General features: G+C 33.9%; 5 protein-coding genes and 1 pseudogene across 9 annotated transcripts; 4 read left to right on the top strand and 2 right to left on the bottom strand.

The window, feature by feature from the left end:
* Positions 1 to 3,380: 3,380 nt before the first annotated feature.
* On the top strand, positions 3,381 to 8,246 carry LOC115968696 (squalene monooxygenase SE1-like). Its single transcript, XM_031088170.1, has 8 exons — positions 3,381 to 3,774; positions 5,145 to 5,256; positions 5,409 to 5,583; positions 5,984 to 6,152; positions 6,369 to 6,587; positions 6,992 to 7,267; positions 7,446 to 7,724; positions 7,878 to 8,246. Exons 1-8 carry the CDS (start codon positions 3,541 to 3,543, stop codon positions 7,980 to 7,982), a joined length of 1,569 nt encoding a protein of 522 aa, XP_030944030.1. The 5' UTR covers positions 3,381 to 3,540; the 3' UTR covers positions 7,983 to 8,246.
* A 4,810-nt stretch (positions 8,247 to 13,056) lies between these two features.
* LOC115966652 lies at positions 13,057 to 25,358 on the top strand (annotated as a pseudogene).
* Positions 25,359 to 27,135: 1,777 nt separating this feature from the next.
* Positions 27,136 to 27,938, bottom strand: LOC115968732 (protein pxr1). Its single transcript, XM_031088222.1, has one exon. The coding sequence runs from the start codon at positions 27,876 to 27,878 to the stop codon at positions 27,300 to 27,302; it is 579 nt and encodes a 192-aa protein (XP_030944082.1). The 5' UTR covers positions 27,879 to 27,938; the 3' UTR covers positions 27,136 to 27,299.
* A 2,262-nt stretch (positions 27,939 to 30,200) lies between these two features.
* Positions 30,201 to 34,412, top strand: LOC115968636. Its single transcript, XM_031088077.1, has 2 exons — positions 30,201 to 30,361; positions 32,292 to 34,412. The coding sequence occupies exon 2, from the start codon at positions 32,462 to 32,464 to the stop codon at positions 34,211 to 34,213; it is 1,752 nt and encodes a 583-aa protein (XP_030943937.1). The 5' UTR covers positions 30,201 to 30,361; positions 32,292 to 32,461; the 3' UTR covers positions 34,214 to 34,412.
* A 2,227-nt stretch (positions 34,413 to 36,639) lies between these two features.
* On the bottom strand, positions 36,640 to 48,379 carry LOC115968567 (LL-diaminopimelate aminotransferase, chloroplastic). Its single transcript, XM_031087984.1, has 10 exons — positions 47,945 to 48,379; positions 47,689 to 47,765; positions 46,713 to 46,780; positions 45,756 to 45,872; positions 43,422 to 43,484; positions 42,676 to 42,780; positions 42,425 to 42,475; positions 40,858 to 41,178; positions 37,800 to 38,006; positions 36,640 to 37,185 (listed from the first exon to the last, which is right to left on the bottom strand). The coding sequence occupies exons 1-10, from the start codon at positions 48,022 to 48,024 to the stop codon at positions 36,892 to 36,894; spliced, it is 1,383 nt and encodes a 460-aa protein (XP_030943844.1). The 5' UTR covers positions 48,025 to 48,379; the 3' UTR covers positions 36,640 to 36,891.
* A 17,334-nt stretch (positions 48,380 to 65,713) lies between these two features.
* LOC115969411 (protein FAM133) lies at positions 65,714 to 68,893 on the top strand. Of its 5 annotated transcripts, XM_031089046.1 has the most exons (5): positions 65,714 to 65,950; positions 67,022 to 67,098; positions 67,251 to 67,424; positions 68,019 to 68,286; positions 68,404 to 68,893. In XM_031089046.1, exons 3-5 carry the CDS (start codon positions 67,256 to 67,258, stop codon positions 68,729 to 68,731), a joined length of 765 nt encoding a protein of 254 aa, XP_030944906.1. In that variant the 5' UTR covers positions 65,714 to 65,950; positions 67,022 to 67,098; positions 67,251 to 67,255; the 3' UTR covers positions 68,732 to 68,893. The 5 variants fall into 5 exon arrangements, with proteins under 5 accessions (XP_030944906.1, XP_030944903.1, XP_030944905.1 ...); XM_031089043.1 differs by lacking the exon at positions 67,022 to 67,098 and having other exon boundaries at positions 67,162 to 67,424; XM_031089045.1 differs by lacking the exon at positions 67,022 to 67,098 and having other exon boundaries at positions 65,715 to 65,950.
* The last annotated feature ends 3,196 nt before the right edge of the window (positions 68,894 to 72,089 follow it).

Raw genomic sequence — 72,089 nt, forward strand, 5'->3', positions numbered from 1 at the left:
CCACCAATGGTAGGTTATCACCATTCTTAATTATTATGCCTAAGATGTTTTAATAGAAATTTTCTATCCCACTTTAATGTTTCATTTTATGTACTTTACTAATTACATTTATACCATACCCCACTAACTATACCATACCCTGTACCTTTTCTTTTCTTTTTTTTCTCAATTTGAAACTTAGCTTATTATATAAAAAAGGAAAAAAAATTATATGTAATAAGATGCAATTGAAACATAAAGTGAAACACTCTAAAGGGAAACATGAGATCTTTATTTTTGCTCTAAATTGGAAGTTTATATATATAATCCCCTTATTGCTGACCCAATTTGTGCAAAAGTTTTCTTTTCAGTACAAATGTATGTCTAGTCTGTAGAATGACTAGAATCTTTTACAATCATAAACAAATACAAAAACCAATGTTATGAGAGAGAGAGAGAGAGAGAGAGAGAGAGAGAGAGAGAGAGAGAGAGAGAGAGAGAGAGAGAGAGAGAGAGAGAGAGAGAGAGAGAGAGAGAGAGAGAGAGAGAGAGAGAGAGGGGGGGAAGGTGAACCACCTAACCATTTGACCCCAAATCCAATGGTTGCACAACAGGCTTCTGCCCTTGGCTATGCTTGAGTTATCTTTGGCACTGCCATCCATTCTCCCCCCTGATCTTTTAAAAGCTTATGAGACTTTCAAGAAAGAACCTAACATACTGCATTTTAGGGATTTCTCACATCTTTTACAGTTTTTTTACAGGTTTCCAAATCTCCCATGGATCATTACATGGGAATACAAGATAGAAAAGCATCCCCAGTATCCTTTTCCTATGCTCGCCAGAAAGTTTAAATTAAAATGGTGGAATAAGTTTAATTTTGATCATATTTGCCAAGAATTACAGAAAAAGACCTCTTCCTCCCAGACGGAAAGTTCTAATTTCTTTTTAGATAAGAGTCAAGTTTAGTGCCAGCTTGCCTCTGTTTCAGACATAAGACAGCTTAAAAAGCAACTGCTTGAAGCTGCATCACAAATATCAGACGATGAAGATGACATAGTAATGGAATCCTCTTCTCCAAACTACAGAACTCATCCAGAAGCATTTCAAGATTCCCAAGATCCCTATGACATGTGACAGATAAGACAAAAGGAGACAGATAGATACAAAAAGAAGACAAAATACCAAAAGATAAAATGACAGAATGCAGACAGATCCAGAAAGATATTTTGACAGAATATTATTTGTACGCAGATTCTCACAGATAGAAAGTTACTGTTCACTAGCATGCGTACCCGGACAGACTGCCAGATAGACTACTTTTACTGTTCAAGACTCTACCGACATATTAACTTGAGTTCACTTTAATTAACTCAGGTTACTTTTGAAGACTTTTCTGTTGTTAGGTTTAGTGTTTGGCAAATTCTTTTTATTTAGTCTTCCACATCATCACAATGGCATTGTTGGTAGGACAAAATTTAGGTACAATACCTTAGGTACTATTCCTTAAATTCCCCTCTTAAGATTCAACCCTGTGGCTATTTAATTAAAAAATACACTTCCATCCCTTGAGAAAAAATCCACATGGCATAATCTTAAAAAGGGAACTTAAGAAACAGCACCTAAATACTATACCTAAGTCTTGCTCTTGTTGGTAACTATTTGTTAATGTTACATCATTCAATATTTTTTTTATTTAATTATTAAAAATCATACCATTGAATTACACAATATAATATATGACCAATAATTCCTCATTTATTTTTATCAAAAGAATGAAAAACGAACTTTTTAAAGTTTGGGACACAAATTTTTGTTAAAATTTAGAGACCAAAATAGTATTTTACCTTATAATATATGATGATTCCCAAATGTAATTGATGACGTGCATAAGGAATATTTTATATGAACCATAAAAATATATTTATTAAAATTTTCAAATGAACTAATAGCTTATACATTCATCGCACGGAACATCAACCAATGGAAAAAAAAATGGAGGTAGCTAGAGAACAATAGAAAACACAAAGAGTTTTTTTTTTTTTTTCTTAAATCAATAGAACCTAAAAGTCAATAAATCAATTTTGAAGTTATTGACAAAAGAAAAATAATTATAGTAACTAAAGAAGGAGAGGAAATTGGCAAAACATTGCTCTTGAGAGAGCTGACTTGACCAGCCTCTTCTTTGGCAAACTTCATATATTTAGTTTATTACAAACGGGAGTGGACTGATTCTATAAAGTGTCTACTAGCTGTATATTAATTGTGGAATAAGGGAGTCCTTTTTATCACCCCCTGTTTGGTTCCCATTGTTTTCAAAAACCTTGAAAAATTTTTTAACCTTACTAAAACAATTTTATAGTCATCGGCCATCATCCAATACTCCCATAGTACCAAACTCTCTTTGACCAATCCATTATTACTTGGAAATCCATTTCCAGTGCAACTCTTTTGACTTAGGACTATTTCACACTGAACATGTAACTTATTTTATGATCAGAATAGGCCCAATATCATATATTCATAGTAAGTAATTCATTGGACAAAAAAATTTAGACTAAAATACTTTTTTGTCCTTAAACTTTGTCAAAAGTTTGTTTTCATCCCTAAACTTTAAAAAGTTCGTTATTTGTCCTTAAATTGTTGAAATGTCCGTCTTTTGTCACTAAAATATTGAAAATGTTTCACTTTTTGTCCATCAACTTTAAACAATATCTTTTTTTTTATCCCCTAAATTATTGAATTCTTTTTATTTTTTCCTCCATATTTTGCCTTTAAACTATTGAAAAAAAATATTCATACAAAATTTAAAGATGAAAAAAGAATTTTTTTTTTTTTTTTTTTTTTAAGTTTAGAGACAAAAAATAAATTTTTAATAAAATTTAAAGACAAAAAATAATATTTTACCCAAAATTTTAATACTATACCTGGAGCAACATCTTTTGTTGGTGTGATATTGTCAGGTGTAAGTAAAGATCTACGATTAGAAAGGGTAACAATATATACTATATATATATATATATATATATATATATATCTTAAAATTTAAAAATATTTTTATTTTGACCTTTTACATTTCGAAGTTTTCATTTTATCCCTAATTACTGTTTTCATACTATCAAAAACACTTAATGTTATTATACCTAACTTTCTTTTTTCTTTTAAATTTTCTTTTCTTGGCTAAAATTTTTGAAGAAAAAGTTAAAAATAACAGTAGTAATCAACGAGTACTAAAATGTCAAAAGCATCCCCAACAGGCCAACAGAAGCCATTATTGACTAATTATCAAACCAAAAAAAAAAAAGTCATTATTGACTTACAAAGCTTGCGTTACTTAACCCTTTTTTTTGGTAGAATGCCTTGCCTTACCTACCTTCTATATAAACGCATTCCATTTCACTTGCAAAACATAACTCACACGTAAAAAAAGGTTATAAGTACAAAACCTGTGAGGCTAAGAGAGTGCTTGCACCACAAGACAGTAGAAAGTTCATTGTCATCTAACCTTTTTTTCTTGTTCCTGTTCATCTTCTTCATCATCCAATCAGTCACCAATCTTTGAAGATGATCTACGAGTATATAGTCGGTGGAGTAGTTTTGGCTACTATGTTGGGCTTTGTTTTGTTGTACGGTGTCAAAGGAAAGAAGACCACAAGAGCTTCAATGGAGATAACAAGAAATGGGTTTGTAAGTATTTTGAATAACGGAATTTGTCAGTCTGAGATTACTAGAAGCACCGACGTGGTCATAGTTGGTGCTGGAGTTGCCGGTGCAGCTCTTGCTTACACCCTTGGGAAGGTGATTCTTTATTTTTCTCTACATACTAGCCTTTTTTTTTTTTCCGTCAAAAGAAGAGAAACCCACAATTCCTTTTGAAAGTTCTTGACTTGAATCTAGGATGACACAAATTTTTTTTTTTTTTTAACTAAGTCTATAGTTGAGAAAACGGAGATCTAAATCCGAACGTCTCTCTAGAAAATAGTAAAAGGTGTCAAATGAATTACGGATCTTTTAAGATACTGTTTTTTTAACTTTTTTACTGTTGTTCATACGACATCAATAACTTTCTTTTTGGCATAAGTGGTTGTTTTTTATTTGGCGCCAATACTACTTGAAATAACTAGAATCCATGTAAAGAGAGATTTTTTTATTAGAATATGATGACAGTTTCTTTTGGATCATAAGCTGCGTGCTGTGTTCATTGGCTAGTGGATATGACTATTATTTTCCACAACTTAGGAAGATTTTTCTTTTTCTTTTTATCTTGTTGAGAATTTGGAGGTGTGTGAAAAGTATTTTAGTTTGGGTTCTTTTTTGTTGCAGAGGAAAATATGGTAAAAGGAAAGAAAAAGTAAATCATTTTTCCTTTTTTTTTTTAGAAAGAATTTTGTTCCTATTTGATTTTGTGGAAACAATCAGCTTTAAATCAATTCATAATAGTACAATACGTAGTCAATACCCTAAAAGTCAATTTAAAATTTTTATAAAAAAAAATTAAAAGTTCTCTTCTTTTTCATAATGACGGAACAGTCTGTTGACTTCTTGTAGTGAATTTTTACTTTGTTTTGATTCTGTTTTACAATGAATTCACATGTGCAATTATAAAGTTTCACGTTGAGAAACTTATTAAAAAAATGAGAGAGGTTGGTTGACTTATAAATCTATCAAAAATTTGTTTCACTTTTCTTCTTTTAGTTGGTAGGATAGTGAAAGGCTCTCATTAAATAAAGCTGAAATAGAATTTGAAGTTTTGGCTAAAAGCCTAAAACCACTAGGCCTTTTTAATGCTTTATACCATTTTTTAAAAATAAGTTTTATAATAAGATGCTATTCTGAATTGGCCCCATTGAGGATTACTCGATGCTGATGAATTACTGCTTTCAGTGCAGTCCGAAATCCAATTTGTCAAGTCCAAAATTTTATAAGCAGGGTACTTAGATTTTAAATTGTACTTTGGAGGCATTACTATTATAAAGTGTGTAATTGTTAATCATGTTCAAAATAACTTGGGATGATTATAGAGTGAAATAGAAGACGAACTATTTGCTAAGGCGGGTTTCTAATTTGTGGAGAAATTTATTAATTTGATGAAAATAGAATATGCCTTTGTGCCCTTTTGTTTTCTTAGTGTGATTTGATCAAACTTTGTATTCTGCTACTTATTGTAGGAAGGACGTCAAGTGCATGTGATTGAAAGAGACTTGAGTGAACCTGACAGAATTGTTGGTGAGCTGCTACAACCAGGCGGCTATTTGAAACTGATTGAGTTGGGTCTTGAAGGTAAGGAAGCTATCTTGCAATTTGTATGATAGCAAAAGTTTGCTATAATTTATGTTTGTATCAAATTAATTTGATATTAATTAAGTAGAACTCTCCTTACTTGTCCTGTAACAGCCTTCCATTCTAATTGGTAAGGAGTTTTTTGGCTGCAGATTGTGTCAATGAAATCGATGCTCAGAAAGTATTTGGATATGCTCTTTACAAGGATGGGAAAGATTCTAAACTGTCCTATCCATTGGAAAAGTATCGTGCAGATGTTGCTGGGAGAAGCTTTCACAATGGCCGTTTCATACAAAGATTGAGGGAAAAGGCTGCATCTCTGCCAAAGTATTCTTCATTTCACTTTGAACTCATCTTTGCAGGAGTCAACTTAGTTTCCTATTTCTAAATATTGGTTATTACGATAAAGACGATACATATGCAATCTTAAACTGTACATATTTTTTTTTTGGTGAAATTTGTTGTGTCTGTAGGATTGTTGTTTGCAAATTTGTACCAAAGTCTGAATCTTAACATTGTCCTCTCACTCATGTTTTGGTTCATGATTTCTTTAAAGTATACTGCCTTACATGTCAATTCTTTACTTTTAGAGTAACTATGAAAACTTTAGGTGCTTGCAATGTTGTTTGTAGACCAATCAATCCCCTGCCTCATTATGATACAACATAATTATTTCAATAGTTCTTATTTTCAATGGTTACAATCTCTCTTTCTTAACTTAATGCAGTGTCAGATTGGAACAAGGAACAGTAACAGGTTTAGTTGAAGAAAAGGGAACTATCAAAGGGGTGCACTACAAAACCAAGACTAGTCAAGAGCTGACTGCATATGCTCCCCTCACAATTGTATGTGATGGTTGCTTTTCAAATTTGCGACGCTCCCTATGCGACCCTAAGGTAATTTTTTTTCTTATAAAATAACAAGAGAATTTGTTTAAACCTATCAAGATTTCAAATTAGATGGCTATTGATTAAAATAGGAATTTGTGCATTTTTAAATCTACAATAAAGTTACATTCAATCTGTCCCCAAAGCCTGGGGTTTAGATTGCTAGTAACTCAGTATTAGGACATTCTAATTTTACTTAACATTGCTCCACTATCAACTCTGCAGGTTGATAACCCCTCCTGTTTTGTTGGTTTAATCCTCGAAAACTGTGATCTTCCACATGCAAATCATGGACATGTTATTCTCGGAGATCCTTCACCTATCTTGTTCTATCCTATCAGTAGCACTGAGATTCGATGTTTGGTTGATGTTCCTGGCCAAAAAGTGCCGTCCATTTCTAATGGAGAAATGGCCCAGTATTTGAAATCCGTGGTGGCTCCCCAGGTATCCATAATCTTCTTGGCATGATTTCTGTACATTTATCCAGGAACCACAAGACTCGAAAAAAGTTTTCTTTGCTAATTGGGAACTGTTTATGTTTGTCTTGCTTTTTACTAATATGATTTCAATCAAGTAAATGCATTTTTCTATGCACTTATTGAGACTAAATCAATCTGGTTTTGAAATCCCAATCCTTTTTCAAGGGTACTTTTGCTGATCTTTAGTGATGGACTAAATATACAGTCTCATGCATTTAAATTCTTATGATTTAAAAGAAAAAAATTTATTTTTTCGTTCAGCTATTGGTTACTCACTCTGACTTGGAAATTTCATCTTTAATAGTTGTTGTGATATCTGATTCCTACTTGACTGATTTTTCTCACTAATCAATGAAATTTGTGTTTCAGGTTCCCCCTGAGCTTTACGATGCTTTCATAGCTGCAGTTGATAAGGGAAACATAAAATCAATGCCAAATAGAAGCATGCCTGCCGCTCCCCATCCCACTCCTGGTGCACTTTTAATGGGGGATGCATTCAACATGAGGCACCCTCTAACCGGAGGAGGAATGACTGTGGCTCTATCAGATATTGTTATACTAAGGGATCTTCTTAGGCCTCTGCAAGATCTGTATGATGCATCTACCCTTTGCGAATATCTTGAATCCTTCTACACCTTACGCAAGGTAAACTGCATTATATGTTTGCTATCTGATTCCTTTAGTTTACATGAAGTACAAATGCCTATTGGTTTTGTACCATTTTTACGCATATAAAACACGAACACCTTCATGACAAATATTTGAAATTGTAGGTGAATTATCAAATTAATTACTATATTGCACTTTTTTCCTCTTTTTGCAGCCAGTGGCATCTACCATAAATACATTGGCAGGTGCCCTCTACAAAGTGTTTTGCGCATCACCTGATCCAGCAAGGAAGGAAATGCGCCAAGCATGTTTTGACTATCTGAGTCTTGGAGGTGTTTGCTCAACTGGACCTGTGTCACTACTCTCTGGTCTAAACCCTCGCCCATTGAATTTGGTTTTCCATTTCTTCGCTGTGGCTGTCTTCGGTGTTGGCCGCTTGTTACTTCCATTTCCTTCACCAAAACGCATTTGGCTTGGAGCTAGATTGATTTATGTATGTATTTCCATTTGCCACTTTGTTTTCAATCAGAGTCCATTCCATATGTCTTTCAGCTTATATTGTTCATATTGATTTCTTCCTAGTACTTTTGATAAGTAGATGCATATTAAAATTTCTAATCTGTATCATATTCTTTTCATTTTCCAGGGTGCATCATGTATCATTTTCCCCATAATCAAGGCTGAAGGAGTTAGACAGATGTTTTTCCCTGTAACTGTGCCGGCCTATCACAGAGCTCCCCCTATTCATTAGCATGATCAAAAGAAAAGTTTTCTAAATATAAGGAAATGCAATAATAGCATGTGGATTTCATTCCTGTAAGGGAAATTAATTTGTAAATCAGCAATCCTCCCTTTGTAAGAAATAAAATGAGGTCTAGGAAACAGTTAGCAGAATGTTAGCGTGCAATATGTGTAATAATCAGAATCTGCTTTATTTGAGAAAAAGATTTCCCACAAACTTGTACTTGGCAATTTATGTTGAAATGAAGCAACATTGCAAATAAGTTGGGTCCAATTAGATTACAAGCTTAATTCCAGACTTTTGCAATCCAATCCTAACTACCCCACCTGCTAGTGCTTCACTAGAGTTTGAAAAAGACTGAAACTTAATCCTGCAAGTTTCAGCTTTGAACAAGTAACCCTATTATTTTACCTTTCGCATTGCGTGATTGCTTTCCCTTGCACGAAAAGTGCACATAGCTTGACTTCTAGTGCTTTAACTAATTCAAGTATCTTTGTATGTACTAATTTCTTTCTTTCTTCTAGTCACGCATTTTACACGAGGGTAGAAAATGAACCAAGTTTTTCATAAAAGACTTAGGCTTGTTTGACTCAATAAAAAACTAATTCATATTTGTTTGTTTATAAATAAATCAAACTTGAGTCTTAGTTTTAAGTTTGTTTGATAAACAAGTCAAACCCAAACAAACAAACAAAAAAAACTCTTCATAGACAGGCTTGTGAACAATTGGGTTAGATACAAAACATGTCAAGGTTAGGTTTGTTTATTGACTTAGTAATAAAATTGATATGGGCTTGACAAATAAACTCATTTCTTACTAAACCTTTAGTTAATTGGGAGTTAAAACCACTTGTTTAAACTTTAAACCAAAACTAAAGCGCTTTAATTACTTCTTCTTCTTTTTTTCCTTTTTTTTATTTTTTTTTTTTTATCTAACTAGGCCAGTGAGCCAGTGCCATGCGTCCATGTCCATCATTTTCTTTAATTATGTCTATTTCTTCTTTCTTTCTTTCTTTTTTCAAATTTTCTTAAAGGACTTAGAAACCCTATGCGTCTATCTCTATTTTTCTCGTGAGGCCAAGAAATTTTACCTAATCTGCATTAGCCTTTCTGCCCAAGGTCTGTTCGTGCGGGGTTTAATAAGCACTTCAAAAAGTGTTGTGTTGACTGATCAATGCTTCATCAATATTGACCCACTAAATTAGAATTTTTAATTTAAAAAAAAATTTCTCGGTCTTTTTACTTTTTAAAGTAAACTTACATATATTACAAACTACTTTCTATGTACCTAATATATAACATCTCACTTGTAGAAGATCATTACATCAAGGTTCGACAGATATTTTTAATTTTATAAATTTTCTGTGTCTTTTTACTTTTAAAGTAAAGTTACTTTCATATAATACAAACTACTTTATATATACCTAATATATAACCTCTCTAAGACTATTACATCAAGGTTCGAGTGATATTTTTTATTTAAAAAATTATCTCCGTCTTTTTACTTTTAAAGTAAACTTACAAAAATTATAAACTATTTTGTATATACATATTGCAAGGACCTGAAAAATTAGTGGCCTAAGCCCACTTAGAATAGTGGCTAGATCAGTTTAATCGTGGTCCAAAACAATAAATTTGTGAGAGAGGGAAACAAACAACAAGAAGGAGGCTCCGCCCGAGGATGAAAATAAAGAAGAAAAAGAAGAAATGTAGTTAAATGGATGAGCTCGTTTCTCAATACAAGCTGACCTGAGGAGACCACAGTTATACAAGAAATGTTACTATTCACTCTCTTCTCTCAGTGTTCTTCTTATTTCTTTTTTATATCTTGATACTTGTGTCTGGATCTTTTTCTCTGTAAACCCTCTTTTTCTTATATACTCCTCCCTCTCTCACATCTCAACCTTCCATCTTTACCTAACCAATCTCCCCTCATGACACTTGTCTCTTTTTACATCTTAAGAAGGTGGTAGAAGGAATCTACTTAGTTATGACTTATACTGTTCAGGTCACTTCCTCATCAATGCAGTTGATAAAGCTATTGCCCACCATTTAATGCGAAGGCAACAGGTTATTCCAAACTGGAAACTTCTCCTGTAATCACTGATTCTCTTTCTTCAGATCCTTCTTCCCACTTGGAATGCCTTAGAGTCCTTTGACTCACCCCTTCCTCTCCTCGGGCGACCTTCCTCCTCAGGCCCATGGTATCACCACACCAATACTACAACTCTTCAACTTCATCATTGGTCTTCGGGCACCCACACCTATATATACAACATAATCTCTCTTGTAAAAGACCATTACATCAAGGTTTGAGGGATACTCCACTGATTCTAGTACCTCTTGTAGTGCCTAGGCACTGGAGTTCAAACTGCACCAACCCCTTTTCCAATTGACCTATTTTGTTAATAAAAAAAATCATCATGGCACTATATAACATATAACGTCAACCTAATACAAAGGAGGTTATGTGTATTTAAGGATAGGCAAGTTAGATTAATAGCTAGTTTGGATTGGGGGGAAAGAGGGTGAGTAGAGTTGACCGAGAATTATGCAATTTTCGGCCAACTCTACTCTACTCCCCTTCAATCCAAACTAATCATTAAAAGACATTTATTCTATCATGTACAAAGGTGGAGTCAGGAGGGCAATTGACCCCTACAATCCAAACTGATCATTAAAAGACACCTATTCTATTATGTACAAAGGCGGAGTCAGGAAGGCAATTGCCCCCTAGCTACCCCAAAAAAAAAATCTTTAACTATTAACATAACTACACCTTTGTTTTTTTTTTTTTCCTTTTTTTTTTTTTTTTGAATTTCTTGTTGATATGGACACATAGTTAAGAAGCATAAAACAATGATAATAGCATCTATCTCTTTTTTTTTATTATTAATTTATTCTCTTTCATTAAAATTTGTGTATAACACATTAAACTATGGTGATAGTAAGGACTTGGTTTGAACTCCTAGCCCAAAAGGTATATGGACTTAGGCCCAAAAAGCCCAAAATAATAAATTTGTAGAGAATAGGTTGGAAAACTAGGTTTTAATGAATTAAACAACAAGTAAACAGATCTTGATGACAAAAAAAGGAAGATAACAAATTACACTAAGGAAAAATATCCCCGGCAACGTCCGAGGAGACTGGCTCCTATAAATTGCTCTTGAGGCTTTATTACAAGTTTGATTCATAATTGCTATAGTGTTTCTCTTCTTTTTTCTGATCCCCTCTTCATGGAGGGATTCTCATGTTATATAGTCTTCTTTGAATGATCTTGGTCCTATACTTGTTAGTCATCTAAGCCACTACTTGAGTATTTGTCCCATCAGACACCCCCTCAGGTTCTCTATGAGTTGGGATAGCCAAGGCAACACTGTTCAAAGGTCTTCTCCACATTAATGCAGCCAGAAAGTTAATTGTAGAGCATTTAATGCGGTGGTAGCAGCTTTTCCTTAGATATTTCTGAGCTCCCAACCCTCTGGTACACTCGAGATACACGTCCCTACCACTGGAGCTTCCTAAAAGGTTACCTTGAACCTTTAGGATACACATTTGAGCCGTGCTTAACCTATTCGAGGAGACATTTCTCCTCGAACCACCCTTCCGTTTGTATCTTACTTATTAGATTCCAAACTTAATCCATCCAACACCATTCATTTGTTCTCAGATCACTATACTCTCGGCCAAGGCCCAAGGCCCAATATACCATTTGGGCCCTTAACCCTACAATAGTCCCTCAAAACTCCGGTTTTTTCCCTCTCGTCCGAAGAGAAAAGTGGGGTTTTGATTTTTCATGTGCTAATATTATTCTGCCCTTTGATTTGCACACGTGGGAGTGCCGATTTGCACACGTGGGAGTGCCGTTTTGCACACCCCATAATTGCTACTAACACTTAGGAGCCTGCGAAGCATCATTAATTGCTCCAGGCGGCACTATGTTCCCCAGATCCAACGGTGAGACGTTAATCCAATGACTGATATTTCTCCTTGGGTTTTGAGCGAGATAACTCCCACTCAATCTCGCCCTCTATATAAAGCATTCAAAGAAATCATTTCCCTTATTTCACAAGTCTTCAAGCTCTCCAAAGATCCCAAGCACTCAAACTCACAAAGCTCTTTAAGTTACTAAATTTCCCACACCTTTTCTTTAAGAGATCCTTGAAAATCTTTCTAAAGGTTTCAAGGACTAATACACATCTTAGTTCTTGTAAGTTTCAATTTCTTTAAACCTTTCTTTTTCTCCTCGGCCTTCCAGTTCTTATTTCTTCATTTACCAATTTCAGTTGTTTCCCTTTAGCTTGTCCAAATGGGTAGATTGAAGCACCTAGTAGACTCCCCTGCCAAAATAGAGGCCTTTAAGGATAAATACCACATACAACAGGGAGTCACCCTGCGATACTGTTCCCCAGAACAAATGTATAGTAGTGGTACACTCATCCTTAGGACAAAGGCTTATAAGGCATGGGAGGGAGACGTCTCTCCCCAATATGGGATTGACCAAAACCTGGAGAATACGTCATTTTCAAAGAAAACAATTCCTTCTTGGGATCAGAGATTCGTCCCTACCACAGTGATAATTATATAATGTTTATAGTAATAATTTTAAATTATTAAACATTTTATGAGTCTATATTAGCCAAAAATAACAAAAATTCACATATATTTTACTCTATATTTATCTAATTACTAAAAATGATTCCATTCATAACTTGAATTTCAACTTTGAAAATTTTGAAAAATGGATTATTCATGTCATAAAACAAAACCCAAATAAATGAACACAGTATAATGAATATGTGTGTGTGTGTTTTTTCTACTTTTCTTACATTAAATTATTAAAATATCATTTAGTATTCAATTGCTATATATATGCACATGACACGCGTAATTAGGTTTGATCTTTTCTAATTAAAATATGTTTCTTTCTTTTTTATAAATTTTCTAATTTGATTTTCTATTATTAATATTTTTAATAAAATATATGTGATATACTGATATATAGATTGTTCTATCAACCTTTTCAATATAATTGAAAGACAATACCAAACATGCAAACCAAAGGCCAGCCACAAACAAACAAATGGTTGAAGTTGAAGCAGAGGAGACAGAAATAAACATTGCATTTTTGCGATTGTATTGATCAAAGATATGATTTGTCAGTACAATTTATGGCTCGTTAGGGGTGTGCAGAAAACCCACCGACCCACCAAACCCGACCCAACCCGATCCGACCCACCGGGTTAGGTCGGTTTTTAAGGCTTGGTGGGTTGGGTTGGGTTACCAAAAAAATTATTATAGCGGGTCGGGTTGGGTTTGGGTCATAAAATTACAAACCCGCCAAACCCGACCCGACCCACCCATATTTAATATATATTTAAAATATATTTTATATTTAATAATTTTTTTTAAAAAAATCAATTGTAGGGCACTTATATATATATATATATATTTATATATTTAAATATATATTATATATTTAATAATTTGCATTTCCTCAATTCCTTCTACTAATACTAATTTAATATATATATATAAAATATATTATATAATTAATAAATTTTTTTAAATAACCAATTCTTCTTATCCTATATAAAAGCCAATTAGTTCACACAAATTCTAATAAATTACTATTGTTGTTTAGTCATTAGTGTTGAGCCTTTAAGGAGTTACATTGATACTAATCTTTAGGTTTTTTTAATATATTAATGTTTATATTTTTTTTCTACTCAATTTAATAATAAAAAAAAAATTTGTCAAACCCATGGGTTCAACCCGACCCACGTGGGTTGGGTTGAGTTGGGTTGGACTTATGTGATGGGTTGGGTTGGGTTGGGTTGAATTTTTTTTGATCCACCATGGTGGGTTGGGTTAAAAAATCCCCTCAACCCAACCCAACCCGACCCATGCACACCCCTATGGCTCGTCATCACTTTTGTGCTGGGACATGTTCCTTGCGGTTTATGGAGACCATGGAAAGCTAGAGGTTTGAGAACATGGGAAGCTAGCCTAGCAAAAGCACGGTGTCAGTGGGAGAATTCTGCAGGTAGCGACGTGATCATTGTTGGAGCTGGGGTTGCAGGTTCTGCTCTTGCTTATGCTCTTGGCAAGGTGAACATTCATTTAACTATCACTTTTTTTAACATCCATATAGATACGCCTATCACATGGGCAATGTTTCTTTTTTTTTTTTTGCTGAATGCATGGGCAATGTTTCTTGCACACGCCACTTTTGCACGAAAATGGTAACTTGATTTTCAAGAAAATCGTGACTGCAAGTCACGACGTGTAAAAGTGGCATGAGTGTACGGTTTATGCAATATACCTTGTCCTACATATCACTTTTTTCTTTCCTTGTTCCTGTTTCCATGGACAAAAGAGAAGTTGTTCATTTACTTTGTATAGTTTCATGCATGCCTTGTTCCTTCCCTGTATTGGTCAAAAATGCTAACTTGATTTTCAAGGAAATCGTGACTGCAAGTCACGACGTCTAAAAGTGGCATGAGTGTACGGTTTATGCAATATACCTTGTCCTACATATCACTTTTTCTTTCCTTGTTCCTGTTTCCATGGACAAAAGAGAAGTTGTTCATTGACTTTGTATAGTTTCATGCATGCCTTGTTCCTTCCCTGTATTGGTTCAGCTCCTCACTAGTCGTACAATAATAACAAAGGAAATGTTAACAAGCACCAAGATTTCCCTATATGGATTTCCCTTAATAAAAAGGACAAAACATTATTAAAAGGATTTTTTTTTTTTTTTTTAAAAACTACTAAAAAATTGTCAAAAATGACAAAATGTTGCAAAAAGTAAACAAAACACTGCAAAAAAGTTATTGTTAACACAACCCTAATAAGAAAATAGTTTCAAGCATGCCTTTTTTTTTTATGGGAAATACTCAAACTTTTATTCAATACTTTGTAAAGAAGTTACATCATTCGCACACGCTTGTGCTACTTGACTGGGACACTCTTCCAGCCAAACAACCAAGTTCTCAACATTTAGTGCATGTTGAGCTAGCAAGTGGGTAGGGACATTTCCTTGCCTTTTAGTATGTAAAAAATCAAATGTCCTAAAGCTCTGGACTTTCCGCAGAACGCCCTGGATGATATTCTGAACCGATGACGCTGCCTCTCCAGCACCATGAACTGCATTGATGATAAGCAGCGAATCTCCCTCAAAGACCCCATTCCTAAGCCCCACATCCTCGGCAACCCTAGTCTCTAGGGCCTTTGCCTCAACCTCTAAAGCACCGAGAGGTAAGTCCAGCTTCCTTCTCAAAGCCGCTATCACGTTACCTTCTCCATCTCGCACAATCACTCCAATACCAGACTGTTTTGAATTCTAGAATAATGCACCATCCACGTTAACCTTGAAATATCCCGATGGTGGCGGCTTCCAACCTGCTGTACGCCGGTGATTTGAGCTAACCGGACTTGGCTTTTCATTGGCTATCTGAAAATCCTCCAATAACTTCAGAGAGCTTCTCACTATTGCAAGACCAGTTCGTCTCTTACCTCCATGTCGTACCTCATTCCTACTCTTCCAAATACCCCCCAGCAAATAGTGACCCACTTTTTCAATAGCCCAGGCTATGCCTCCCATCTATTCTGCAGTCTACTGAATGTGTCCACAAAGCTCCATGAATCTTGTATAATGAAAGTTAAAGTGAATTTACTAGAGCTCCACACCTCTGTTCCTCGACTACAAAAACAAAGAATGTGCATGGTTGTTTCTACATGCATGCCACAAGCTTCACAGATATTGTTGGCTATGATCTTTCTTCGAGAAAGAGAATCTTTAGTGGACAAAATACCACTGCAGGCCTTCCAAGAAAAATGCTTGATTTATTTGGCATGTTCATACTCCACACCCCACGCCAAACGCCATGCATTTTCGTCAGGTCAAAATAGCTAGCATTGCGATCCTCTACTTCTATTTCCCGAGCAAGCTTGTATGTACTACTCACTGTAAATCTACCTTTCTTATCTTCAGCCCATACTAGTCTGTCTTTTGCAACCAAGTCACTCATTGGGATGCTTAAGATCGCATCCATATCCCGGGGTAAAAAAAGTCCCTTCACTAGCTCTATGTCCCACTCCTTTCCTCCATTTAACAAGTCCCTTACCATGTTAACATAAGTCCCAAGCCGTTCAGGAGTAACCACCCTATAAGTGTTGCGAGTAGGAAGCCACTGATCTTGCCAGACCCGTATACTACATCCATCTCCTACCTGCCATCGCAAGCCTCGCTTGACAAGGTGTTAGGCTGCCATTATGCTCCGCCAAGCAAATTAAGCTTTCTTGCCTACCTCAGCATCCACAAAGTCCCCATGAGGGAAGTATTTAGCCTTATAAACCCGAGAAAAGAGGGAAGAAGAATTAGTTTGAAGTCTCTGACCCTGTTTAGCCATTAAAGCAAGATTGAAGAACTTCAAGTCTCTAAAACCCATCCCTCCCTTATCCTTCGGTAAACACATTTTATCCCAGCTCATCCAAGCCACCTTCTTCTCATTTTTCACTTTCCCCCACCAAAATTGCCTCACCATTCCAGTCATCTCATCACATAGAGCATTTAGGAGCTTGAAACAGCTCATCGTGTAAGAAGGGACGGCTTGTGCAACCGCCTTAATCAACACTTCCTTGCCCACATTTGACAAAAACTTTTCCTTCCAACCTGCAAGCTTGGATGCTAGTTTTTGTTTCAACCGGCATTGCCTTCATTGATTTCAAGTCATTCCTTTGCATTGCCTTGTGCAGCAATGCCGACAACCCTTCAGCACAAAGTAGGAAAAGATAGGGAGAAAATGGATCCCCTTGCCGAAGACCACGGGTTGGTGTGATCATACCACAAGGTTGGCCATTGAGTCTAATAGCAGATGTAACAGAGGACACACATGTCATTACAATACTAATCCACCTCTCATGAAACCCAAGCTTCTCCATTATTTTTTGCAAGCACCTCCATTCCACCTGGTCATAAGCCTTGCTCATGTCAAGTTTCAATGCCATCTCTCCAACTTTGCCTTTCCTCTTCCTATTAATATGATTCATTAATTCATGGGCCACTAGAACATTTTCTGTGATTAGCCTTTCTGACACAAAAACACTTTGGTTTTCACATACAATATCCTTCAAAACAGCTTTCATTCGGTTAGCCACTACCTTGGAAGCAAGCTTATATGCCACATTACACAAACTTATAGGTCTGTAATCAGTGACTCTAGATGGATTCTTAGTCTTTGAGATGAGTACAATGTGGGTTTCATGAAACTTAGGGGGGGCTACACCATGATTTAGAAAGTCTACTACAATTTGTATGACAATAGAATTTACAGTAGGCCAATAATGTTGAAAAAATAAAGGAGGCATACCATCAGGACCTGGCGCCTTCAATGGATGCATCTGCTTAAGAGCTTTCTCAACCTCAGCTACCCAAAACTCCTGTAATAAAACCTTATTCATTCTGTTAGTAACTTTAGGATGTATAGCCTCCAAAATTCTTCACTAACTGTTGGGCATGAAGATGTAAAAAGTTCTTGAAAATAATCTACAAAAATATGGCCCATGACATCTTCCTCATCCTGCCAATTACCATGAAAGTCCAGTAACTTGGTAATGGTGTTATGTTGGTGCCTTTTGAAGCTTTCTCATGGAAGAAAGAGGTGTTGCTATCTCCTGATTTTAGTTAACAATTCCTTGACCACTGCTTCCACATCTCTTCCTCAGCCATAAGCATCTTGTTAAGCTCCACCTATGTAGCATGTATCTCTTCCATGTTGGCCCCACCCTCTGGTAAGCACTCAAGCCATTGAAACTTCTTATTAAGTGATGCTATTTTTCAGCCAACATGGCTAAAACCGGTGTTGTTCCAGGTTTGCAAAGAGGTTCGGCACTCCTCTATGCAACTTCCAAACTGGTTTTGACCCCCCAAAATTCGACCTCTCTCGCAAGCTTCCTCCACTACACCATCACATCCACCCTCCTTAATCCACATTGCTTCAAACCTAAACAATCTCTACCTTCTTTTGTTTCTACTTTTAGGTGGAAGAGCTTTAAGAATCAACATGTTGTGGTCTAATGAGCAAGTGACCACATTGTAGAGCCTTACCCGAGGAAACAAAGAAGCCCAATTTGATGAGACCAAAGCCCGGTCTAATCTCTCACGATCCCAACCACGAGCACCTAACCACCTACTCCAAGTGAATTCCGAACCTACAAAGCCCATGTCTCTAAGTTTGCTTCTATTAATAACTAAAGAAAATGCCCTCATATGCCATTCAAGTCTCTCACCACCTCCTACCTTCTCTCCCCTATGAATGATCTCAAATCTCTTATGCAAACCCATGGGAGATCACTCCTTGTGCTCAACTTCACTAACAACCTCCATGACTCTTCTCTTTTGCTGGTTTCAGGATGACCATAAAACCTGGTGAATTGCCATTTCTTATCACCATCATCCTCCGTAATAATCGCATCTATATGTCTAGGAGAGTATGTTTGCACATCCACCGACAAAGAATCCTTCCATAAAAGAGCCAAGCCCCTACTCCGGCGAACACTAGGGACAATCATGCCTTGTCTTCTTTCCAAATTCTTCTTAATCTCAGCCATTTTTGCAACATTAAACTTGGTTTCAATAAGGAAAACCAAGGTGGGATCTTCCTCCAAAACTGCTTTCTGAAGAATGCCAACTATTCGAGAATTCCCAAGTCCTCGACAGTTCCAATATATAACACTCATTGTTTCCGGCGGGGCTGCCCAGCAGCCGCCACCGATCCCATTTGTTTGGCAAGCAATTTACCAAAAGCAACAACTTCCTCATCTAGCCTAGGCCTCTTCCCAACCTTAATGTTTTTACAACTTCCACAAGAGGAGCACGTGTCTTTCTTTTTGGACCCACATCCACATCCTCCACCTCCATTCTCTTTACCTCCTCCATGGCGTCCTCCTTTTGCATTTTAGAAATACTCAGTCTCACATTTTCTTTCCCAGACTTAATTGCATGTGCATGTGGCTTTTTTCAAGTTAGGCTCTTGCCTTTTTTATTTCTTCCTTTTCCAATTATAGCTGACTCATTAGGCCCAATTTGAAACAATTGTAAATCCTTTATTTGAAACAATTGGTTCATCTAGTCCCTCTATTTCTTCAGTTCGGCCTATTCCAGTTTGCGGCCCACTATGAATCAACCCAGACCCAGGTCCATGTGTTGAAGCTTCACCCACAGGAGTTTCATTACGTTTCGCTGTCAACTTATTCTCTTTCTCCATGATCTTCTCTGTTAAAACATTCTCCACGTTACACCTCTTATTATCATTCCCTGAAATCTCGGCATCAATCTCTCTCAGCTGATCCTCGAAATCAAGTGTTCCTTTATCCCCGGTCTGTTCCTCCATGATTCTCTCTCTCTCCAAATTCAAATATTCCACGTCTGCCCTATCATGGTTTGTCTCCACTACTCCATGAACCTGAAAGCGCACGACGGAGACTGTCGTTTACAGCCCAGACTGTTGCTCTCATACCGCCTGTTTCACTGCCACCTGCCGAGGGCTTTCTCTCTCCTCAGTTCGCTGCACAAACACAACATAAGGTTTTTGTAACTGATCCAGGACGGCACACAACCACGGACCATATTGCTTCTCCTCTGAATTAATCAAATCTGCACTACGGATCCATTCTATGCAATCCTTCTCATCATGATAAATTTTTCCACATAAGTAACAAAATACGGGAAATCGTTCATACTTGAACTCAACCCACCTTGAATCTGATCCCCCCAGACTAAACCCTTTATCCCCTACATCCACCTTTTCAACTTTGCCCAAAATTCCTCCAATACGTAAACCCGCTTCCTTTGTCTGGCTCAAGGTTGGTAAGCCATGAATCTGGACCCAGAACGCTGCTTTGTGAAAAGATAAAGATGTGACAGACTCTACCACCTCTAACTTATGCAACAATAAAATATACTTATCAAAAGACCACGGTCCTTGCAATAAAACCCTATCCAAATCCAGAAATCCTCCTTATCCTGAAACAGAAATAGGACTCTATTTTCTCCCATATCACTTACCTCAAAGTCTCTCTTTGTTCTCCAACTGATCGTAACGCCCGCCCTACAACTTCCAAGTTCACTCTGCGTTTGGTGCGAAACTTTCCAGCCCGCACCAAACCTTGGTCCACCTCGGGAGGAGCTAGGTCTACTTCGCTTCCTTCCCGTCCCGAGAGCTTGAGGTTCGCACACTTGTTTGTGATTGCATCCATTCGTATTGAGATCCAGGTTCCACCATCTAAGCGGAGAAAGAAGTTGCTATTTCACACCCCCAGGCTTCGCCGAGACCTAGAGAGAAAACTTGACTATCAAACTTTTCATAAGCATGCCTTAAAAAAAAAACAAAAACCAAAACAGAATCATACATGAAAAGCTATAGAAGGTAAGTTGGGAAATATCAATATTTTTTTTTCCCTACAACAATGAATTTCATGCATTCTACAATATTTTTTAGCGAGTATTTCATGAAATAGTTAAACATGAATTAAACATGAAGGAAATTTTGAAATGTAAAAGGACCGCCACAAATTTTAAGAGTCAAAAGTGTACTTTAGTCTTTTTTTTAAATAGGATTCTCAAAATTTTAAATCTTTTCCAAAATTTTATATGATGTAGTAGTTTGTACACCTTTAGATTTATAAAATTTAATTTGAAACATCAAATAGATCAATTTTAAATAAAGATGATAGTTTTCCTAATATGGGATGGAAGAGTAATTTTTTGAAAAGGATTTTGTTAACGAGCATTGTTGTTTCTAAGTTTGATTTCCTGTTTCATTCATTTTAGGATGGTCTCCAAGTTTAATTATGTGATCGAAAGAGACTTGACAATGCCTAACAGAATAGTTGTGAACTTCTACAGCCTGGGGGCTATTTGAAATTACTTGAGTTGGGTCTTGAGGGTAAGCAAGCAAACCCCACAACTTTAATTTACGCCATTGTAAAATATTCCTTGCTCTCTTCTATTGAAATGTTGTCTTTTTTGCTAACTATATCATGTGTCAATATGTATGGTACATGGATATGGGACTGCAGATTCAGTAACAGAAATAGATGCTCAACAAGTGCTTGGATATGTTGTTTACAAGGATGGGAAACACACTAGAGCGTCTTATCCCTTAAAAGATTTTCATTCAGATGTGGCTGGGAAAAGCTTTCACCATGGGCGTTTCATTCAGAGGATGCGAAAGAAAGCTGCCTTTCTTCCTATGTATCTTCCTTTCCTATCAAAGAATGAACTTTTCTTTAGTTAAAATACAAGGATTTCAATTACAACTTGAAAGAACTAAAAAGGTCTGTTTGGTTGGAGGAATGAAAAAGTAGGGAGGATAGAAAAGCGGAATGATAGAAATAATTTAGTTTAGGTTTGGTAACAGTTTTTGTTTTCTATTTTCAAAAACTTGTTTTTGGGAATATAAAGAAAAAACAAGAAATCAAAAACATGTTTGGTTAGTTGAATCTAAAAAAATAGTTTTTTGAAGAAAAAAAATACTAAAATATGTTGGTACTAGGATTTGAACTATAATGCTAACTCATTAAATGAAACAGATTTATTAAATCAAATGCGTATTTTCATTGACTTTTGAAAACTAGAAACTAAAAACAGCATTTTGTATGTTTTTAGTTTCCTTCACAAATTGAGTTTTGAGAACAGTTTTTGTTTTCTATCCATTTTTGGTTGCCAAACAAGTTTTTTAGTCTCAAAAATAAAAAACTGTTTTTGAAAACAGAAAATAAGAGGGAAAAAACAATTACCAAACATACCCTTAGTTTTCTCTCATGTGTGTTTAGTTGGGAGAATAGAAAAGTGAATAGATGGAAAACCATAAAAAATAAAGTCGATATACATTTACAATTATATCCTTATAAAATAAAATATAAGACAACACAATTTTTTATACACTTATTTATTTAAAAAATTATACATGGACACTTCACCTTCTTTTTTTTCAAGTTATTACTTTAAAAGGCAGAAGCCATATCCAAAATTGGTGGAAAAAAAACAAAACAAAACAAAAAAAAAAAAAACAAAAAACAAAAGAACAAGAAGGTAACTATGGAAGAAATTGATAAAAAGACAAAACATAGAAGAAGACAAAAAGTGAGATGAGCACCCAAAAAGAGAGAGAGAGAGAAACCCTAAACAATGAAGTGAACGAACTGTTAGGAGAAACAGAAAAATAAAAAGATGAAAAAGGCAAAAGATGGGGCGAAAACAAGAAGAAGAAAAAGAAATAATAAAAAATAAAAAACTATGAAAAGAAAAAAGTGACAAACAAGACCAACGTGAACCAAAAAACAAGAAAATATTATTAAGTTAGTTGAAGCAGAGTCAAATGCCAACAACCACCTAAGATTTCCATGTTCAATGTTATAAAAAGAAGGGCAAAAATGTAATTGAATGAGTTGAAATAAAGTCCCCAAGTTTTCTCTCCAAATTGGAGAGATAGGATCTTGGTGGGCCAGGAGAGAAAACACTTGGACCCTACCAAAATTTCCTTCAACCCCCCTCCCAACCAAACACCTCTCTCACCTATTTTCTCTCATTTATTTTCCATCCTCCTTATTTTACCTCCAACCAAACAAAGCCTAAAAGGTGTTGAAGGGACACTTTCACCAAAATTTACAGCTTATTGTTGTCTGACAAAATTTTGGAATTGCATGTTAGTTCTAGTCCAGATTTCCTGTTTAAATCATATGTGATCATTTTCTGGCTGTGATATGAATACACTGTTAATCATGTCTGCCATTGCCTATTGCCTACTGGGCAATTGAATTGGTGCTCAATACAATACCCTGTCATTATACCTAGAGACTATGAGTCTATTTAGCTTAAAATTATACAGCAGGCCATGGTTGTCAGTTTGAAATGATCTTCCATATTCAGTTCATGTCTGCTATTAACACCTTTTCAGTGTGAGATTTGAACAAGGAACGGTGACATCTATGATTCAAGAAAAAGAAACTATCAAAGGGGTGTTGTACAAGACTAGGACTGGTCAAGTAAGCGAAGCACATGCTTCTCTTATAATTGTATATGATGGTTGCCTTTCAAATTTGCGACGGTTTCTCTGCAAATCTAAGGTGAAGAGATTTGTCTCATTATGTACACAACACATACTACAATAAACAACACAACATTTTTTGTAAGTTTTTTCACAATGGTTCATATGGGATGGTTTGATCGACAAATAATTAAGTGCTAAGTGCTAACTCATGTGAAAGAGATATTAATTCAATCACATGTATGGCTTCTACTGTATGACAAAGAAGAAGCCTCTGAAGAATGCTCAGGTCGGCAGTCTGGAATTTGACTTAAATATGATAGACATTATTATTCTTATTGTCAGGTGTGTGTGACTGCTCATACAGTTGGATGGCTTATGGAAAACTGTCCGCTTCCATATCCAAACTATGGACATATAATTTTAGCAAGTACTTCACCCATATTGTTTTATCCAATCAGCAGCACAGAGACTCGATGTTTTGTTGGTGTACCAGGGCAGCATTTACCTTCCATTTCTAACGGTGAATTGTCTCACTATATGATAACCGCGGTGGCTCCAAAGGTACTTATAATTTGATGGACATGAATCCTTTACAATCATCTATGACAATCCTTTAGATCTGGCAAACAATTCAATGGAAATTTCTTATATTCTTGCAGATATTATCATTTTTTTCTCTACCTAATTTAAGTTTTTAATTTCTCCAAACTTGACCCTATAGAATCATTCCACATCTTCAAAGATTATCTCATGTCAGTCCTTTGATTATGTTTGGCCTACGTTAACAGCTGTGTCTTACATATATACAGTGGCTAAGAGCCTTATAGCTCAACTGACATTTTTTGATGTTTCCAACAAGGACATTCAAGGTTCAAATCCCCCTCCCCCAACTATCAAATTATCCATGCACCAAAAAAAAAAAAAAACAAACAAACAAACAACATAGATACATACATACATTCAGTGATGCATAGCATACTTCAAACACCCAGAACAATGAAAGAGAACTGTTTCAGTTCCGTTTTGCTGGCATGTTTACCTTTATGTTTTCCAGTCCAACCCCCATTCAAAGAATCAACTGGATTATCTAAAATACCCTTCTGATAAATCACCATACGTCTCAGAAACATAAACTAATAACTCTAATAACATGATAAATTATCACTTGTCCCAAAAATTTAAGATGATAAGAAATGGTGAATTTAATCATCTAACCATTATTCTAATATTTTCTTTGGTCATTCATACTTTTGCACTAATGAAGGAATGTGTGTACATTTAGAGTCCACCTGAGCCGTATAATGCCTTCATATCAACAATCAATGAAGGAAACGTTAGAACAATGCCAGATTTGAGCATGTCAGCCATACCTAATTATCCTACTCCGGGTGCAATTCTGATGGGGGGATGCATTGAACACACGGCATCCACTAACAGGAGGAGGAATGACTGTGACTCTATCAGACATTGTTGTACTTCAGGATCTTCTCAGGCCTCTGAATAATCTAAATGATGCATCCGCATTGTACCAATATCTCTAATCCTTTTACACCCTGCGTAAGTTGGCAGCTTTCCTTTATTTTCTACGTATAAATTTTGCAAATTCAATTTTCAATACACCATCCAAATGCTAGTAAAAATGTGGGATTCTCATTAAAAAGATGATAGCTTCAAACTTTATATGTCTAGATAACAGGCATTTTTAGAACAGTGAAAAATAAGATTAGTACATCTTGTTGTGAGACTAGATTAGATACTAAGCTATTATAAGCCAAGACTTGCTTAGGCATTATCAACTAACTTTCATGTGACTTGGTTTTGTTTTCAGCCAATGGCAATTACAATGAATACATTGGCAGCAACCCTCCAGAGGGTGTTTTGTATTCCACCTGATAATGAAGTAAAGAAGGAAGAAAGGCAAGCAATTTTCAACTATTTCAGCCTCGGTGGTAATTTTGCTAGTGCACTAGTGGCTTTTCTCGCAGGCCTAAACCCCCAACCATTAAGCCTAGCTTTTCTTTTCTTTTATGTGGCTATCAATAGCATTGGTCGCTTGTTGCTTCCATTCCCTACACCTAAAAGCATATGCTTGATTGCTAAATTGATTTGGGTACATGTGTATATATGAGTTTCCTCTTGCCATTTCTGTCATTTTTTGTTAATAAATAATAGAAATTTTCTTATACATTTATCTTTATCATTCCAGGGTGCACCATTTATCTTTCTTACTAGCATCAATGCCAATGGAAATAGACAAATGTCTTTCCTCACAAAGAAAGTCATTATATTGAAAAAATTACTGGGATTAATGAAGCGTGAAAAACATTGATGCAGTCGCAACTTTATGGTTGTCCAAGAGAAGCTTTGCTAGCACTAATCAATAAAGTAATTGTTGAACCTTCAGTTGTAAAAATATAGTAAAATACAAGTGTTGTGAGCCTAATACTCCACTTTCTCTTCCCACACACACAGGGAGATGGACATGTACATTTAGAAATATCCCCACCATGGGTAGACACAGCTAACCTCAATTTTCCTATATCCTATAACAATAGATTCTTTTTGTTTTATCATAAACTAATTCATATGCGGAAAGAAGGGGAGGAAATTGAAGAAAGGCAAGAGGGGAAAAGGTCAAAACTCCTAGTGGCAATGGAGATAACCAGAGTCGTTAATGATGAAAGGTGAATGAGAAGAAAAAAAATCACTCTTACGGCTTCACTTTTAAATTATACATCAACTTTTATAACTGTTTAAACCATGCTAACTTCACATTGAAATATTTACCCCATTAATTCTACAACATACAATCAATTGGGCCTATGGGCTATGCAATGGGTGATAGCCACTCACATTTTTAAAATTTTTCAAAGTGAAGGTAAGATAAGGTATGTGTTTTATGTATGTGCCTATGTGCATAGGCATGCCAATTGTGTTGGAGCTCTCCACTTTGAACCTATTTAGTTTTCCACAGAGAAGGTAACAAAGGAAAGCACATTCAAAGAACAACCAATTGCTATATACCAAACCAATATTTTGCTAAAAAAGTGGCAAATATAATTCTTAATGAAATCACTAATCACTAACAGGAAATATCACAAGAAATGTCTATTAACACTCATGAACATGCAAATCACCAGCCTATGGTGCACTTCTGAAATTTTCAAATGCAAAGACCAGAGATTTTAAATCATAAAAACACACCAGATATGTACAAATAAAGGCCATGAAAAGAAAAGAAAATTAGTACCTTGGAGTACCCAAAATCACTAATCTCTAAACACTCACAATGGCATACTTGCTTCATAAGAGATGCTGAAAAAGAAATCCATCTTAAACATAGAATTATTATTTAAGACCTACATTATAACTAGAAACTTAATTTACATACCATTGCATGAAGTAACTAACTCCTGATATAAGTTACTGGAAGAAGTAGCATGCCTGCAACACAAGACAGAGTACAATTAAAAAATATATAAACATAGGTGATATCAGAAACTAAATCAACATGTTGGATAAGAAATAAGAACCTCATCGTCACTGAACTTCCCAGCCAGCATTGCACATCCTTGAAAGAGATCTCCTCCAGACGCATATTCCATCACGATAGCTAGACAGGTAGGTGTTAATTTTTTTTTTTTTTCTTTTTTAGTACATTCCAAGTGGGGAATGGGAGGAATTGAACCAAGTTGACCTAGAGATTATTGGCGCGTTTGTGTTAATATGACCTATAGTTGCATCATCATTATGTCATTGAACTTCAGAATACTCCTATAAGATGTTGAAATTGAACAGATCTTTTTGAATTTGACAATGATAGAATGGTTTACAATTTCCCTTTGTACAGTTCATCTATCTATAAACACAATATAAAATTTGGTTCATAAAAATCATAACTTTATATGAGACTACTACCATGCAACTTTCAATAATACTATGCAGAGTGTTTCCATCGGAGCCGTCCCGGGTTCAAATCCCCCAACTCCAACTATCGAATTATCAAAATAGGTTTGCAGAGTTGATGAAACTCAAACAAAACAAAACTAGAGATTACAAAAGCAGTTTCTACCATTCAGAAATTAGATAACCAAAGCTAAAAATATAAAAAAATTTATCAATATATAAACAATTTTTTTTATCTAATCCAATCACTATTAAAATCTGGGAAAATCCCATCCAAAATTTGAGATTACAAGAAGAACCAACAAAATGAACTCAAAATTGAAATAAAAACACGTAAATTGAGAATTTAAGATAACAAAAGCGACTAGTTTTTCTTCTTGTTGCCAAGCAAATCATCAGGAACAACCTTAAGGAGGTTCTTATGCTTAGACTTAGCGATCTTCTTCAAGGTCTTGGGATTGGTAATCTTCTGAAGCTTGGTACCAGACCTAAGAATGTTCTCCTTCTTCTTCTTCTCGCGCTCCTCTCTCTTCTTCCTCTTCTCCACCTTGTTCTGCCTTATCGTCTCCTTCAGCTCCGTCACTCTCTCCTTGTACGCCTTCTTTATCTCCTTCTCCTTCCGCCTCTCCTCGAAGTTCGAGCCCTTCCTCACCTGAGTCGCCGACGCCCTGTGCTTCCTCGTCTGCTTCCATTTCCGGCCGGAAACTCTCCCGGAGATCACGCCGTCGTAGCTCGGCTTCCCGATGATTGGCTTGTCGGGATTCTCCTCCGACGCCACCGCCGATCGTTTCGCCACTGGCTGAGATGCCTCGTCGATCTCCATCGAGGCGGAGGCGGAGGCGGAGGCCGAAGTGTAGTGAGCTTCCGCTTCCTCTCGCTTTCGCTTGTAGGTCTTGCCGCCGAAACCTTCGTCGAGGCCACGGAAATCGAGTGTGCACGCCATGGTTGATTGACTCGCGACACGAGCTACACAAAGAAGATGGGGTTTTAGGGTTTTGTGAGACACAACAGAAAGAGGCGTTTTTTAATGTTATATTTATTTAGACCAGGTAACGGGTCTGGTAGATTGGTTCGGATCGGAAACGGGTTGTCATAAAAGGGTTAGAAAGCCTATGACCCGTTTGCATCAATTAATACAGAACAGAAAAATGTATCAATTTTAAGCATTCAATTTTCCACCAGATTTTGTTAGTTGTGAGATGTTCCTATTACTTGAGAATATTATTGTTCAGTCTTTTTCCTAAATAATTTTTTTTTTTTTTAAACTCTCAAAATCACTCACATAAGTAAAGTTAAAAATGTGTAAATTTGCAAAATTACTACAATAACTCTATAAATTTATATTGACACTATTCACTTTACATATAGTTTTTTTTTTTTTAATGTATCCCGAAACTGAATGAAGAGAGTAGATGATGGTTATTGTCTATGAAAGAAAGAGAAACTGTTTAAAAAATCAAGAAAATTTGATATTTTAATGTAATATTATAGTATAAAATAGATAATTTGATGTGAGGTATTTGGAAAATTGAGTATGTAAAATTTAAAAAGTAGGTTCTTATGCCAAAATAGACCGATTTTTTTACAAAAGCTGATATAAATGCTCTAAGTCCCTAACCCTTACTTTTTTTGATCGATTTAGTATTGGATTGGCCCGCATAAAGATGAATTTTCTAGTTATACAAAATTTGACTTGACAAACGGGTCAGGTCATCGTCACAAAACCTATGACCCTTAAGGTTGACCTGTATTTTTTGCATTTAAAAAATCTTTTAAAAATAAAAATTTTAAAATATATATATACGTAAATTCTTAAGGGATACATATATATATATATATATATATATATATATATAATTCGATAGATGGGATGGGGAGATTTATATCTTGATGTCTCTATTGAAAACATTGTTCTCCCTCCAAAGCACACAACAATGGGAAAAAAGAAGTTTCTACACATTAAAGGGAGATAACTCCTTATAAACACATCCTCTTGTGCTTCGCCAGGAGATATGGGATTTCATGAATTGTATATCCCATTTTTGAGTCTTTATATTGTGAAGGATTAGTGGGAGAAACAATCTTGGAGTCCCACTCACTTGGGAAAGATATATACTTATATTGAGTGATCTTCATTCAATGTGTAGAGAATTTTTCTCTACTGTTATGTGTTTTGAGAGGGAGAGGTGGGAGAGCAAACTCATGAGGGGTATAGATGCTTTCAATGTGCTCAATCACCATTGGTGGAAGTGGGAACAACTTTCTTGAGAAAGCCTAGATTAGAAAGCTAGACTCCATTTGTTATATTTTGGTACACGAAAAGTGAAAACATGGGTATTATAGTGGAGTCGTTAATAATTTTATTTGGTACACGAAATCAAAGATGAATGTCAATAATTTTTTTTTTTTCAGTCAAAACCTATAGATTTAAGAAGGCCAAAACTTCAATCACAACAATCCCTCACTTTTCCTGATGAATGATGAGTGAAGTTTCCTTCACTTTTCCAGATGAATGATGAGTGGCTTTTCCTTTTATAAACATACTAGATGACCATTATGTTCAATGGGAATGAAATTATAAACATTTGATTCATGTATTGTGGAGAGAAATCAGATTTACTAGCATAGGCATAATACCCACCTACTCCGAGTGGCAAATTGTACTCCCACACTCATTCTTTTACAATCAGTGTGAAATAACTGATACGTGAATAAAAATATAAAATAGAATGTTTCAAACCATTGAGGGATTCCCAAAGTACCCAAAAAAAAAAAAAATAGAAAACACAAAAGAAAAATACTACTTCCCACAAAATCAGAAAAAGAAAAACATTGAAAACCAATTGCTTCAAAATTAATCTCTAAACCAAAACCTTCTTAACGTTGACACTACGATTCAAAAAAAGAAACCTGACTAACACAAAAGACTACTACTATCCACAAGACCAGAAAAAGATCATTGAAACAAGAAAAAATAACAATCCAACCTGAAGTCCTGCAATTGCTTGAAATTAAATTCAATCCCTGGACCAAATCTTCTTGGCTTGAAAACTTCTAAGAGTAAAAGAAATATGGAAGTTTTGGCAAAATTGTAGAAATAATTGTGGTATCACACCTTACTTAATAATGTTAGGTACAAAAAAAATAACACAATTTTTATCATAATTCACTACGTGACAGATTATGAGCAATGAAAATATATATACACACCATTTGATATCTACTATTCACAACTCGCTTGGCATCGCAATGTCTTGGAAATTTACAAAGCACCCTCATTTGACAAATTTAATGTCAGAAATACCCCTTACTGTGAGTCTGTGACCCAATCCCTAAAACTTTCGTCAGAATACCAAAACACTGCTCCTCTATCATCTCTCTCCTCTCTGTGTTTCGATACTCTCAGTCTCTATAAGATCCTCCAAGGTCAGTACTTTGAATTATATATGTTCGATTCTATGCATTTATGTAAATGGGTTTGTTTTATTTTGTTCATGCTTGAGCTCTATCTTGATATTAAGGTTTTCCAGCTTCAGATCTTAGGACTCTTAGAAAAGTTGCTTCCTTGTTACTAAATTTCCTCTTTCACTTCTTTTGTTCTTTTTATATCTGGGTTATTCTCAACATTAACTTAATTTCAATTTTAGCTTAACTCTGTTCTTTACTTTACTTTTGTTTTTATTTTTATGTTTTAAACTTTTCATTTGTTTTTTGGGATTGGTTACAAATTTTAGTTGAGAAAAAGGTTTTTTTTTTTTTATAAATAAATAATAATAAAAATTGGGTCAATGGCAGGAAATGAAATCACATAGGACATTGTTGATGAAAAACAACAAGAACAGCAATAATTATAGTAACAGTAAGATTGATTTAGCTGCAGATTGATTTAGCTGCAAAGCAAAGTGACTTTAATAGAATCTTTTTTCTCTTTTTCTTTTTTTTTCCTAATATATTGTAAATAGCATTTTTTTTTTTTAATGATATTCTGGTAGGTGAAACATAACAGTAATTTGAGGAAGGAAGATGCTTTTGATTTCAACAAATTGTGCTTTAGAGAAGGGGTGAAATATTTAACATGGATGCAACTTTCTTGTAATAGTGGCGTTACTCTTGCAATTGGATTTGATTTTTCAGTAGGATGAACCCCTCTATTTGATGCTATGCTTTTTCTATTTTGCTGAAAACAATAAAAAATAATAATAATAATAATTAAAAAGTTACTGTTCAGGGTTACTGTTCATGGGACTAAATGCACTGTTCATGTCTCATGAACAGTGCAAGAGGCGCTGATTCCCAAAAAAAAAAAAAAAAAAAAAAAACGAAGGAGAATAATCTGAATCCAAATGCATACTTACTGTCCTTAATATTTCTATTGAATATGTACTAGTGTAATGAACTTTTTAAGCATCTCTTCTTTTGCATGGAGCTCATCTAACTATGATATATATATATATATATATAGGCACATAAAAATTTTCTTGCAGTCACCAATTTTTGTTACCCATTATGGAATCTTCCCTTGTACTGACATAGTGCCTTTTTTTCTTTTTTTTCAAAGCAGCTGGTTATTTACTTTAAAAGAAAATGAAATAAAAATTATTATATGGTTCTTGTAAGTTGGACAACTTATATAACATTTCTGATCCATTGATTTTACCTGATTAAGATCCTCTAGAGCTTTTAGGGTAACAGTCCAGCATAAAGTTTCTAAAATCCTATCCATTCATTTTAAATGAGTGGATTGAGTTTTGTCACGTAATAAACAATTTAAATAGATACCAAAATGGTAATATTCCATGTTTGTTTAAATGTTGATGTGGCAAAATCCAATCTGGATAGGATTTTAGGAATTCCATAGTGAGGTTACCCTAAGAACTATAGACTATCCTAATCCAGTTTTACTAATTTGAACTTCATGTCATTTTCCATGTGAATAATCACTGTAGTTTTTGACTCTTAAAAGAGTGGGATGTGTCACCTCATTTCACACATATCATGATGATATTCAGCTAAAGCTCCTCAGATTTTTTTTTCCCCATTTTAATGAACCTACTTGGCATTCAATATGAAAATACAGAAAGTTACATGTATGCTTGCGCAAATAGGAGCATGCCTAATGATACGGGGAATATTCATCAGTCTACATTGGCAGAATTACTTATATATGTGTGTATGAGCATGCCTATGTTTGTATCAATACATGTAGGTTTCTGTGGTGTTACTTTATTTGGGAAGCCATTGTCATTGTTTTTATTGTGATTAACAATAATCACTTAGTAAATATTGCTTTCTTCCTTGAATGAAATTAATTTTTCCCTTTGTAAGATTGTAAACATAGCCCCTCGGCTTCTTGCAGACATTTTTTCTGATGAGAAAAACTGTTTCTGAGTTTCCAAGTCAGAAGTATGCATATATTGCAAAGATGATGCTTTTCATAACTTCTTTGCCTTTTTGGGAAGCAAAATGTTGGAAGAGTTGATCATATACATTGAAAAATAGGATTTCTGAGTTAGTATTCCTTACCACATGGAGGACCACTCTTTTGTTGTTGGTCAAGAGTTTCCCGATGTCAAATCTTTCCGGAATGCAATTAAAGAAGCTGCAATTGCACAACACTTTGAGCTACGTATTATAAAAAGTGACCTGATCCGTTACTTTGCAAAGTGTGCTGCCGAGGGTTGTCCATGGCGCATCCGTGCAGTTAAGCTTCCTAATGCCCCTACTTTCACGATAAGAAGCCTTGAAGGGATACATACCTGTGGGAGAAATGCACAAAACGGGCACCATCAGGCTTCTGTAGATTGGATTGTGAGTTTTATAGAGGAGCGACTTCGGGATAACATTAATTATAAACCAAAGGATATACTGCATGACATTCATAAACAATATGGGATCACCATACCATATAAGCAAGCTTGGCGAGCAAAAGAACGGGGGCTTGCAGCAATTTATGGCTCTTCTGAAGAAGGATATTGCCTACTTCCTTCATATTGTGAGCTAATAAGAAAGACTAACCCTGGGAGCATTGCAGAGGTGTTTACCGCGGGTGCTGATAACCGGTTCCAGCGGCTTTTTGTTTCATTTTATGCATCCATATATGGGTTCCTGAATGGGTGCTTGCCTATTGTGGGGCTTGGTGCTATCCAGCTTAAGAGCAAATACCTGGGCACCTTGCTTTCTGCAACTTCGTTTGATGCTGATGGTGGATTATTTCCACTTGCATTTGGTGTTGTTGATGTAGAAAATGATGAGAGTTGGATGTGGTTTTTGTCAGAGTTGCATAAAGCACTGGAGATGAACAGTGAAAATATATTACAGCTCACATTTTTATCAAATGGACAAAAGGGCATTGTAGATGCAGTAAGAAGGAAATTCCCAAATTCTTGTCATGCATTTTGTATGCGCTTCTTGAGTGAAAGCGTTGGCAGAGAGTTTAAGAACTCAAGGCTTGTTCATCTTCTGTGGAAAGCTGCATATGCCACCACCAGCATTGTTTTCAAACAAAAAATGGCTGAAATCGAGGAGATTTCTCCTGAAGCTGCTAAGTGGATGCAACAGTTTCCTCCTTCACACTGGGCATTAGTATACTTTGAAGGAACTCGGTACGGTCACCTCTCTTCAAATTTAGAAGAGTTTAATAGATGGATTCTGGAAGCTAGAGAGTTGCCCATAATCCAGGTTATTGAGCAGATTCAAAGTAAATTGATGACTGAGTTTGAAGATCGACGCTTAAAGAGCAGTTCCTGGTTTTCTGTACTTGCCCCATCTGCTGAGAAGCGTATGATAGAAGCTGTAGACTGTGCTTCTACATATCAAGTCCTTCGATCAGATGAAGTAGAATTTGAGGTTATATCTGCAGATCGATCAGACATTGTGAATATTGGGATCCATTATTGTTCATGTCGTGATTGGCAGCTTCATGGAATACCTTGCTCACATGCTGTTGCAGCTCTCATCTCCTGTCGAAAGGATATATATGCCTTTACAGAGAAGTGTTTTACTGTTGCTAGTTACCGCGAGACATATGCAGAGGGGATACACCCTATCCCCGGAAGACTTGAATGGAGAAGGGGAGATGTGGCTCCCATGGACGATGACCCTCAAGTTGTGAGGCCACCCAAGTTTCGTCGACCACCAGGACGCCCTGAAAATAAACGAATCTGTGTAGAGGACCTTAATCGCGAGAAACATACTGTGCATTGCAGTCGGTGTAATCAAACTGGACATTATAAGACAACTTGCAAAGCAGAGATTATGAAGAGTATTGAACAGTTTTAGGTGACTAATTTTGTACTTTGTAGATCACCATGTATTCTCAAGGAGTAGTGTAGCGTTGCTGTATGTAGGCCATACTTATATGTGAGGTCATGTAAAATATAGATCTCATAGTATTTCCGAATGTATGATAAATGCTGACTTTTGAGGAAAGGTAGATAGTTCATTGTCATATTTTGATGCTCAAAAAATTTCAGTTTCATTCTAGAATTCCATTTACGTGTACCTTCATTCCACGCCTTTTACAGGAGGAAGCACAATCGTTTAGCCAACCTAATCTCGTAGATGGAGGTCAGTAGATAATGTTCTTCTCCTCTCCTCTTCTTTCACTATCTCAAACTTACCTAGCAGTTACATTGTTCTTTCAAATACTAGGATGTTTGCAAGCATGAACTTATGCTTTTTATTGGAAATGTGTGAAACAAAACCTGTGGAGGTAAAGCCCGCATGAATGATACAAGAAGTTTAATGAGCTTTTTAGCTGCCAAGATAACAAAATAAATTGAGTTGAAGACGGAGGAGCAGCTTTACCTTTAAAATCAAAATCTTTCTTTCTCCTCAAATGTTTTTGGTGATAGGAAGAAAAATGTATAGCTACTGCCAATGTTATACAAAAATCTTACAAAATAACTTGACAATGAATTTAATTAGCGCCATATTAATAACATAAAAAATAAATGTTCAACAACAATCACAAGTTTAATATGTTAAAAACAATTTTATCATTTTTATGCCAGAGAAACTCATATGTGATACAGGCCATGCTAAAAGTCGAAGCACCAGAACTACATCCTTCATTTATAGCAAGGAAACAAAGGCTTTCCAAGATCTCTGTAATCAACGTGGTTGCGTGGGCCGTGGGAGCTCTTTTCTTTTATGGCAACGGAGATTTATACATACAATGCCTCTTGCGAAGTATAGGTGTAGCATCTTCTACTACAATAGATGAATATAGCCCACAGTTTGTCACTTGCAATTTTAGAGCCAGTTAGCATCTTAGGGCTACCCCCATGAGAGCTCGTGATAATCCATGAGAGCTCAGGTTCAAAACCTCTTGGCAGCATCTTGAGACTACCCCTATAGGATTCCTCCTTGTATTATTCTGAATACATATGAGACAGGGGGACTGCATACACCCAAAGGAATAATCAGATATTCGAAGATGACTGAATACCCTCGTTTGTCAAAAAATAAAAAATAAAAACAATACAATTTTAGAGTCAACAACATTTAATGCAGTTCCACCAAAGAAAGATGGGTAAGGGTTAGCTCTAGTGCACTGGAGCTAACATGATATGGGCACCTGTCAAAAATCGAATACATGTTTGTATCATGTTGACTACAATGCACTGGAGCACTAAAGCTAAACCGTGTCCAAGAAAGATAGCATTGAAAGACAACTTCCAATACTAAGTTATAGGTTAAGATTCTTTAAAGTTCTCAAGATGAGTAAAATTTATAAAATCTTATTCATTTATATGAAATTAGTGAATTAATTTTACCATGTCACTATCATCTAAACAAATACTATGGACTAACACAATTTTAGCATGTATTTTAAATTTTTGATGATGTAACAAAATCCAATCCTTTCATTTTGTAACAAATGAATAAGATTTTAATAACTCCACAAATTAGATTACTCTATAAACTCTAGAGGATCTTAGATGTACTCCACAAATTAGATTACTCTATAAACTCTAGAGGATCTTAGATGTCAAATACATTGATCAAAGTCAACGATGGCATAGAAGCACATCACCAGAGACATTACCAATATTACATCACCGAAACTGAAGAAGAGCCATTCAGGGACGCAGTGATTGAATTTTACTCTTGAAATGGGCAGGCTTCACCGAAGATTTGTAGTAGCTGGTCATCTTCACCAAAATCTAGAATCAAAGAACCTCTCTGAACACCTTGCTAAACTACCAAACAACAGACTTTAATTCATGGCAAAAACAAAGGAATTGGAATACATGGCCTTCGGCCAAAATTGACTTCTACCACTATTATATATGAATATACCACTGTTTCGAAAATATGTAAAGATCTACCATGTTTTGGTACTTGAGTTTGGGAAAATCGAGTTCTAAATAGTACTTGAGTTCCATGAACTCGAGTTCTTTTAAAAAATAGACTTCAAAATAGCTAAAAAATATTTGATGGAACTCGAGTTCCATGAACTCAAGTATCAAAAAAGTGATACATTGCTACTTATTTGTTTCTAAAACAATGATAGATTTCCATATATTTTGGCTAAAGGTGCTATAGTGCCATTTTTGTCGATGGGCTTTCCTAGACTTCACCATAGCTCAATGCTTCAAGGCTCCAGCTTAATCATTTCTATTTCAATTATTTTTCTTGTCCTAGAAGTGTTTTTGGCTATTGATTGGATCTCCTATATTTTACTAACACAGATTTCTGACATTTGAACTGCACTCTTCTTGGACATTAGTAGGAAACTACAAAATATTACAACATCTGCTTTCAATTTAAAATAACAAATGAAAAGTAAACTCTATTTCTACAACTGACAAAATGATTTCACAATTTAAAAATACAAATCCAAATAATGAAATGCACTAATGTCGTACAATTGCAGAAATCGAAGCAACTGGAGGCAGATGTGTCATTTTCTGCTCCAAAGAAGAGGCAGCAGAACAAGTTGGATCCATGGTTCACTTGTATAGCTGCTTGAATCTTTTACAAGCCTCCAAAACGTTTTTCCTGTGACCGAAGGCGCTTACCCTGATGAACCCATCACCAGCAGGTCCAAAACCACTGCCTGGAGTGGTGACAACATGAGTTTTCTCCAGAATCTCACTGAATACATCCCATGAATTTCTGCCAGGGAAGTGAACCCACACATATGGCGCATTCTTCCCACCATACACTTTAAAACCAAGTGAATCAAATGTCTCCACTATTATATTAGTATTTTCTTTGTAGAAACCGACCACATCACGCATTGCCTGCAAAAGTATAAATCAATAGATCTTATTATAACCAGAATAGGTAACGTTTTTCTGTCTGTTTGGCTAGTAAAGAGTAATGTCAAAAACAATATTAAACTGCATAATTTTTACCATTAAATAAATAAAAATAATAATAATAAAGTAAACAAATAAAGAACTATAATGTTTTAATCTCCTATAATTTTACCAAGAGAACAGGATATATGATGATAAAGGTTCCTTAAAAAAAAAACTATTCAGTAACCCCAGCGATACACCTGAAGGTTTATCAAAAAAAATGTTTATATACAATAAATATTTTAAAAAGTAAAAGCCAGATCAGAGAATTTGTAGAAAAGAGATACATTATTAAATTGCAATTTGTTTAGAGAAGACCAAACATAATTAAATTAGAATTAGTTTCTTGTTAGGTTGCTTTATTCTAATAAAACAACAAATTCTAATTGGTTTCAAAAATAATAACGTTGACATGGAAAAGTCAAAAACTGTTAAAAACTAATGTAGCAGCACTGGAGGAAGTTCAAAAAAAAGAGTCTGAATGCTTCGAGTTTTCTATTATATCATTAGATATATAGGTAACCAATCAGTGAAAATGAGACTACAAAACAGACCTTAAGGCCCTCTGGTGAAAGGCAAGCCAGACCACCAGCTTGGGCAATGTTGGATGCACCATTGAAGCTAGTACAGACAATACGGTTGAAGTCCTTGGCTACAGGAAATCCATCTGAAAATAGCAGTATCTTTGGAACTACAGTCCAACCCAGACGAACTCCAGTGAAACCAGCATACTTGCTAAATGATGATGTCTCAATTGCAACCTGCAACACAATATTTAAACATAGAAATTATATATTTTTGAACATTTCTGTCCACAACACTGAAAGGTGGAAACCTATCCCTAACCATAACGTAAGCACCCTCCTTTTGCCCAAATCACAAATCATTGATACCAACAAAAATATAAAATGACAGCTGCAGCTAGGTACGGTTGATATCAGTTTGGTTTGGTCAGTGTGAAGGGGAACTTCAATCCTGAACCAAGGGCCTCGGTTTTGCTCTTGGCAACCAAAGCCAGCTGATACACCCACAGAACTGCACTATACCAACTGAGCACGCAATGGTTTGGTGCAATTGGTTTTTTTCCCCCTTAACAAAAAAATAAATATTAATAATAAAAATAAAAATAAAACCCTCAACATCTAGGTTCTTAGCAATCAAACAAAATAAAAATCAAGCAAAAACATCACATTTAAACAGATCAGAGGGGGGGAAAAAACCCAAAACCAAATTAAATGAATGGCAAAGCTCAAAATAGAACCTATAAAATTAAAGGAAAAAGGAAGGGATCCACCTGATTCATGGAGGAGGAAGAAAAAAACCATCCGACGTTAAGGAAGGTTGATTAGGAGGAACTGTTCAGCATATATCGATTAGTAGAGAGGGAGGTATGGGAACTCCACATTCATGACAAGGATGATATGCATGGAGGAGCCACTGAGGCCCATGTCACCATATGAGATGAGGATTTAGGCAGAGTGGAGTGAAGATGAGAGATGAGTTGGGGGGAGGGGGCAACTGAAGAACAGACGAGGAGAGAATGCATTTACGGTTTAGGGTTATATAGAAGATCTAAAACGGTGTTTTTTTTTTTTTTGTGAAAGGAAAATAAATGCAGAAATGAGCTTGATGTGGCTTGAACTTGGGACAAAGGTTTGAAGTTACAGACTGGAATAAGTTTTTAGTAAGGACATTTCTGCAAAGAATAGCTCTCAGATACAGGTCTGGCATAATGTACCTTTTTTTCTCACATAGGTGTCCAATGCTCTATCAACAACACCTGAGTAATCCCCCACTTGTGCAGTACCCCCATTTCACACACACTAGGTAAATCAGGGAGAATCACTAACCGAAACCCAAGGTGTTGGTAAAATACTTAAACTCAGGACCTCATGTATCACATGGAGCTTAGGAACGACTAGACTAATTTCTTGGAGTTGTCTAGTATAATATACTAGAAATGAGGAGATAAAAGCCAAACGTCTTATGACTCAATGAGATTGCCATATCCTCCCATTAAGGAGAACATGAGTTGAAATCACCCCACTTGTTGCAAGCAGAGGAAAAAAAAAAGGGAGATGCATCAGCTACCCCATGAAAAGGAAACATTTTGAGGTGCCATAAGGCACAAATCCCTTGGAATTGTCTAGCATAATGTACTTGAAAGGAGGAGATGAAAATTGGTGACAGTGCATCATCTGCCTTCATGCAAAGGACACATTTTGAGATGCTATACCTATATGACACAGATTCATTTTTTAACATGAGGTCATTTTAGAGAAAGTTATAGCAATCAACACCACTGATAATCAAAGCAAAAGTAGCAGAATGCAAGACATCAAATCTAAAATATGGCTTCTAAATCAGGATAAATTGAAATTTTTGAAACTTTTTGAGAGAATTGATCTTCTGAGCTATATTCAGGTGGTATATGGTGGATAGACTAGACCCTAGCAAGTGAAATGTGGGAAGTGGTAATGAGTTATTTTCACCCAAAAAAAAAAAAAGAGTTCATACTTCAACAGAATGGTAAGCATGAGCCAGATAGCAAGTTTAGTACTAGCAATTCTTAAAAATGGCCTCATGCTCAATAAGAAATATGCTTAAATTGGCCTTTGGAGCAAGTGGCACCTCCCCCACCCACAAGCATAGAGCAGTAAGTAACCCCCCAGGTGCGAGTCTTTCCCTAGAAAAGAAAAATAAATAAAAAGAAATAAGTTAAATGCTATGAAAAATATATTAAAATCTGAGTTGGGACAAATTGGGGAATTTGTCTACATGTGGTTATGGTGAGTTTATTTGTGGATTTTGGAATTAGAGTTGTTGAAGAAAGGGTTATGATGTTGTGTTAGAAATTAGAAGGCAGTTTGATGAGTAATTTGATGGCTATTTATTAAAAGAAAGTACATGGGAATTTAGGGTTTTGATGGGTAAAACCGTAAAAAGAAAGGACTTGATTGGGGTTGCAAGGAAGAAGGAAAAGAGTGAATTTTATGGCGTTCAGGGGCTGTATGAACAGTATTCGTGAACAGTACGACAAGAAAGAGATGAATAAGAAAAGAGAGAAGAGAAAAGGTAAAAATAACCCTAAAAGACTCATGCCTATACCTTTAAAGCCACATGCATTTTACTTCAACTGGAATTAGACCCCTTAAAACAATTCTCAAATAGGCAAATTTACAAAGTAATAGCAAATTAGTCCTCCAAGACTACATCAAAATCATTCAAAAGTTCATTTCAAAGATGTCCAAACATACCCTCGACATAAAAATAATTCTCTTATAGGTATGGATTTTGAACTTCACAAAGAAAATATTTTCCAAATTACATAACCATAACCTAAGAAGCTTCCAAAAGTGTCTTTATGGTTATAGGAAGACAAAATGAAACAAAATCAATTTAATAGAGATTAAATTTGTCAATTATGAGTGAGGAAAGTACACCCAGCCATATTTTCTAGGACACATTATTGATCTCATTCATCTGAAATCACACAGCATCTCTCAGTGTTGACCAATGCAATAACAAGGATAAAATTAGCAAAACAAAAACAAAATTAGCATCCAAGGGCAGATTTGCTGAGAAAAAATCTAAAAACAATTCCAAAGTTACCTCTTTGGCTCCAGGAATTTCATAGATGGAGCGGGGGTTGTCCTCGGACGTATACATGGCATAGGCAGAATCATAGACTATGATTGACCCATTTTGCTTAGCAAACTTTACCAGCTGGGTCAGTTGCTCCCTGGTTGCAGCAGCACCAGTAGGATTGTTTGGTGAACAGAAAAATATGATATCTGTTCGAGGAACAGTTGATAAATCAGGAAAGAAGCCATTCTCTGGAGTACACTTCATATATTCAATCCTCTGATACTTCTGGACATCCTTCTGAAACTGTCCAGTCTGGCCCATGATAACACTTGAGTCCACATAAGCCTGCAGTTTCATCCATTTCTAGTAAGAAATTGATCCTGCACACCTTTAAAAGCTTAATCACTCAAAAGACACCCCAGGTAGCTAATACCTTATCTAACAGACCAGCCCAATGAGAAAATCATTGTTTTTCTATTTTTCTGAAAGCAGTGTGGATTGTCAATATGGTGAGAAATTATGACTTAAGTGGTAGGACTGCCTAAACAACAACCAAAGTAATTGTCGAAATTCAAAGGTAGCCCAAATAAAATAAACCAGATGTTAGATCTACAATACTTCTCGACTGTAAGTGAATTACCAGGCATAATCCTTATTAGTGTAGTCAAAGGTAAGCTGGGTGCTTGCCCAGGCGCTCAAGCAAAGGCCAGGAGCCACTAAGATGCCTCTGAAGGCCTGAGGAAAGGCACCTTTAGTGAGGTACCTTTAAAGCCTAGTGAGCACTTGAAACAATCTATAACGTACCTGAGGTAAAAGCCTCAATGAAATTCAGCCAAAGACCAGAGAGAGACAGCAGTCCTGCAATTATGTATTTTAATTAAAGTTTATGGCTCTCCCCATCCTCTCTCTCCCTGTCCTCATCAATTTAGAAATAGATTTTTATTTTTATTTTTATTGGTAACGTACACAGATACACCAAATGGGACTTGAACCCACAACCTCAGCCTCCACCTAGACTTTATAAGGGGAGGAGGTGCTAGTTGAACTAGAGGCTAGAGCTCATTGTTTTTGCTTTAAAGTTTCAATCATATAAAATTTTTAACCTTGATATTTGCTCTTTTTCTCATACATAAGCTTGTTTTAAAGCCTAATCTTGGATTACCTAAAAGTCTCCTACCAATTTGAAAAATTCAAACTCTGCCTAATAAGCATTAGATACATATGATATGAGTTCATTATAGGTACAATACTTATATTTAGAATTTGGCACCTCATTACACTTGGGTTAGCGCCTCTTTGGTGCCTCAAGCCTCAGGCTATACAAGGACTTGGCCCCTTTAAGTCATTCATCCTCATATTATCTAAAAACTAACTTCCCAAGTGAACCTTGTTTTATCCAGCTACAAAATTCTACATTAAAAAAAATAAATAAATAAAACAAAAACAACTTCAATAGCGAATGATTAGTGTAACTTAATCCTAACCCTATATATCATATGAAAATAGAAAATTTAAGAAGAAAATGGAAAATGACTAGTCAAATGCAACTGACTAAACAAAATTTCTTTTATTTTGTAGAATAGTGAATTACCGGGTATGATGGGTCTTGCACTGCCATTGTAACATTAGCCCCAAAAAGAACCTGCAAGTGTAGAAAGAAAGCAAATTCAGATGGTGTTGAATAATACATTATTGATAATGATACAAATGATCACTAAGTACAATAACCAAGTATAACCCATCAATGGTAAATAAAAGCACCTCTCACATGCAAACAAATATAAACACAGGCAAAGATTAATGTAAGGAATTTAAAACCAAAATGTGAAAAATTAACCAAACCTGAAGGCGGGAAATATCAGATTTTGCACCATCTGAGACAAATATGTCGTCTTGTGTTACAGTAAGACCGTTATAAAATGTTGAACAAATTGCAGCTCTCAGAGCCTGTACCAATCAGCAATAATTTTAGTCTACAGATATCATGAACTTTATCGTCACGAGGAAGTGAAAAATCTCAATGAAATCTCATATTAATAATAAATAAATAAGAGGCTTCCATTCTTTGGCTTTGCTAATCTGTTCTTAGTTCTGTCTGGAGTCTATGTTTGATCAAATCAGATTTGAACCTAAAGGAGGGGTGTGTTAGTTCAAGAGCCAAAATCTAAATTTCAGCCAAACCTTGATCATCAGCATCAATCCCGATGTTTTGATAGGTCAAAAAAGTACGTGTAGCATGTTTATGAAACCATTTTAGCCATTTGGTTTATTGAGAATACACTAACAATTAGAAGCACTCAAAAAATCCAGCCATTAGAAAATGGACCGGTCACAAAAACTTTCTAAAGAGATCACATAAGTTACATTTAAAATTATACATTTAAACTCTAGATCCATTGCTTATATTATGCATACTGTCCATGTATGTTTCAAGCACATTTTATGCCATATGAACATGCAAGGGTAACTCTACATCTTCAGGACACATTAGAGACAATCTGTTCAACATTTGTAATAGAAGTATCTAAAATTAACAGGGAAGTTCAACTCCATGAAACAGTCAATTAGGAATCAAGAATGCCACATACTTTTTCACCCTGCTCATCTCCATAACCACTGTAACCCTCTAGTGTTGACAATTCATGTGCTCTCTGCCAAAGTAAAAACAATTTGAATCAATGATAAAACAAACAAGGGGTCTGCTCAATCGTAAACCATATAAGATATCGAACCGTGCTAAAATATCATCAAAACATAAGAAACCATATGATAGTTTTAATTATGTCAATCAAATAGCAATCCTAAAAATGCTGTTTGGGTTAGTGCTTGAGCAAGAATTCTGTGAGTCGTAGAAAATAAAAGGCCAAGTCAACAATTATAAGGAAGAGAGATCCATCTTCACAAAACTATCAAGCATCTCTGCATGAAGAGATTTCCTTAAAGAAAAGAAAAAAAAAATAAAGTAAAACCAAAAGCATGAAAAAAACAAAGACAACAGCATCCAATGATGTAAAAAATGCCTCTAGCTATTCCATGATATGGCACCTTCAGTGCTCCAATTTCAACCTCAATACAAGCAAGGGCCCTAATTGAGTCCAAACTGAAGATTGTAATTAAGTTGTGGATTGGAGATGTCAGATGCCTGATAAAATTATTCTTTATAATGATTATAATCAAATTGACCCCAACTTAGAGACAACCAATCTGGGTGGAGAATGATGTCTGAAGAGGCAATGCAATGCCTTTAACCCCATAATAAGCAGTAGCCCCATTTACACAAGAGCCTTAAACCTAGCTCAGATAAATGGTACAGAACCACACTTGTTTTCAAGGTCACTTTTCAAAAAGCATCCCAAAGAAATCCATACTTGACACCTATGAAAGAGTAAAAGAGCAGCTCACAAATATAAATAAATAAATATATATATATATATATATATATATACATATAAAGGGACTTTGATACTTCATACCTAAACACGCAAGCTTCTTGTTATTCACTGTGCACAATTATATGCCTAGTGAACAGCTTTATGACTATATTTCTTTTGTTAAGATAACAGGGATTAACTGTCAACAACCCAAATCTCAGGCTTTAGGTTTTATCCTCAAGGCTAGAAGCTTGACCAGAATCACCTTCTTAAAAAACTTCAAGAGAAACAAAAAAGTAGACTTGAAAATGGCAAGATATTTGAATAATAAAACGCACTTGAAGAAAAACAAACAAATAAATAAATAAAACAAGTGGGGATAACAAACTCAAGACTTCATTTGGAAAAGGCAGCAATAAAAACACATTTAAGATCAAGAAGAGAAGAAAGTGTGTTTGATCAACATCGCCTTTTATCAACCATAGACCATTCCAAAGTTTGTCATCATAGATGCCCATGACACTTGAAATTTTCAATGTCTAGAATATAGAGTGATACATTCCTATGACCTGTACAAATATCAGTAGTAATGTAATGTGATAGGAACATTTAACAGAAATGATTATTCGCACTTTTTAACCCTTTGTACATTATGAATGTACGAATGCATATATATAGAAGAGATTGCCAACATGAGGCAGCATCCTTATCATAATTTTTACTTGTGGAGATTTGGAAATTATGTTCCACTTAATCCCTATTTCATGGCCACATATATTTCCTGGCTATAGAATGGTAAACATTTTTCTTGCATTATATTTTCAATTTAGCTTTCAAAAAAATAATTTTATTGGCATGTTACACAGTACACACACAACCAGCTGGTTTTAAATTCATAAACCCACCCTCCACCTTGTGCTTATAAGGAGAGGATGTGCCATTTGGGCTAGTCTTCACTGGCTTTCACCAGATATATCTTCAGCCTAATTATAAAAACTGCTCAAATTGGCCACTTAAATCACCCTTCTACTTTTTACAAATATAAGCACCGTTTGAAATTGAAAAAATAATGTTCCTAAAAATTTCTTTTTTTTTTTAATACGAGTACAATGTTCATAAAAATTGTCACCAGAATGAATGTAAGATGCTCTCCTTTTTGTAACGTGAGACATGGCAAATGCAACAACAACCATATGGTGTGTTTAGTGTAACGTGAGACATGGCAAATGCAACAACAACCATACGGTGTGTTTCTAAACACACCATATGGTTGCAGGAAAAGGAAGTGAAACATGTCTAATTTTTATTTGTCCCAGAAGCCAGAAACTGCACTTTGATTTTGCATAACAAAGCTATACGGCCAAATTGGAATTGGCATCACTTTTTTCAAAACCTAGAACAAATATAAATTAAATTATTCAAAATTTCCAAACATTTTAAATCAGAAATTTCAGCATTTTTCTCTGTACATATTCTGAGCAATGAAGAACTGCAGAAACATCAAGAAATTAAAATTTTAAAAATTAAAATAAAAAAAAAATTCAAACATACCTTTGCCATTGCAGAAGTAATAACTTCCGGAATAGGCTCAGTAGTGTCACCAATTCCAAGGCTTATCACTTGTGCATCTGGGTACTTCAGCAAGTGTGCAGCCTTCCTCCTAGCAATCTATTTGCAAGAATTATAAGCACAATATAGGATTACTTATAAGTTTATTTAAAATAAAGATAATGAAAAAGATTTGTGGGTTGGGTAAGGTTGGGAGGCCAAGTATATACATACAAGAAACTGACAAAACAATATAACTAAGCAATATTATTTTCTCTATTTCATTGCCTTTCTTGGTCATTTTTTATATCAAAAAAATGTAAAATGAAATTCCAATTCAGGGTGATAGAGACATCCAAAGCACCATTCTGCTTCACTTTCATAGGAACTCTGGTGAACAGGCAATTATATTAAATTTCCATGAAAATATATCTAACAGAAAGAGATGGTGAAAAAGAATTTTTCAAAGTTTCACTTAAACAAATGCATTATTAGATGGAGATCTTGAACAGAGGAAGATACAGGAGGTGAGACTGGTTATATTTTTGGTAAACAATAGAAGACGTCATGGAAGAGACATAAATATATAGAGAGGAAACTATACTCCGACATCCAAGCTTTATTCCTCTATTATTTTTATTTTTATTAATAAGCAACAAGTTTCCTAACAAAAATTGAAAAAAATAAAAAAAATAAAAAAAATAAAAAAGGCTCAGTACACAGAAGGTATACTCAAATGTGTCAACCATGCAAAAATAAAAGAGCAACATAAACTAGAAAAATCTGAAAACTCCTAAATGAACACAGGAGAAAAATCTTGGATACTGGAAATCATAAGTCTATGGTCCTAAGAAACAAATGATTTACCGTAATATCAATCACAGGTCAAATAAATGATGTATACAGATCAACAACAATAGCATAACAACATAACAAGTAAGAGCACATGCCATCACAAACCTCTGGAAAAAGGTAACCCGCTTGAAGTTTGGCCATGTTTGCATTGCGAGAGACCTTTGTCGTGTAAGCTTCACAAAAAACAGCAAAGGTTTAACTTGTTTCCAAACCATGAAGTTTTAACACCATCAAATTACTGTCAATGATGCAAATATTCAGTTTTTTTTTTTTTAAGTGCAGGGAGTAAATTCCATTATACACATGGCCAAGAGCCTAGTGGCTCAATGGCATTGCCCGATTCTCTCCCAAGTATAGAACTTTGGTTTGAATACCCCCCCCCCCACCTTGCCGGAAGGAGAAAAAACAAATCATTAAACGCCTGTTCTCAAAACCACCACAAGATCACTGCCTATGCTCTGTAATGCACCAACCACTAACTATAAACAACATAAACCTTACGCACATAATGTAAATACAGGCATTGCCAGACTAAACATATGATACCAGGGCTACTACCAAATCTTACTACAAGCTTACAACCTGATGTATCAACTTTTATACACAAAACAAAACAAAAAATAACTGATTAATGCTAGGAATACTACAAAATTTACAACATAAGTTTTACAAACTGACGTATCATCGATCACAAAAAATTAATTCAAACAGACATTTATGATGTGTTGAGGTGGCACCAATCACATTTACTCCCACATCATCGTAGGCTTTTTCGAGTAGATTTAATATTTTCCAAAATAATTATGAAATTTATTTACTACTAAGTTCCTGAAGAGGCACCATTCCTATAACTATAAGTTGCCAAGTCAGTTTGTCAAGAAAGTTATTATTTAGAAGTAAAACTTTAGTCCGTTTAGCATTTTCCATGTTTCATGACCCACCACCATTCACATTCCAGCAACAATAACAACATCGGTGCCAGAACAAAGTAACATTTTATAAGCCTAACATTTTGAAGAACACAACACAACAAAAACTAATTCAAAATTAAGATTTGAAATGAAGGCAATGAAAATGGTACCAGTCTGAGCCTCCTGAGGCACTGCAACACATTTACAAATACCGATTCTTTTTGCCGGAACCGAAACATTTTTACTTCTGCACAGCATCAAAAACCCACAAATATTCAATTAAAAAAAAAATCTAATCTTTTACACCCTAATAGTCATTATTTAAAAATCAGGGTATTATAAATATTAAAAGATTAGATCTTTCATTTTCCAGAGAACCAAACAGCGAAAAAAGAGAGAGAGGGAGAAGAATGGAGAAATGGGTACCTCGAATTAAAGCTGGAATGGGAAAGGAAAGCTGAAGAAGATGAAGAGATTGGAGATGAGAGTTGTTGCATTACAGACATATTTTCAGGTTAGAGAGATATGGGATTACGGTTTTTCTTTTTTGAGATGAAGAAATTTTTTTCTCTTTTCTTTTTCTTTTTTTTGAGACAAAATTAGACAGGAGGAAAGTCCGAATTGAGTGTATAACAGTCAGTTCAGTGTACAACACAAACCAAAGTCAAATGAAGCAATCACAAACAAATGTTAATAAAGCAGTAAAGCAGTAAAGCAGTAGAGAAGTCTCAGGTCAAAGCCGCCGCCAGCTGAAGCCCTACGGTAACCATGTTGCTGTTTATCAAATACAATTTTGCTGAAGCCCTACCTACTAGCTCTGTTTTTTTAACAAGGATTTTAGGCCAAAGTTTTTCCTAAAATAGTTTATTATACTATGTTTTAACTTTTAAGGTCATACGCTACTAAAACATATTTAATAATATGCAACTTGTAAGAATCCAAGTCACTAATCATATGGTTTGGTTTGGTGAACCTGATAATGTTTTGTTTTTTTTTTTTTTTTTTTTGGGTTGTGTAGGGACACATTTTGCAACCAAAACCCAAAATGTGTGGGATATTAGCCCAATAAACCCAGTACAATAAATTTATAAAGAGTGGATTAAAGAACTAGGTTCTAATGAATTTGACAACGGCTAGTATAGATGTAGAAGATGATTAAGCAAAAACAAAGAACATAGAGCTAAATGAATTCACTGTCTGAGGAGATAAGTTTTCATATAAATCAATTAGACATGTTACAAGTGCAATTTAGATTGCTACAGTGCCTTTTCTCTCTTTTTCCCCGGTCTCTTCCTCATGAAGGGTCTCTTATATTATGTAACTCCCTTTGGACTATCTTGATCCTACACTTGTTGGTCATCTGAATCATTATCTAAGTATTCATCCCATCAGACACCCTCTTTGACTTTCTGTGAGTTGTGATAGTCAAGGCAGCACTGTTCAGAGGTATTCTCCACATAAATGTGGTCAGAAAAGTAGCTGCAGTGCATTCAATGCGGTGGTAGCAGCTTTCCCTTAAATATTTTTGGGTTCCCATCTTTCTTGTACGTTTATGGCGTATGTCCCTATCATTAGAGTTTCCTGAAAAGTCACTCTGATCATTGGAATACATATTTGAGTTGTACTTATCGTATTCGAGGAGATATTCTTTCTCGGACAACCTTCCTATTTGTATCTTGCTCATTAAATCCTGAGCCTGAATCGTTCATTATCATTCGTTTCTCCTCGGACCACTCACGCTCTCAGCCAAGGCCCAACGCCCAATATATAATTTGAGGCCCTTAATCCTACAAGTTGGATTTGGTATTTGTACTTATCTTCTTCTTTTTTTCTTTTTTTTGGAAACTTACTTATCTTTTTTTTTTTTTTGAGGAAATACTTATCTTTATTTCAAGCAGTCACATCAATAATAATAATGATATGATATGATAATAATAAGAGGTTGAGATAATGTAACCATTTGACAACTTTATTTGTATATTGATTATTCTATTGGTTAGCCTAAAACGTTTGTTACTATGGCTAGTTATCATAGTTTTAGCCTCTGTTTAGATATCAATGAAAAATGAAAATTATTTTACTATTTAACTTATTTTTGCTACTATTTATGGGTCTCACTATACTTTTTGGTACTATTCATGGACTCCACTATACTATTTTAGCTAACTTTTACCTTTATCTATAGTATTTTCAACAATAAATTTTCAATTTCAGCAAAATAAACAGTATACAAACAGACCCTTAATGAGCACAAGGAGTATATTAGCGAAAAAAATAAAAACAATGATATATTATACTAGTAAGGGCTTCATGTGCAAGGCACGTGTTGCCCTTGAGTGAGAAAATTTAAAGTATAATTTTTTTTTGGAAATAGTATTAAATCGTGTATTTAAATTTAAAATAGCTATTTAATATATGACTATATATTTAGTATGATAATTTATTAGGAAAAGGTAATTGATATCAAATGATACCATGTTAGCGATATCAAAATTCAATAAGTGTAAGACATATCAGTAAAAAATAACTAACCCACTAACAATTGAAAGAAATATATTAGTGGCTAGTTATTTTTACACACATATTTCTCGTTTATTAAATTTTGATACAGATAATGTGGTATCATTTGATACAAAATATTTTTTTCATTTCTTAGATCTATTTACTAAAGACAGTATCTACTCACAAAAAAATTATACTAAGAATGATAACAAATATCATCATCTTTCAAACAATAAACAACTAAGTTTTGATAAAACATTGTCATAATATTTAAATTTTCGCAATAAATGATGACATATGTTACAATTGAAACTCTTCATCAAATTAAATACCTACAACCATTTGCAATAAATATTTTGTTATTCATACTTCCTTCTTTATCATTTTATTTTATGAGCCCAACTACAATGCTTAGCTTAATTTTTAACGAACACCTTTTTAAGAAAGAAAACAAATAAGCTAGCAAAAAGAAAAAAAGAAAGAAAACAAATAAAAAAAGAACAAAACAACAAAAGACATATGTCATTGAAATTTCCATTAGATAAAATTATAAATTTAGAATATTTAAACCACTAATAAATTAGTATTCTCTAGGTAACAAATAAAATATCATACATCACTATAAGGACTGAATTTGGATTAGACCCAGTATAGGATTGGGTTTTAGCCCAACAAGCCCAAACAATGAATTTGTAGAGCGTAGATGAAAGAACTAGATCTATTCCAGAAGAAAGACAATAAAAGTTGTTGATTTAAGATCATTAAACATAAATAAGATAAGAAAATCTATCTTCGGCCTGGCCTGAGGAGCTTATATTATAATGTCTTGTTAATGAACAAAGTTACAAGAGTTCACAGTATTATTACAAGAATTTCTTGATTTTTTCTGATCCCCTTTTTTAGGCCACCTTCCCATGCTATAAACTACAATCTTGGTATCATCCCTACCATACACGTGTAGGTTGGATTCTAGGAACTTCTTCTTGTCCCATCCAACACCTCCCAGAACCATCAACTAGTAGCTGTAAGGCTACTTGATCACTGTTCAAATATCACCTCCACATTAATGCGGCTAGAGAGTTAGTTGGGAGACATTTAATGTGGAGGTAGTAGCTTTTGAAGATATTTGTTGTCACCCTTTGCTCATCCCTTATCCAATGCCCGACTCTTAGTCGTGATGCAATCTTAAAGGATGCCTGGGATGATAAGACATTCTTACTGATCTCGGATCCCCGTTTATGAGATGAATTTTCTCTTCAGATGTATTTTGGACTATCACATACAATCCTTATTTCTTCCTCTTATACCATTTCCATTATAACCTTATTTAACCATCCTCAAATTGGGCTATAGGCCCAATTCATACAGTTTTAATATTACCTTCTAGATAATTGCTCCCCTCAATCACCATTTTTACTTTTTAGGTATGACTAGCACATAAAACTCAAAATACACGAAGAAATTTGTTGGGACATTAAAATTTAGTGAGTCATTTTAGATATTGCACAACTAAATATTTTAGGAATCAGAAGATTTTGTTAGGGTTTAACTAAGAGAATAATAGCAGGGACTATATACTTGTCTACGAAATATAAAGAAGGAAATTATTTAACTTTAAAGTTAGGGCAATGAAACTACCCCGGACATAAAGGGGAAAGTACTTTTTTTCATAATTCTTTTTTATTGGTAAAACTATATGTTTTTTACTTTAAACAATGTGTTAAAAAATAAAAATAAAAATAAAAAGGCCAGCCCAAGAAAACTGTTCGTAAAACAATGAATTTTAGCTCAATAAATTGGCTTAAAAAAAAAAAAGGTTAGGAACACAATAAATGTCACGATATTTTCTCAATATCTTTATTTTAGCTATGGTGGGCCCAGGTATGATATTTTATAATTTTATTTTAAAGTAATGCTACATCCACAACAAATCCTATGTGGTAAATTGCTATTAGTTTTTAATTGGAATAACCACTTTAAACTATACATTAAAAATTATAAATAAATAAATAAAATAAAATAAAATAAACAACAACAACAATAACAACAAAAAACAAAAAATCAGTAAAAGAAAATTGTGTGTGAAATAGTGAATTTTTGCTCACCAAGTTTGACTAAACCGAAAAAGAAGTCTAGGAATACAACAAAATGTCACAATATTTTCACAATACCTTTATTTTTGGCCCTAGTAAGTTTCGGTTATTTTATAGAAATGCTATCCCCATAATATTTTCATAACAAACTCTAGAGGGTAAGTTGTTACTAATTTTAAAATAGATCCACGACTGATTTCACTTTTTTATCCATTAATAGTAGATTATCTATGATTTGTTGTGAAATGTTATGGACTTAGTATTTTTTTTTATTTGATCTATAAGAAACCGATATCTCAACAATTGTGAAAATACTAGTTAAAGGCCCGTGCGTTGCACGGTTTTATGTTAAAATTTATAGAATATATAATTATTATACCAAATTAGTAATTATTAAACGAAATGAATAAATTGCATTGGTACATCAAATATAAAATGATTGCACTTCAATACAAAATTATCTTCTAACATGCCAATTGTGCTATAATATCATTTGTAGTTACATGTATCAAACTATTTGCATATGAATTTTATATCTCATGAATCTTCAATATAAGTGATTTGCAGTATTGTTAACAATAATATTAATGACTAAAATCTTTAGACAAAGTAACATAAAATTGGCTACTTTTAAAAGATAGAACTATTCAAAAAATAAAACCTTTGTTCTAATTTTTTCCATGCAACGCACAGTTTTATACATAAACTTAGTGTAAATGAAAAGATAAAAAAAATTGCAAAGTTCTATATCTAGATTACAAATCTGACCTTTATAGCTAGATACCTAGCAAATAGAAATGGAAGCTCAAAGCAACACAGAAGAAATATGGCTATAGAATTGTCTTCACTGGTTATGAAACCAAAAGGCAACATATACATAAAACATATTTAACTAATATCAACAAATTGTACAGTAGGAAAAGGGAAAAATACACCAACCATATATATACCCCCACTTTTATATTAGATAATTTTAAGTTGTGAAGAAGTTGATAACTTGATATGAACAAAAATAAAATGGAGATTACCCAATCAAGAAGTTTAGGTTTAATTACATATTAGTTTTTTATTTTTAAATAATTTATCCCAAAAAAATAGTTAACGTTATTAACTAAAATGTTATTAAATTTTTTTTTTTTAATTTTTTTTTATGCTAAAGTTAACGTGAAGAATTTTTTTTTTTCCAGTAATTTTCTTTTTTAGATACACACTTATTTTAGACATGAATCACTTTTTTTTTTTTTTTTTTTTTTTTGGAGATAAACTACTTAATGATAAGAATGAATTAGAGTCATGGTAGCATACCCTCATTTTTATATTAGATAATTTTAAGTTGTGAAGAAGTTAATAATTTGATATGAACAAAAAAAAAAGAGCTTACCTAATCAAGAAGTTTAGGTATATTTTATCCCAAAAAAATAGTTAATGTTATTAGATAGATTGTTATTAGATTTTAATTTTTTTTTTTTTTTTTTTTTTTTTTTACGATTAAGTTAATACAAAAAAGTAGTTTTTTTTTTTTTTTTTGGGATAAACTCACGTGAAGTAGTTTTTTTTCTTAGATAAACTACTTAATGATATATATATATATATATATATTTTTTTTTTGAGATAAACTACTTAATGATAAGAATGAATTAGAGTCTTGCTAGTATACTATTCTTTTTTAATTTTTTAAAACTCAAAAAATTTAATAAAATTTTTGCAATTTGGTGAAACCATATGGCACAACCACGGCATCTACAACCAAATTTATAGAATATATGTAAAAATAATTATTATATTTTAATAATTATTATAACAAAATAAATAATTCTTATTAGTTTATGTTATAATATTATTTTTAGTTACATGTATCAAACTATTTGCATATGAATTTTGCATTTAATGAATCTACATATGATTACAAACCTTTCTTAGGATATGCTTGAAATATTTTTTGACAAACCTGAAAAAAAAAATCAAGAAGAAAATTAAATTGAATTAAAAAAAAATAGAACCATATAGATTGTAAAGTTGCATATAAGTCTATGACTGCTTTAAAATAATATTTTTTAAAAATAGCTATCATTTCAACTTTGATTTTACTATTTTAGTCAAATAAGTTCGATAATTGCAAAGGAAAAAAAAAACCCTATTTTATAGTGATGGCTCAAGAGTAAAAATAATCAATGCACAAAAAAATTGATATTGGAAGAATGATGACGTTTAAAAGATTATGAAAATTCAGGAATTAAAGTTTCAAAATTTTGCAATTAAAAACCAAAAAAAAAAATGATTAATGAAAATTTGTTGGGAATAAAAAACTATACTAATAATTAGCAAAAAATATTAATTAATGTTGCAAACCAATACATAATACTATGCATACTTTACATAAATAAGTATTAAGTGATAATATTCAAAATATAAATATAAAAAAAGAAAAGAAAAAAGGAAAAACATGAATAAATCCAATTTGAAAAAATAAATTTCATTTTGTTTAAAAAAATTATATAAAAAATCTTATTAACTTAATAGTGATGTATTTAATTGATCCAAAAAAATAATAAAGCAAATACTTTTGTGCCTAATCACATCTAACAAATAATAAAACATTCAAAATATTGAAAGGCAATTTAAATTCATGTATGCTTGCATGAGATATGTACTTGTCCACCATTGCTGGGAAAAAAACAGAAAAACAAAGAAGAGAAATACATACCTGTAATACTTTGGATGGTAAGTTTGATAAAAACTTCTACTATGGATTTCACAGACATCAAATTGCCTAATTAATAAGAAAAAAAAAAATGAGAGTTAGATTTCTAAACAACATAGAAATTATAAAAGAATGAGAATTATTAATAATAATGGGGGAGAGAAAAGAAGAAGAAGTTGTTATGCCTAAGATTATATAAGAATACAAAGAAAAATAGAATATATATATAGAAAATTTTCAATTGTGAGGAAGTTAGATTTCTAATCACTCTAGGAATTATAAGAGAAGAAGAGTTAATTTAGGATATATGCTTTATCCACAAAATAAAAATGTCATATAGATTGAATGAAAAAAAAAATGTTTGACAACAATGACATGAACGTCATGAACGTAAGTAATAATTAAAAAAAAAAAAAGAAAAAAAAAAAGAAGAAGAAGTATGTAAACGTGAATGATGCTAATAAGGAAATTGGATAGATTTTTTTTTTTTTTTTGAAGTTATAATCAGTTTAGAATTTTAAAGTTATCTAAAGAAGAAGAAGAAGTAAAACTCAATGTAACTTATTTTTTAAAAGTTATCTAAAGATTATTTATTTACAATTTTTTTTTAAATATTTCAGGCACCTAATTTGAAATTTTTTAGATAAAAAGGTGTCATTTATATCAATTAACGGTCTAGGCCTCATGTGTATCAATTTGTTAGAATACTACATTAACGTTAATCATAATTCTATATTAAAATTTAGTGTTTATCCAAAGAATAAAAAAGTGAAGGAAGGGATTGGATGAAGAGTTTGGATTGTAATCAAATTAAAGTTTTTAATCAAGTTAGAAATTATAGGAGAAGAAGATATTTATTAGATAGATTGATATTAGATTTTTTTTTTTTTTTACGTAAAAATTAAAAAAAAAAAATTCTTACGTGAAGCAGTATTTTTTTTTTTTTTAGAGATAAAAATGAATTAGAGTCCTAATTTTTTGAATTAGAGATAAGAATGAATTAGATTCCTAATTAATTTAATATTAATCTACGGTTTTTTTTAGTTTTTTAAAAATCTAAAAATTTAATAAAATTTCTGCAATTTGGTGAAGCCACTTGGCGCAACCACAGTGTCTAAGCCCAACTTTTATTATATATAATATGATTGTGATAATAACAAGTGTTACAACATTATCACAAAACATTTATTTTCAGTTGTGGTTGATCACAGTCTCATATTTTATTATTTTATTTCGACCTATAAGAAATTGACACCTCAATAATTGTGAAAAATATTGTGAAATATGTTATGTCAGTATAACAATATATATGCCAGCTCATATAAATATTAAAAAAAAAAAAAAAAAAACAATTAGCTACTGTAACTGCAGTAACTACAGTGCCAATTAAACAAACCAAAAAAGTACTATAGCTATTGTGGATTTGCAATTCACACAATTTATATATAGATTTTGAGCCATGTTTAATAAATCATAGTAAGAAAATTTTGATATCACTTTTTTGAGAAATATAAAAATTTGTCATAAAAATTAATTACTTTATCATTTTCCTATAAAATGTTTCTAAAAATAGGTCTTAAACCAATATCCTTAGACATCCATTAACATTTTTCATATATTTTAGCGCATGTTGTAAGTTCAGTAGGAATACATATAACATCAGGGGTTGAAACTTGAAAGTCATGAGTCACAAGGTTTACATTCAAGGATTGGAGATTCAAAGGCTAGATGAATTTCTTTAGAAATAGACATAGACCCAATGATTTGGTTTAGACCCACCCATTAGCCCACTTCTGTTTTTTCTTTATTTGATAAATCAATACTTACAACAATAGAGGTTTGAAATTTTGACCCTCATCATTTATATAGAAAATCAAAATATTATGAGGTGTCATCTGAGTTATAATGTTTTTGGAAACCCATTTTTTTAATAAGCCTAATGTGATTCATCTTCTTTTTGCTTTTTCTCTTTTTGAAATAGCTATTCATTTTCTTTTTAAGCCTAAGCTCTTTTCATTTTGACCCACACCATGCACACTTGCTAAACATAGGCTTAGATTTATTATATATTTATATAATTTTATCATTTTAATTAAGTTAATTATGGCATCACTCATTCAACCATTAGGTAAGGATTGACCCGAATCAGTCTAAAGAATTAAGAGTTATTCCCTTTTTTGTTCTTGTTTTTTTTTTTGGTCAAACTTTTAGGTGTGTTTGGTTGGAGGTGAAAATAGAGGGATGGAAAAGAAATGAGAAAAAATGGGTAATAAGTATGTTTGGTTGGGAGGGGAGTCAGAAATTTTCTCTTTGAGCCCACCAAAATTCAATCCCCCAATGCGGGGAAAAAACTAGGTTGAAAATGGCTCAACTTGTTTTGGACAAAACCTAGCCTAACGTCCCAATTTGCTAAACTTTTATGTCCTTTTCTTCTTTGCTCTTTTTGTCTTTTTCTATGTTTGCTATGTTTGTTTTTTGTTTTACACTAAACTGATCATTTCTTTTTCTTTTTTAATTTCTTTTCCTTTTGTACTTATCCTTTTTCTTTTTCTTTTTTCTTTTTTTCGTGCTTATCTAGTTATCATCTCTTTGATCAATAGTTATGGTTTTTCACTCCTAATTTTCTTTTCTATGGAAGCCTAAGTACCTAAGATAGGGTTAAGGGTGAATTCTCAATATTGTAAGCTATTCCACTTATTAATCTAAACATGTTTTTAACGTTTTGATTATTGAAATTAATTGTTTTTTTTCATAATCGTTTTGTTAGATTGATGTTTAATTTCTAATTCTTCTAACAGTCTATTCTTTTATTTTCTCGTTGTTAGAATTTTATTAGATATTGCTTTTGCCATAGCATTGCCTTTGGGATTACGATGTTCTTAAGTTTTTATGACAAATTTATTATTTTTTTAATACTAAATTGTTGGAAAAATTGATTAATAAAATCAACCAAAGAGAGTATTAATAATAAAGCTTATTTCTAAATTTTCCAATCGGATAGTTTATGTATTTGCTACCCCAAATGTGTACTAAATTTGAATTGATAGTGGATACTTAATGGTATTGATGGACAAACCCGAACACTGCAGTGGTTTTAATTTTTGAATTTTACTAAACCTTCTTTGTGCTAGTTTCGATAATATTATTTATGAGATGGGTTCAAGTTACACCTTTTATATATCATTGGATTTAAATAGATCCAACGGTTAAAAAAGACACTCATTAATGATAATATTCTGATTATAATCTTATTAATTATCCTTTATTTATTACCTTCCATACCTATCTTTAAACCAAAAAAACAAGGTCTACGTTTTTCTCTCTCTCTCTTTCTCTCTCCTCCATAATTCACGTTTTTCTCTGCTCTCTCTTTCTCCTCCATCACTCAAATCCCTCAAAGATGCAGTTGAAATTTTGGAAAGCTAAGTTGAAGAAGGAAAAGTGATACATGCGAATTAAAATCTGTAAAGTCCTTCCAAGTCTCAAATGGGAAAAAGGTTACGTTAGATCTTATTGGGGATCACATTTTAATATATACATGATTTAGTTCCTTTTTAGTTCCTTTCCTTCAAAAAAAAATTACAAGATAATGAAGGCAAGCTATGAAGCTGATAACAACAACGCTGGGAATTACAAGTGTGACATAGATTAAGTTTAATTTGAAAATAATTATTTTTAGGTGATGAAATAAATTTCGGCCAACACTTTTATAGATCCTTAAAGGCTTGAGTACAGGAAAGCATTTGGTTTTTCCATGGTTTTGTGGATGTTCTTGGAGTCATCTTTTGGTCCGGATTTTTTAGTTGTTTTACTCTGTGGATGTTGATAAACTTTTGCTTTTGTCCGCTCCTCTTAACAACTTGTCTGGCCTCAAGAATGGGAAAGAAAAAAATTCAGTATGAGGATAGATGGGCTGGACACGCAGGATATTAGATAGTACCATTTTTGGACAGAAGAAGACATGATAATGTCCAGGCCGTGGAGGTGGAAGAGTGATGGAGGAGAGAGAGAAACATATACATTTTTTTGGGTTTAGAGATAAGTATGGAATGTCATAAATAAGGGATAATAAATGAGATCTTAATCAGAATATTAGCATTAATTAATATCTTTTTTGACCGTTGGATTTACTCAAATCCAATGGTTTAGAAAAGGTGTAACTTTTTAGAGTTACACCAGGTGTAACTTGAACCCATCTCATTATTTATATATATATATATATATATATATTATTGGTACTTTTGACATGTTCTTGTTTTCTTTTTCTTGGTTGAATGACAATATTAATTACATTACAATTTTTGTCCCAAAACTAGATGACATCATATTTCCCATTAGTTTGAATGTTACACTTACCATTAAAAAAAATGGATCAAAATTACTTAGTGAATAAAGGAAATTGACTCACACGTAAAATTTGCTAATCTCAAGTTCACTAATATTAAGTCTAAATATAGATTTTTACCATCAATTAGATTATTGTGAGTTGTTGATTTCTAAATATTTTCCTATTGCTACAACCGTGACAACTTAGAGAATATATTTGATATCAAATGATACCATGTCAGCAATATCAAAATCCAATAAGTGTGAGACATATCAATAAAAAATAACTACTCAACTAATAAATGAAAGACGTGTTATTGGGTTTTGATATAGATGACGTTGTATCATTTGATACCAAATTTTTTTTCGACAAGTTGACTATTGTCAATTGATTAGACACCTTGGTTTGTTGATGGTTAAATTGCAGGATGGGTAATTTGTTGCAATCTAATCTTTCACTAGCTTTAAAAATTTTGGAAAATAAATTAAAGATCGCACAATAACAACAACTTCATATACCATATAAACAAATTTGAAAGTTTAGCTAATCTATGTAGAACAATAAACAAATATAATAAAAAAAAATATTTCGGACTAATAAGCAAAACCAAAATTATAAATAAATAGATAAAAGAGTGAAAAATATATAAATTTTGAAAAGTTTTATTAAATATAGAATTTCAAATTATATGAAGTTAGATTTCTAGTCAATCTCAGAATTGTAAGAGAATGAGAATTATTGATAATAATAGTGCAGTAAAAAAAATGATAAGAACAATAAAGGTGGCGTTTCTATAAAAATAAATAAAATAAAAACTTGTTACTTCAACTTAAAATTTAAGATAAATTGCAAAGTATACTCTTGAAGTTTAGGGTTGCTTGAATTTTACACTTTGAAGTTTGAGAAGTTGAATTTTACACTCTGAAGTTTGGTACCGTTAGCAAAATTCCACCTTCTGTTAGTTTTAAGGGTCATCACATAGCCCACGGCCCACAGCCTGACCTAGAAACCCAATGGCCCATCGGGCTAATGGGCGGCCTGACCCATTGTTATTGAGGCCCATGGATAACCCACTAGCCTAATGGGTCAGGCCGTGGGCTAGTTTTTATGCCCATGGGTACCCGATGGGCTAACCCAGTAGCCCAATCCATTGCCCAGCCCATTGGCCTAACCCGTTGGCCCAGCCCAATAACTCATAATTCATAACAAAAATATATATGAAGTGTATGAAGGATTGATCCTAAGATAAGAGGAATTTCTTAAGAGAACTTCCTTAACCACTAAGATACTCAAAGTAATTGTGCTAAACTTAGTTTACTAAATATATATTTTTCTAGTAGTCTAGCAAATTTGAATTAACCATTTGACATTTTTTTTATTAAAGATAAAAATAAAAAACTATTTAAAGCCTTAATAAAAAAATTAAATGGGTTTCCATCAACAAAACAAAAAATTAAATAGATTTGACTGTAAAAAAATTTGTAATTAAGTATTAAATTCTTTAATTCTTTCCTTTAAAAAAATAGATTGATTATTCCCTTATAAAAATTGATTCTTTCCTTATAAAAAATAATAAAATAATATGCTAACACAAGCCCATGGGTAGCCCATTAGACCCAACCCGATATCCCACCTCGCTAAAGACCAAATGGGCATTGCCCATGGGCAGGGTCATGGGCTGAGGTTTTCTTTTTCGGCCTAACCCGATCCAGCCCGTTAACTAGTTAATAGCCCATTATGCCTAACCCATTGTGCCCATGGGCCAAGTAAAAATGGGCCGACCCGGCCCATTGACGACCCTACTTAATTTAGACTATTGATTGACATGTTGGTGTGTTGATGTGTTTATTTTTTTGCCAGATCAGCCCTAAAACGATATTGTTACACTTAGGGTCTGTTTGGTTGGAAGGATAGAAAAGTGGGAAGATAAAAAATGGTGAAATGATGGAAAAGTGGGAGGATAGAAAATATTTTAATTTCTCTTATTTTTGTTTGGTTGAATGTGGAAAAATTGAGGGTTGGAAAAAGTAAGTTTGTATAAATTTACGCATAAACTCTTGTTAAAAAATAATGCACAATTAAAACAAAAAAGTGACAAATAACCAAAAAAAAATCAATCAATCACCTAAATTTATTAAAAAATAAAAATTATGTCCATAAAAAAAATCACATCTAAAAAAAAAAAAAAAAAAAAAAAAAAAAAAAAAAAAAAAAAAAAAAAAAAAAAAAAAGAATACTGGACAAGCCTACCCAGTTAAAAAAAAAAGGAAGAAGAGGAGGCAGCCAATGTCAAGGAGAAAAAAAGAAAAAAAAAAGTGTGAAGAAAAGCAATGTGGGTGAAGCCCATGTGCAATCGCACATGAGCATTTTCATCCAAAAATGATGCCCAATTTCTCTCATTAGTTTTTTCTCCATTTTGGAGAGAACTTTTTGGTGAGTTAAGGAAGGAAACACATGGATTCCATCATTTATTTTCCTTCCTCTCCATCCAACCAAACACACTACTTTAGGAATGGTTGAATTGGGGTTACATCAACATGGCTATGATTATGCTTATGTTAAGCTAAGCAGAGCTTTGTCAATTGCAATTTGTTTCAATTTTCTTCTTTGTCTCTTTTCTTTCTTTTGGTTTAGGTCTTTTTTCATTCTTCGAGTTAAAAGGAAAATAAAAAATGGAGGAAAATTTTCACCTAACTGTCTTCTTTTGCAAATTTCTTTGAGCTTTATGACAACACTAGATAGGTTTTAATTTGGCTTCGTGGGTTTGTTCTGCTATCAGGTTCATGGGGTGCATGGGGTTTTGATTTGGGAATTAGGTTAAGTTGTTGAAATAGTGTTGTACTAGCACCAATTTATTTATTTATTTATTTTTTGTTTGGGTGAAACGACTGTGTGCCAGCTCTTCTTTTTGTTTTAAGTGAAATAGTGTCGTTTTAGGGTTGATTTGACAAAAAAAATTATATCAACACACCAACGTGTTACTTAATGGTTTAAACTAACAAACTAATGGAACCAAACTTTAAAGTGTAAAATCCAACTTCTCAAACTTTATAGTGTAAAATTCAAACGACTTTAAATTTCAGGAGTGTACTTTGCAATTTATGCTAAAATATATTTTTAAAAAATTTTAAAAGAAGAAGCAAAAGAAGCGTGTATTATGATTTTTTTTATTTTTTATTTTATAAGAGACTGCTCTATTGGATATGCATAAATGGGCTATTTCATGCTATTGGGCCTTCAACTCTAAGCTCTTGCTAATGTAGTCAGCTAAAACCCATAAAAAGAAAAAGAAAAGGAAAAGAGAAAAAGAGAAATTTCAATTTTGTTCCCAAATCGATCGATGCCCTAACTAAGCCCAATTGTAGAGACTTGCTGTGTCGGTCGTCTACGACAACAATGACCGAAAGTCGAAACACACGATTGCTGTTCTTTGGGTACCATACGCAAGCAATAATATTGTTTTAGGTGAGTTACTACTATTGTTCTTTCAATCTGGGGTTTTTATGTTTGGTTCCTATTATTGTTCTTTCAATCTTTTGCTTCATATAGAAAAACTGAAAATTACAACATTAGAAATCGTGTTCAACTTTTTTGGAATCCAAAACTTGGGACTCATATAAAAATATTATATAATTAGAAATTTCATACAGAAAAATTAGAACTTTACTATGTTCAATGTTCATACCTTTGAATTCTAATGCATTATATTTATTAGGCTAAATTTGCAAATTTAACTTTTGCCCAAAAATCAATTTTTTGATTTATTCATGACTAATAGGCTTAGATTGCCAAGAACATTGTAGCTTAACTAACACTCCCGAAAAACGTCTAAAGTTCAAATTCCTTGGCCCGAAGTCCTCATCCCCAACTCAGGGGCGACCTTAGATATTTTGGGGCCTAAGGCAAGAATTAAAAATGTATGTGTATGTATATGTGTATGTGTGTTTATGTATATATATGTGTATGTTTATGTATGTGTATGTGTATGTGTATGTTTATGTATGTGTACGTGTATGAGTGTGTATGTGTATATATATGTTTATGTGTATGTATGTGTATGTTTATGTTTATGTGTATATGCATGTGTGTTTATGTTTATGTTTATGCATGTTTATGTATGTGTGTATGTTTATGTATGTTTATATTTATAAACATAAATATAAACATCAACACACATACATACACATAAACATACATGAACACAAATACAAACAAATATATACAAAAACAAACATAAACACACATACACATAAACACGCATAAACAAATGTAAACAAAAACAAACAAAAATAAACACACATACTCATAAACACACACACATAAACATAAACATACATAGACATAAACACACATATAAACTGAGAAAAATTAAACCCTCATATAGATTGGAAAAAATTGCAAACTAACACCAATCCTTAAATAATTTCGTTAGTTACTTTGGTGTGCTAAATCGAGCCTTTATGTGTGTTTGTATTTATATTTAAGTTTATGTGTGTATATGTTTACGTTTATGTGAGTTTATTCGTGTTTATGTGTATGTGTGTTTATGTTTATGTATATGTATTTTTATGTGTATGTGTATGTATGTTTATGTGTATGTATATGTTTATGTATGTATGTATGTATGTATGTATGTGTATATGTGCTTATGTATGTGTATGTGTTTATGCGTGCTTATATTTATGTATGTGTATGTATGCTTATGTATGTGTATGTGTATGTGTTTATGCGTGCTTATATTTATATATATTTATGTGTATGTGTATGTGTTTATACGTGTTTATATTTATGTATGTTTATATGTATGTGTATGTGTTTATGCGTGCTTATATATGTGTATGTGTATGTGTATGTGTATGTGTTTGTCTCTTTGTCTTTTTCAAATTCAGGTGCAATACCCTGATGCAATTGTAATTAATGGCTGAGATTAAAAGTTGAAAAAACAACTTTCAATTTCAACCATTAAATAAAATATATTAAAGGAGAGTTAAAAAGTAAAAAAAAATGTAAAAAATATAAAAAAATACCTATGACAGTGCACCTGATCTTAGTCCGTCTTTCTTCTCTCACCATTTTTCTTTTCTTCTTTTTTACACGGTGCTTTGTTCTTCTTCCTTTTATTTCTCTTTATACATCGCTTAGGCTGACAGGAGAGGAGCGAGTAAAAGCCACATCAAGAAAGGAAATCGAAGATTGTGCTGTCAAGCCAAAAACTATGAAAATCTCTTCCTCTCGACTCAGACGATTCTCTTAGGTGAAATTGTGGCTCACGAGACTTCACCGGATTATGGTATGTGATTTTTTATTATTTATTTATTTATTTGAGATTATGAAGCAAATAGTTTTTATATTTTGTTTACCCTTTCTATTTTCTGAAAACACTTTTCTGGGAAATACCATTTTTTTTTTTTTTTTTTTTGCTTTCAGTCTATCATTATTGCTTGTGGTATATATTTGATTAATTTGGATCTAAAATTAGTTCAACAAGATAATTCTTCTTATAAAATATAATAACAAAACCAATATATGTTTTTTTAACGGTAGGTTCACTTTCAGTGTTTTCATTTTGTGATTTTGGTTGTTTTGTGGGTTTTGTGCTTTGATTTCGGTGTGTGTGATTTGATTTGTGATTTGGTGGGCTTCTGGGTTTTTGTTGCGATTTGATTTTGGCTGGGTTTCGATAGTGGTGCGTGGTTGGAGGTGATGAGCTTGAAAAGCTCCGGCCATAGAAGTTTAGAAGGAAAGTTTGGTGGTCAGCCATGGAGCATGGTGTGACGTGGGTTGAGGTAGAGAGAGAATGAGAGGGAAACAGGGGTGGCTCTAGACATTTTGGGACCTAAGACGAGAACTAAAAATGAGGCATTTTTTATACTTATATATTAATTAAATTAATATTTATTTAATATTTTTATATTATATTCTTCATCATTATTTTCATTTTCTTCTAAATTATTTTGAAATTCATTATCAAGATTTGTTGTATTGCAAAATTGAACATCATTTTCTTTTAAATTATTTTGGTAAATTTCTTGCTCATTTGTGATATTTTCATCTAAATTTTATGTTATATTTTGTTTATTACTAATAACAAATTTATCCATTGATCATTTTTTAGACTCAATTATTATTATTATTATTATTTTTTTAAGTTTTTCATATCCAGATGCATATTTTCTAGTAGACATTTATAATCAAACAATATATTTATAAAGACTAAAATAAAAAATAACTTTCAAGTATAGAGCAAATGAGAAATAGAACCTGATTTATATAAAAAATATTGTTGTAGTTTCACTGAACAATAACAAATTTTTAGCAATCTTAACCTGCATAAATTAAAAAAAAAAAATTAAGCACAAACATGACAAAAATTTAAGCACAGCAATAACACCGACACAAGACTTATTAATAAGATCCACCCAAAAAAAAAAAAAAAAAATACAAAACAAATACTATCTATAACCAAAAAAGAAAAAAGAAGAAGAAGAGGTTGAAGGCCCAAACCTAACGCCCAGTCCAGGCAGCCATAATGATAAACCGATAAGTGATAAACAAAGTTACAAAAGCAGCCAGGGACAGGGAGGGCCCAAATAAACAAAGTTATCTTATATAAGTTCTTAACAAAAAAAATGGAGTGCCCAAATATTTATAATTTTATACCTGATTGATTCCTGAACCTCAGAACCTGATACGGTGAGGTGAGCAGTTGAGACTTGAGAGAGGCGGAGAGCAGAGAATCAGAGAGAGGCCTTGAGCCTTGAGCTGTTGTCTGTTGAGCGAACACTGGAGACTGGAGACTAGAGAGAAAGGTAAAATTTTTAGGGTTTTGATTTGTGATTGTTTTGTGGTTAATCTCTTAGACCGGATTTGTAGTTTATCTTTGGTCAATGATTTTGTTTAGAACCAATGTTTAATAGGATTTACCAAAATTTTTGATTTTTTGGTTAAAAGGATGTGCTACATTATTTTTGTAATTCATTTGAAACTAAATTTTCCTCTACTACCCGGTTGGTTCTTTTCTAAAATTTTGAGACTTGGGGGCCTTAGGCAATTGCCTAACTCGCCTAAGGGAAGGGCCCAACTATTGAATTATATATTAAAAAAAAGGCTTAAAATTTTGTTGACAAGTTTATTAATGATAGGCTTACGATCCATTTGGTTGAATTTAGGACACATAGAAAAACTTTGGTTTTTATTATTTTATTTTTTTGTTTTGAAAGATTATGGTATTCACTATTGCATTTTTTCCCCCTCAAAAATAAATTGTGGTGAATAATTTTGAATTTTTTTTTGGGATGGGGATCCTATTGTGCAGTTTGGTAGCTGTGAAAATTTGGATGGAGAGTTGAATGTAATAATAAAAATTGTTTCTTTTGAATTAGTTGATGATCTTTGATATGGGTTTTACAAGAATTACTTTAATTTTTGTTTGTTCAATTTTTGCCTACTCATTGGATCCATTAGTTTGGGTATGCCTATAGAATCTGAAAATATTTTGTTTTTTTCCTGAACTAGTGAATGATTTTTGAAATGGGTTTTGGAAAAATTGATTAAATTTTTGTTCATTTCACGTTTGCCCACCCCATTAGTTTGGAAATGCCTATTCTAAATAGCAACAGTTTTGATGAACCAATGGCCTAATAGGTATATGTTACCATTGAATTCTGTGATTTCCTCTGGTTGGTTTTGGAGTTGACAGAGTAGGATGTATGGGTTTTAGATTCTACACTTCTCTTCTCAAGATATGGTGCTAGTTCACATGGTAGACTCTGCAGCCCAAAGGGTGCTAATATCTTGGAGTCTTGGTTGGATATAGTTTGCTTTGCGGTGTTGTCTTGTTTCATCGGTTTTTGTTTTTGCATTTCTTGTGCCTCTTCTAGGGATGGCAACGCTGCCTATCGTTCTTGTGACTTGCACTCTCTGTGAATTCATTTGTTGTTGTTGAAATTTGTATGTGGTAAGGTTCTTGGAAAACTGATAAGAAGTTTCTTTCTTACTTGATCTGTCCCAACCTTTTCAGTTTAGTGCTACTGCTTCATGTTTATTTGAGGGTGTTTCTGTGGATCAATAAATTGCTCACTCCTATGTGTCATGGAACTTGCTTAATAGGGAAGATGGATCTTGAGACGGAAAACAGAATAGCTGCTATGCTTATGAAAGAAGCAGCAGAATTGCGGCGACAAGCAGAGAGGGAAGGTGTGCATGTCTATCTTCGAGAACGTAAAGAAAGGTTTCGGCCTAATTCACGGTTTCTAACTGCTACTGTTCTTGGCGTGCAACAAGGTTAGTTCTAGAGTTGCCATGTTACATTTTTAATGAGTTGGTGTTTCAATGTTTTGTAAAAAAAAAAAATTGAATGAGTTTGAATATTTCATGTAGAAAGCTGAGCATTTGATATGCTTGCTGCTTTGTGATCTAGCTGTCAGATCAAGGTGTTGGAGAAATGAATAGGAAAGTCCTTGCCTGCCTTCATAAATGTTGAGGCACATTATAGTACTAGGTTCTTTATAAGTTTTGCCTTCTTGAATTTCACTAACAGGTTTTTCATTTAGTTTGTATATTGAACATGGGCATGGCAGCATGACCAATATGAAAAAAGGATTAAGAAATGTTGTTAGCAAGGAGTTGAGGAAAGCATTGCAATGATGTATAAACAACTGGTTCAATCACTTTAGTGTTGGTTATCATATGTGGTTGGCAGAACCTGAGGATTTCAATTTACAATTAGTTTGATTTGGATCCATTAAGTCAGAAAAACTTAATTAGTTGGCAAGGATTACTTTCATATGAAACTTAATGCCTTAGTTTTTACATTGTGGCTTTTATGTGTGTGTGGGTTAGCTTCAGATTGATTTTTTCCCTTCCTCTTTTAACCAGCAAATCGGGCAGTGGAAGTGAATGAGATGTGGCGAGTCCGGCAGAAAGAAATAGAGCTGGACGAAAGGATCAAAGGCAGATTGAGAGATGGGAGCAGCAGTGACAACAGTCTTAGGGATAATAAATTCACAAGCACAAATAAGAGGCCTTCCAAAAGTGCTAACACTGCCAGTGCTTCAGGATCATCAAATGAAAGAGGGTATGAGAATGGCTATTCAAAGGAAGATGAAGAGCTTGAGAAGTTTCTACACTCAAGGTCTGTGTGCGTGTGCGTGTGCGTGTGCTTGCACTTGACTCACCTAGTTTTAAATTATCATCATCAGAACAAATTCTTATATGTGAGAAAAAAATTCATTAGTTTGACATAAAATTTTTTAAATGGCAGGGTAAAACGTGGCAGAGGTGGTGTTGGGCCAAGAATGGATGAAACAGGTCCATACCTTCCACATCGTCCAGACTTTAGGGAAGAGGAGCTTTCAAGAAGCCCTGGCGTAGGGAAAGGCCGTGTCGTCTATGGTCCTGAAAAGCCTTCTTCATTAAAGTCATACGATTCTTCTGAAGAGGAGCTTCATGAGCAAAAGCGAAAGAAGACAAAGAAGGTTCACTCAGGGAGCTCTGACAAGCAGCACTCGAGGAAGCACAGATCCAAAGATAAGTCAGAAGATAAGAAAAAGAAGAGGAAGGAGGAGAAAAGAAATAAGCGTCACAAGTAAGGCTATTTTATATTGTGCTGTGTTCTCCCATAAAGGTCACAAGTTAGTGTATGTCAATTTGAATGGAAATCCCTATTTGTACAAAGTTGATTTTTCACAATAGGATTTTACAATAATATAAATTTAAGGAAAGAAAATAGATTGAACACGTTTGGACTTCAAGCACTATTGTGTCAATGCACTCTCTGAATTATAACTTTCACTCCTTTCTATGTAAAATAACAAACATGAAGAAGCATTTGTGGAACTAATGCTCAACTGCCCTCTGTTCCTAACCCAATGTTTGGATGGAGGGAGATAGGGCAAGAGGTAAGGTGAGAAGAGGAGGGGGAAGATTGCTGCAATGTTTCAAAGTCCCATACCCTATGTTTGGATGGAGGGAGACCCTTACCTCTTCTCTCCTCTCCCCCCATTTAGATAACTTGTATTTTGTGGTTATGCCTTTTTTTTTTTTTTTTTTTTTAATAAAAGGAAAAGGGAATTCATTTAATTAAATATAGGTTAACAACAGCTCAAGTGGCATTAAGAATACATCAAAAGATAATGTGAAAATGTGGGCGGGGCTCATATACATAAAGCTGTTATACTGTTTATTACTTCCCCATTTTGCCAAAAGATCTGCACACTGGTTTGCTCCATGGTACAATGTTGAGGTATCATCTGCCATTACCTATTCACCAGTGCCATGCAATCCAACATAAGAGAGAACAACCAAGGAGCGATGGTTTGGTTAGAAGTAAGAATGTCAATAACAGATATTGAGTTAAATTCCAAAGTGACATTTTGAAATCACATTTCTCAAGTCATATGTAATCCAAATCTTACAGCTTGTAAATCTGCATATCCTTTTTGGGTCTATGTGAATGATTAGGAAATGCAAGTAAAGAACTATTCTATGGCAAGGTTGAGGATTTGTTTGATTATCAGTGAATCAGTTCCTGCCTGAAAATGAGTGTGTTTCGGGTGAACCAGAGATTAATAATTAATTACCACTTTAGATTGTGTAGGGCAGTGATGAACTGATGAAGTAAGGTGTTGCTACGGCAGCACCATTTGACATGCTCTCCAAAACTCTGTAACCATACCTTTTGGGTCCAAAATCCAAATGCGTACACCTTAATTTCCGGCCTTGTCAAATGGCTGACCATATATGCGAGGGAGTTGTGGAAAAAAAAAGAAAAAAAAAAGAGCGACGTGGAAAATAACCAAGTTTTAACAATTTTGTCCATTAAAAAAATAGTTTGTCCATAACGAGTCACAACTCACAATCTCCCAGCATTGAGAATGTATGAAACCAAAGCAAACTGCTGAAATTCATTGCCAATAAGAAAAGAAAGTACAACAAGCCAAGAGAGAAAGCTCCAGGCAAAGCAGATTACAAACTATCTTCCTGAACAATTTGAAACAGCCAAGGAGGACAAACTCCTCTCCACACCTGAGATAATTCCTTCTGCCTTCCAAACTGAGCCAACTCGTGAGCTGCCTTGTTGTATTCTCTTTTCACATGCTTGATTTTCCAGCTATTAAAAGAAGCAAGCAGACTAAGAATTCCTTGATAAATATGGCCAAGACAGCCACCATTTCCAGCTGCTAAAACACTATTAACCACTAATAGAGCATCAGATTCCAAAATAATTTGGGAAAGCTTTTGCTCCTTGGCAAGAAGGAGACCACATTCCATAGCCAAAGCTTCAACTTCCTCCACCAAATATTGGCCCTGAAGATATTTACAGCAAGTAGCAACAATATTGCCAGCTGAAACCCTTATTACAGCTCCCACACTAGAGTTCTTTTCACCATCCGAAATAGCACCATCAACATTGATCTTGAATATACCTAGAGGAGGCGCTAGCCACTTACCTTCTAACCGAGACAAGCTTTGAGCACAAGCTTTTGAAGCACTTTTGAATTCAAAAATATACTTTTTTGCAAAACTCCAAATATGGTCAAGGATTTGACTTGAGAACTCATACATGATTCTATTTCTATTGTACCAAATTGCCCACGCAGCCCCAAAGAAAATCTCCAAGTCACTGGATGAACTAGATTCCAAAATCTCCATAGCAATATCTACAATATTTCTATTTACATTCAACAACAAAACCGGACAGTCCAGCCAACAACTCCATACCCTCTTAGCCATTTCACATTTCACAAAGACATGACAACTTGTTTCAGGCTCCATACCGCAAGTCGGGCAAACATCACAAATATTAACACCTCTCTTATGCAGATTCACAAAAGTAGGAAGAGCATTCTTACACAATCTCCAAGCAAAAATACGTACCTTGGGAGGAATGTTTAGGTGCCATAGTTTTTTCCATAGAGGACCTCTAGAATCACCAGTAGAACATTCGTCTGCCTCCACAATATCAAGCACTCCAACAACAATATAATACGCACTTCTAACATTAAATTCTCCTTTTCTATTACCCACCCATATTATCTGGTCTTCTGGAAGGCTGTGGCAAAGGGGAATATTTAGAATAGTCCTTGCTTTAAAAGGCAAGAATAGAGATCTCACTACATCACCTTTCCACCTCCTAGTATCTCTATCAATAAGCACTGAGATCCTAGGGTAATCATTAAAAGACTTCGGGGGGGAGATAACTTTGTATGTTGTTGGAGTCGGAAGCCATTTATCCTCCCAAATAAGAATCTACTCACCATTACCAACTCGCCATCAGGTGCCTCTTTTCACAACTTCCAACCCATTGAAAATGCTCCTCCAAGTATAAGAAGGGCTGGATCTAAGTTAGTGTGAAAAATATCACCATGCGGATAATATCTTGCCTTAAAAATTTGGGCCACCAGAGAGTTAGGATTCAAAATCAATCTCCAACCTTGCATAGCTAGCATAGCAAGGTTGAAAGCTTGAAGATTTCTGAACCCCATTCCACCACTCAACTTAGACTTACACATTTCCTTCCAACTTACCCAAGCAATTTTGGATTCTTGACCCCCTTGACCCCACCAAAATTTCCTCATCATTGCTTCCATCTCATCACAAAGGCTTTTCGAGATCTGGAAACAACTCATCGTGTATGTTGGGATTGCTTGAGCAACAGCTTTAATAAGGATCTCTCGGCCTCCCACTGATAGCATTTTTTCCTTCCACCCCGATAATTTCCTCCCCACCCTCTCTTTAATTTCAGCAAAAATTTCAACTTTTTGACTTGCTAATAATTGAGGGTAATCCAAGGTATTTTTTATGGCGAGTATCTTGCATAGGCCCCGACATATTCAACACTTCACTTCTTCTATCATCCGGGGTATTATTGCTAAAATAGACTGAAGATTTATCCGCATTAATCTTCTGACCCGAATCGTCTTCATATAATTGGAGAATATTGATAAG

Source organism: Quercus lobata, chromosome 11 (genome assembly GCF_001633185.2).
Source record: "Quercus lobata isolate SW786 chromosome 11, ValleyOak3.0 Primary Assembly, whole genome shotgun sequence".
Classification (NCBI taxonomy): Eukaryota; Viridiplantae; Streptophyta; class Magnoliopsida; order Fagales; family Fagaceae; genus Quercus; species Quercus lobata.

What these genes read in the sequence shown, in the direction of transcription:
- LOC115968696 (XM_031088170.1), top strand. Translation starts at nt 3,541, where the DNA reads ATGATCTACGAGTATATAGTCGGTGGAGTAGTTTTGGCTACTATGTTG. An exon ending in AAGGCTGCATCTCTGCCAAA is followed by an intron (nt 5,584 to 5,983) that starts GTATTCTTCATT and finishes AACTTAATGCAG; the next exon opens with TGTCAGATTGGAACAAGGAA. An exon ending in TTGGAGCTAGATTGATTTAT is followed by an intron (nt 7,725 to 7,877) that starts GTATGTATTTCC and finishes TTCATTTTCCAG; the next exon opens with GGTGCATCATGTATCATTTT.
- LOC115968732 (XM_031088222.1), bottom strand. Translation starts at nt 27,878, where the DNA reads ATGGCGTGCACACTCGATTTCCGTGGCCTCGACGAAGGTTTCGGCGGC.
- LOC115968636 (XM_031088077.1), top strand. Translation starts at nt 32,462, where the DNA reads ATGGAGGACCACTCTTTTGTTGTTGGTCAAGAGTTTCCCGATGTCAAA.
- LOC115968567 (XM_031087984.1), bottom strand. Translation starts at nt 48,024, where the DNA reads ATGTCTGTAATGCAACAACTCTCATCTCCAATCTCTTCATCTTCTTCA. An exon ending in GCCTCAGGAGGCTCAGACTG is followed by an intron (nt 46,781 to 47,688) that starts GTACCATTTTCA and finishes TTTTTTGTGAAG; the next exon opens with CTTACACGACAAAGGTCTCT. An exon ending in GAGATGAGCAGGGTGAAAAA is followed by an intron (nt 42,781 to 43,421) that starts GTATGTGGCATT and finishes TGATTGGTACAG; the next exon opens with GCTCTGAGAGCTGCAATTTG.
- LOC115969411 (XM_031089043.1), top strand. Translation starts at nt 67,226, where the DNA reads ATGTGTCATGGAACTTGCTTAATAGGGAAGATGGATCTTGAGACGGAA. An exon ending in TGTTCTTGGCGTGCAACAAG is followed by an intron (nt 67,425 to 68,018) that starts GTTAGTTCTAGA and finishes TCTTTTAACCAG; the next exon opens with CAAATCGGGCAGTGGAAGTG. An exon ending in CACTCAAGGTCTGTGTGCGT is followed by an intron (nt 68,287 to 68,403) that starts GTGCGTGTGCGT and finishes TTTAAATGGCAG; the next exon opens with GGTAAAACGTGGCAGAGGTG.